This window comes from Lepisma saccharinum, chromosome 14 (genome assembly GCF_977018435.1).
Source record: "Lepisma saccharinum chromosome 14, izLepSacc3.1, whole genome shotgun sequence".
Lineage (NCBI taxonomy): Eukaryota > Metazoa > Arthropoda > Insecta > Zygentoma > Lepismatidae > Lepisma > Lepisma saccharinum.
In genome coordinates this window covers 14,776,503-14,848,591 of record NC_139242.1, presented here as the reverse complement: position 1 = coordinate 14,848,591, position 72,089 = coordinate 14,776,503, and the positions used below count along the sequence as shown (strand labels likewise).

The 72,089-nt window shown below is 36.6% G+C and overlaps 1 protein-coding gene across 6 annotated transcripts; it reads right to left on the bottom strand.

Annotated features, from left to right (window-relative positions):
• Positions 1-15,910: 15,910 nt before the first annotated feature.
• On the bottom strand, positions 15,911-67,430 carry LOC145998692 (neuronal synaptobrevin-like). Of its 6 annotated transcripts, none has more exons than XM_083135168.1 (7): positions 67,251-67,418; positions 57,789-57,900; positions 53,572-53,650; positions 41,767-41,846; positions 38,460-38,511; positions 31,779-31,831; positions 15,911-16,935 (listed from the first exon to the last, which is right to left on the bottom strand). In XM_083135168.1, coding segments are annotated over exons 1-6 (339 nt in total). In that variant the 5' UTR covers positions 67,253-67,418; the 3' UTR covers positions 15,911-16,935; positions 31,779-31,817. The 6 variants fall into 6 exon arrangements, with proteins under 6 accessions (XP_082991294.1, XP_082991293.1, XP_082991292.1 ...); XM_083135169.1 differs by lacking the exon at positions 15,911-16,935 and adding an exon at positions 24,232-26,536; XM_083135167.1 differs by lacking the exons at positions 31,779-31,831; positions 38,460-38,511; positions 53,572-53,650 and adding exons at positions 37,856-37,907; positions 54,315-54,393 and having other exon boundaries at positions 67,251-67,430.
• Between the last annotated feature and the right edge of the window lie 4,659 nt (positions 67,431-72,089).

Sequence of the window (72,089 nt, the reverse complement as noted above, 5' to 3'; positions counted from 1 at the left end):
AATATAAAGAAAGGCGTACTAACACTTTGCTTACAGAGACTTTTCAGATGATCTCTTTCAGTAACTTCCTCTTTCCTTTAAGCAAAGAAATCAATCTCCTAATCTGTTATTTAACAAATGACAAAGAATATCTACAATTTGAAGCACACATTTTTACTCCTTTTCTAATTCTTGGATATTATGTAGAATGAAGTATCTCCACAAGTGAATGCAAATGTAACAATTAAGATTCGCATTAACTTATTTCCAAACACCGAATTACAATTTTTAAGTTGTTTAGATTGATTAGAGAAGTATGATTTTAATGCCACGGACATTTCTATCACTCTTTCAACGGCAGGGAAAAGTGACAGCCACCTTACACTTTACCTCATATTCGTTTCTTCCATCCTATCCTTTAAGAGCTGGATGGATATTTTCTTGCAAGATAATTGTTGAATTTACACTTTTGCTTCGTTATTTCATGAAAGTAAATATTACTTTATAATCAAGATTCTCGCTACGCGTTTCTGTATCGTGTATGTATGACTCAAAAAGGAACTGGCTGACCCCGTGTCACAACGCCAGCGGTCCCCGATTCGAATCCCAGCCAGGGCATGGGTGTGCCTTCATCAAAATCATCATATCATCGCTTATACCCATCTCCGCGATTAGCCAAAAGTGGTAGAAAAGCGAAGTAAAATAAACCAAATCTTTCCATCGAAAAGGAACTGCACAGACTACATGCGTTCCAGCAGTCTCAGAGGGCGAACGAGTTAGAATAATACTATTGACTAGGGTGCGGAATTTTGCCTATTTGCCTTTTTATATTCCCTTGTAGTAAAACATAGGCTTTAATGTTTAAAGTTCGTTTCATGGTGTTTCTAGTCCTGAAACGCATTTTTATAGTCTTTATAAATGCCTATTTTGAAGGTTAGTGCCTATTTTGATTAATCGTGCCCAAAAATCGCTATTCTGCAATTTTTACATACTTCAGATTTATTTTTACCTGCCTTTGCCTTTCCCTAGATTGAAGAATGTAAGGCTTTGTTGATGTTGTACAAGATTTGAGGGTCTCAATTGGAACATTGTTTAAAAAAAATGTTACAATGGTGCAAATCGTTTTTTCATCATTTATTCAAATTCGCACAGTCGTTAGCACAAACTGTTTTTGTGGGAATTATTTCTCCCCGCAAATGTGAATTTCCATCAAAAGAGTATTAATTAATATTAATAGTTTGTTATCGAACTTTTATGTATAAACTGAAGCGCTAATGCAGCCTGTGTATTGTAAGAAGAAAACTGAAATAAGTTCACATTCATTGCCTATTTTAATGTATTTTTTTAAATTTTAGGGTGGCCTATTTTCGTGCCTTTTCTTAGTTTATAGTGCCTTTTTAAGGGCCTACTTCAGAGGTTTTTAGTGCCTATGAATCTGCACCCTATTAATGACTCAGTCGGGAAACTGATCGTGTTGAGCTCGATGTTGCTAGGTGAGCATTGCTCGAATACGTAACGCAGCCCAAGTGATTTGCCTTAAATAATGATCGTTACATGTGGAAGCATTCTGTAGACAGCATATTGGCTATGGTCTTTGCTATAGTCTTTCAAAAAAGGAGGACATTTACCGATTTCTAAAAAATCCGCCCGGACGCCGGACAGACACCTAAAAGGAGGACATATCCGGACAAAAGAGGACGTCTGGTCACCATAGGTTGCCAGCATTCAGGCGGCAAAACGGGCTTTTTTGAAGGACTGGAGCGCCCAAATGATGCACCAACGAGAAAAATGAGAAACGTTGTTTGTTTTGATGTCCTCTATACGTTTCCGTGGTCTCCATTAAAATGACACCCTGTATATACGTACCTACATACGTATATCCAATAGCAGCAGATGGTATTTCTATAGAAAGATGATGATTTACCATTAATTCCATGAAGAATTATGTATTATGCATTACCAAATTATTACCATAGATAGGGTGGAAATAAGTTACAGCTCCATTCGTTTCTCATAGATTACTACAGCGCCTTGAATAGGTAGTGTGCTCTGTGCGCGCTCTGGCGGTTCCACTGGATGAGGAAATCCGCTAGAGGAGCTGCTGTTGTCACGCGTACGTAGAATTCGTCCGCTTATAGTGGATTGATGTGGTGTTTTAAGTCCACTTTATGCACAGTAAGGCTAATCGGGACTGGACCTACAGTTTAGTTTAAAGTGGGATCCGAACCACCATGTGCCTCCACCGGGTATCGAACCCGGGGCCCCTTGATGACAATGCGACGACGCTACCACTGCTCCATTTGGGAGGAACGTCCGCTTATAATGGAAGTAAATGGAGTTTTCGTTGCAACTTCTGATTCTTTTACTTTCTATGAATGTGATAATTGCTATGATATTTGGTACAGTTGTCGTGAAGATATTAACGGACATTCTAGACAATTGACTACGTCCTGATGTTGTGACTTTTATTAATACGGGAGAAGATATATGCGTGGAATGTTCCCAAAACTGAATATTTTTGCATGAATTACACAAAAAGGTTCATTATTATTGGCATAAGCATCTTTTTTTTTAAAAAAAGAAATACGCATTGAAGCATTTGTATTTTTGATACGCTTTTCTTCCGATTTAAACTATTCGCGGCGGTGATGATAACTGATGATTGCATAAGGAAAACCCACGGAGCTCCTTTATGGCAACTTTCAGACCAACGCGACAAACAATGGATGTTCACACTGATGTGACTAGCGACACGGACACTTCCAGTCTGTAAAAAGACATTCACTGCGCATGAGGGACCAGCAGACCGAAGCACCACGATGTAAGCTATTGAGAAAACAGTCAGAGTGGCACGAATGGGATGAGCGACATGTTCAGTTTGTCACGCCACTTCAATACGAAATGCTGCATTTATTTCTGAAGGGTCGTTTCCAAGTGAAATGTATCGCCACCGCGTGTCGCTTGTCACGTCGGTCAGAAAGCTCAATTTCCAGACCGAAGCGACGCGACAGGAGTAGTTCACACCGAAGACAAGCGACACAGCCCCTAGTCTATAAGCAAGCGTTTGCCGCTCATCCGCTGAGAACGACTGTGGTCTGGGTTTTGGCAGGTGGAGTGTGATCTTACACCCTATGATTTCTTTTTATGGGGGTTTGTGAAATCACAGGTGTACGCCAACAAACCACGAACTCTTTTGGAACTGAAGGCGGAAATCATACGGGTGATTGGAGGCATCGGGACAGACATCTGCGAGAGGATTATCAATCATTTTGTGGAGCGTATAAATGCATGCAGACTCAGTAGGGGTGGACATATGCCTGACATTGTCTTTCATACGTAAATGGGAGATGTTACTGCTTACATATATGTGATATATAACTAATTTCATGATATTTTCCCTATTTTTATTTAATTTTCTAATTCGGTGTCCTATAGGGAACACCCTATACATGCAACTTTTCGAACCAAAGCGAAAGCGGCACGTTAAGCTAGCTGCACCTGTCGTTTGCGCGTAGCTCGAACTGGGCAATTTCCTTAATACCACGCATCGTGTTGCGTCGGTTGTTGTTCGCGCAAACTTGATGAATGTTTTGTTTGAGATATTTCACACGGAAGCGACAAGCGGTACGTGTCGCGTGCCGCTTTAGAATTTCACCAACCGAACGCAGTCCAGTGCTTCCCCGGCAGCGCATTTTCTTTTTCCAGTCAACTTGTGAATGCGGTTTCATTTTTTGCTCTCTGATTGGCTGTTGGAAAGTTACGGTGCTGTGATTGTGAGAATATCTTGTTTGTGCTGTACGTTAGGTTAGGTTAGATTAGAAAGCAGCAAATTTGTGCTAAAAATAGGAAATAAGACATTCTCACAATCACAGCACCGTAACTTTCCAACAGCCAATCAGAGAGCAAGAAACGAAACCGCATTCACAAGTTGACTGGAAAAAGAAAATTCGCTTCCCGGCATGCTGTCAAGATGCGAAACGTTGCTATTGGTTGACTCGTTTCCGATTGAAGTGTTGCTTCGGTCTGAAAGCTGCCTTTGACTGAAGGGCTTTGGTCCGAAATCTCCCTGAGAAAATAACCAGTCCGAGCTTGTGGCTCTCCGGTTCGAAAGGCTGCATTGATTACTGACTGCTCCCTTCCAAGCGAAACATGTGGTTTGTTTCATAACTTAGTTGTCTTAAAATATCACTTTCAATGCTCTGAGCAAAGCCAAAACGTTAAGCCTGTCTTCTAACATGGAGGTTCGAAGCAGTGGCGTAGCGGCCTCCCCCGGGCCCGAGCTGTAGGGGTCCCACTATGTTCTTTCTCTCTATATACTCCTGAAATTTTATATAATCCCAGAAATTCATAAGATAGTGTCGCTTATTTAAAAATGGATTTACGAAACAGAAGGTTCCCAGTAACATATCATTATGATGACGTCTGCGATAATAAACAGTGGTGTATTCCCTCAGCCAGAGGGGCCCGGGCAACTTGACATATGGGTCTCCTCCGAAATGCAGAATTAAGTTACTTGCTCACAGATGGCAATCGATAGGAAACTTCTCTCATGTCATACCTTTATAGCTACGTAGTTTTCGTAAACGTAGTGTAGTGTAGCAACGGCGGCTCAAGGGGTAGAGCCTCCGTGCCATGGCACTGCCCTCAGAAGAAACGCATACCTCGCCAAGTATTGTTAAATGAATACATTGATAGTTTACAGACAAGGAGATCCGAATCTTGCAATCGGTCAAGCTGACGTGACCAGGGAGGTGCAGTCTGGCGTTCGGAAAAGTTCGGAACCATTCGTAAACCTCCACGGATGACGTCAGACACAGGACATGTCAAAGACGAGCACAAGCAACGGCATAGGAATTCATATATACTTCTTCCGTGTTTTTGGAAATAAATTTGTCTTAAAAATCGATTCAATGTTCTAGCGTGTGTGTATAAGTAAATGTATATGTATAGAGCAGACTATATCTAGTAAACTGTGTCGCCGAAGGTTAACTATCAATGGAATTAACATGTAATGAAAAGCGGGAAAGCCGGCTCGGGGGTGGAGCAGAGGTCTATTCAGAATTTTCTCTTTTAGGGGTGTAAGTTCGTGTTTATGGGGGTGAAAAGGTATACTTAGAGCCAAAATAACCACAAAGTTGTCCTTTTTTAAAAACTGTGTGGAGTGTTAGGGCAAAGTTAGTGAATAAATCACTGGGGCCGAGACATTACAATATCAAAATACCAAAATGTAAATACAAATTAAAGAAAATATACTACCATGCACAAGTTAAAATTAATTGATAAATGTGACTTACCATGTCCAGGAAAGCAGTGACGTGCACTGAGGAGTAGCTAGTCTAGCAGAGATAGATCAATCAATCTCACATCTCGAATTATATTCAAATCACAATATTTATTGTCTTGTTAAAGCCACCACAGCTCATATGTAACACATTTTTTTCCACGCTCTTCTCGTCATCGGTGTTCTCCGCGGGCAAAGCTGGCTGGATACCCTAGCTCGCTCTTCTTCAGCCAGGCCAGTTTCCAGGTAGAAACGGCCGGCCCAAGGAAAAGGAAGATTTCCCTTGACCCCACGCCCCCCGCTGCAATGGTTGAAAGCCCAGGCTTTCAGGTCCCCTAGTCTATCTCCTATAGGACAGATAGGGGATTTGTTTCTCATAATTTTTTGTAAATCCTATAAAGAACACAGGGTAAAATTTTCTGCAGTACTTATGTCCTCTGTATTTACACAACCTTTTACACGTTGTACAATATGTGCGTATGTATAATATGGGATGTAGTTTTATTATTTATGAAATGGGAACGTGTTATGTGCAGACAATAATGTTATGCATTCTTTCTTTTTTTCTTTTCCAAATATGAAATATATAATGATTAAATTACAAATATGTGCTCAGGCTCTCTCTGACTCTCGTTTTAGTAGTGTTTTATTTAAATATACTACTCTTGGTCTCTAACAGTCATAAATACGGATGTATTTATTTGGGCAAGAGAACGCGTGTTCATGTTGTTGTTGGTTTGGTTTATATTACTTCGCTTTTCTGCCATATTTGGTTATCGCGAAAATGAGGATTGAGTGATGATATGATGAAATTGTTGAATGGACCTCATATGAACAATCCAGGCCAGGATTCGAACCCGTGATGATGTGCATTCTTGTCCTATGTGTTGCAGTGAATAATGAAATAATTTGGAATGAAAAATGTATCTCAGAACTCGAAAAGTAAAATGAATATCATTGAAGAAACTACAAAAAAATGTGTGTTTTGTTACCTGTCACCAAGCGTGCGGGAGTGGTTATCACAGCGCACTACGACACCAGGAGTTCCGGGTTCGAACCTCGACCCGGGCATGGGCGTTCCCTGAGCTCGTCGCTTCATCAATTTCATCGTATCATCTTCGCAATTAACCAAATGTGACAATTTGGTTTATTTTACTTCGCTTTTCCGCCACCTTTGGTACGACAAAATTGATGAAAGGACACACACACACAAAGAATACAAATGGCCAATCCGAGATTCGAACCCAGGATCTCTGGCTTAGAGTCAAATCAAATAGTTATTTATTTTCGAATGTGGGTGGGAGTTACGTGTACTTTTTTCTAGTACTCATTCATAATTTTGCAATATTTTCCTGTTACTGATATTCTTCTTTTTTGTAGGAATACTGGTCCTAAAGGGAGGAGGGGTGTGACCCACACCAACCCCCCCCCCCTATTGAGCATGCCACTGACTGCTACCCCAAGTGTCGACGTCACTGCACGTCACTGCAGGAAAGAAGCATTAACAAAACGCCAGGAAATACACAAAAAGCACACACACTGCACTGCGCACATGTAGCAAACATAAATAATCCAAACACTTTTGTTATTTCACTTCACACTTTGTTCACGCTTCATTTCAGAGTCTGGATAGATGGCTTTTTATATCCCGTGAAGCGTCAACACACACAAAATATTGAGTACTTGTTTCTCATTTGTTCTCAAAGTCAAATATACATTAATGTAAATTAGATCGCAAGTTCCCGCTCCAAAGTTAGTCGTGCCTGACTGCAGGTTGGCATTAATTAGATAACAACCATTTTTTACCTTTCTTGAGCAGACTTCGATTGTGTTTAATTTTCGAATTTAAATGCCTGATACGAATGTATGTCCGAGTTTTGACAAATAAATCTATAATTTCCTTCTTTATCATAGCAAACCTGAAAAATAATAATTTCCTCATTGCTTTCATTACTCCACATTCCCTGCTTAAATCACCGGAAGGATTGTATAAACAAAATGCATTTTCCATTTGTTCAATGATTTGGAAAAATTCTTCAGTAGGTTTATACAGTCCACCACGCGACACTATGTCAACCCATTTTTTCTCTTTTTGACGAACGGGAGGAAGACTGTCCGTACGAGAACCCAAATCTTTATCTAAATGCCGACACTTTTGCGCAATGAAACCTGCGATATAATATAAACCTTCCTTGGAACAGTCGTGGGCTTCGTTGTCACTGCACTCTGTTGGAAACTGGCGTTCGCTGCCATCGGTGTTATCCTTCGTCTTTGATTCGCCTTCCTCTTTGTCAAGTAAAAGGTCAGACACCATCGTACTAAAAACACTATTGTATGTCCTACTGTGTAATTCATCATTCTCGCACTGATCCCTGGTTGGCATTTTTAGGGGAAGTTGTCCTATATTCACTCCTAACAACAGCAGCCTAAGTCGGTTTTTAAATTCTGTAGGGAGAGGGTGATCATAGAAACCTCCCATGCCACGAAGACGCGAGAAAAGATTTTCAATTACATCCTGATTCAACCTTGCAGTCAGTAAAAAATTCATATTGTGTTTCTGTTTCATATCCTGATAGAGCCCAAATAATGCGTTGATAGATTGTATCATTCCTTGCTGAAAAGGCAACAATTTTCCATGTCCTTTCACGCGAACACTTTCGATGACCTGCTTCATTTCATTTAACACCTTGGTTTGATGTCCAAGATGCACTCCAAAAGCACTTTTTAATTTAACATCAAAATTCTCTTTAACATATGAATTCATTATGTCAAACCAGTTGTTAATTAATGCGAAAAATTCTGCACTTTCAACTTCATTTGGGAATAAATAACATATAGCACTGCTTGTCCTTCTAGAAAATAACTGAGCGGCATAGAACACTCTTTGTCTCTCGCGACCTGATACGCAAATGTGTGCATCCGTTATCGATAAAGGCAAATGAAGTTCACTTTCATTTTTATCTAACACTGACTGTATGACTTTTTTTGTTACGACATTCTGCGATGGCAAGACTAAACCTTTATCAATAAAATGGTTTCTTAGCAATTTAAGCATGTGTGGAGTATCTGCAAATACCCAAATGTTCCGTCCCTTATCATTCGGATTCACAAACGAAGGATGACTCGAAGCGACACCTAATTCTCGCCAAACCCTTATATTTCCACCTCCCAAGTCGGAAACACACGCAACAACTTCATAGCCCGCACTTTGCACTGCTGATATTACTAAATATAAGATCTCCTTAGTCATTTGTGTGTCGAAGTTGTAGTATACAGTTTGTTTCCATGGGGCGTACAACCCGCGAACCAGAATGACCTGTAAAAAAAAAAAAAAAAAAAAAAACTTTCTAAAATCTTGTCATTAAAATGTTGAGTTTCCAGCAATAATTACGGTATTAATACTTGATAATAATCTCATTATGAACTACTAATAAATTTAGTACTTCATCCTGATAACACAGTCTATCGAGATGTGTCTTTCCTAATTTTAATATGTATTTTTCATTCTTAATTATGCTATGTAACACTTTTTTAAGGACTTTAAAGTAGTTTACTTCTATTAGAAAAACTTCAGTCAAAAAATTAACGCTGAGTTTTGGTGAACACACCCTAGCAATTTTATTCATATTTTACCTTATATCTTTTCACATTTCCAACACAGTAAGAATACACACGCGCGCACACGCTAACGCAAGATAGAAAAAGATGAAGGTTGCAGCGGAAAAACTCCGCAGTCAATGATGAATGATTTGGATTGATTTGGTGTTTTAAGTCCACTTTATGCACAGTAAGGCTAATCGGGACTGGACCTACAGTTTAAAGTCGGATCCTAACCACTATGTGCCTCCACCGGGAATCAAACCAGGGACCACTTGATTGAAAGGTGACGACTCCAGAACTGCGCCATCGGAAAGGCTCTCAATGATGAATGAATGAAAATGATTACTTGCTCATTCGTTATGCTAGAATTTGACTTCTGTTACGTTCTAACATTATATAAATAACTTGTTAAGTCTACTTGTAAGTAAAGTAATAAATTATTTACCTGTGCATTCTTGAACGGTCCCATGACAGTGTCACTCTCAGCATCGTACGCAACTTTGGAGTATATATTCATTTCGTCGAAGGATAATACGCAGCACTTTTGGTGTGGTTGAAGTGATTCTCCGTAACTCTTCATAACATCAATAACACTTTTCAGAAGGCCTGGTCTACACTTGAAACTTTTTGTCCAGTGACGCAAAGTGGAAATGCTTGGAAGAGGGATTTTCATATTTATCCTCATGTAGGTGTAAGCTTTTCTTGACACATGACTAAGTGCTAATGCACTTACAATATCACTTCTCGACCACAGTTTCGGTCTGCTTTTGTGGCTAAGAAGACATTCGATTTGGTTGGAGGAAAACACTGGTCGAAGAATTTCCCTTACTTTCTTAGACACGTTGAAAGCAGATTGCTTTGATTTGTGAAGTTTTACTAACTGTTGCCTCAAAGTTTCATTGCTAATTTGTAAATTCTTCACTTTATGTAATAAACGATTGCATTGTTTCTTTACTTTGTTTACTTTCTTAGCACTTTCATCATGTAGTGTCTGCAGTTTCTTTATTTGTTCTTCTGCACATTTTAATTTCTTTGTCAGCGTTTCGAACTCACTATCTTGTTGCAGATTGGATATATTTCCAGTACTCAAAGTCTCTGAATTATGTGCCATGCAAATTCTTTTGCGAGGAGACAACTCTTCAAGTTTTTCCAATGCTCGCTTTCTAATCTGACGTTTATTGACACGTCCACTTCGATCAATTATGTCATTTGGCTGTTGCACACTACTACAATTCACCACACAACCAGGCAAATTTAAACTTGGTACAGCGTTTTTATTAAGTTGCGGTCTACAGGCAATGCTCAGCAGTTCTGCTTTTAAGTTCCGTTCGTAATCAGCATCCAGAAAATGCGACGAGCACACTGTCGCTGTTTTGGCGTTAACAGGATCTAACCTCTTACACTTTGAAACCCATATCTTGCACGTAATCGGATCCTTTGGGAACGAAAAGTAGCTTACACCTACAGTATTTCTTGCGTTGTTCGGGCACAAACCAACAGCACAATTGCACGGCATCTTCCTTAAATGTTATTGTTGTTGCAAAAAAAAATTCTCCACTATCACACAAGCTACAGAAAAAGGAAAAACAAGGCACTTTCACACTCTCTCGCACAAATGCAGATCCTATAACAAGCGGAAAGGTCAGTCAGTAACAGAGTCACCCCTGTCCTGTGAGTGACGTCAGGGTTGGGACCGCCCACGACCCTCTTTTTTCAGCTTCGGGAGGGAAGACTGCGCTACTTTCTCAACTATATATATACTTACTTTGGACGTGACGACCGCCCCAACCTCCTCACTGCATCGCCAGCTGTTTCGTTCATACCCTCGCGAGGCAACAGTCCGTGCCGACCAAGAGCTGGCCTAACCAAGTTAACACACGTGCAGAGGGTTGAAGAAGTCTCAGCGTGGAACATTTCCAACATGAGCCGAGAACAAAGTGGCAGGGGGCGGGGTTAGCCCATAAGAAACCGTGCCCGTCTTTGCCTGGCACGGCGAGGGAACTTTCGCAGTGTTGACACAGTTGCCACCTTCAGAGAAAAGTCGCTAAATACGGCTGTTTTGTAAGACGGGAAGTAATTTCTGCCTACTTTTGGAGAAACGAACCTAGTATTTTTCCAAAGTTAAATGAACATATTTGATAATAGATAGATGCACCAAGAGGGCCATCCAGACTTTTTTTAAAATATAAAAGTAAAAAATCCTATGATGATGCGAGTTTCCTTTGGCATTTCGACAATTTCTTTTCATAACAAAGATATTTTCAACATCCAGTTAGAATACGTGTGCATGGGGGAGGAGAAGGTGATAGTTGTTTTTCCTTTCCTCTTGTAATTGTTATATTTTTAGGGAAGTGTCCTGTAGTGTATAAAGATAGGTTAGTGAGCGAAGATGAATCCGATTAGTACGTTACTTAAACACACGTTGTATTCCACGTTACCAAACGAGGATAAACATCTTGGCGGTGGCGCAACCTCAAGGAGGGGGCGGGAGGGGGGACATTGCGGAGGTGGTTGTTTTTTGTTTTTTTTTCCGATTTCTTGATCACGTTGGCACCAGGCCGCCAATGGTGTAGTGTAGTGTCTTACAGTTGTGAATCGGGTAAATAAATTCAGTTGCTAAACCAGTCGATACCTTATTGTTACACAATGCCTAAACAAACAAACTTGATAATTCATGACCTTTTTTCCCCAGTAATATTACGTAATGTTTAAAATGTAACTTCCACCAAATATATTCAATTGGGGCCCCCAAGCCTCAATATGAGATTGAAATAAGATCTGAGATAAATTTCCCACATTGTTCACAACTGTTACGTTTTACTTCAAAGGGGTCCGAAAACTCAGGAGGTGGAGTCCAGGGGCAATTATCCCTTTGTCTTTTGGTCCAGTAACCCCAATTCCGCCACGCAGGGTATACAACGTATGCAGTGCTGGAAGTGCTCCAATCCCTCCAATCGGTATTTCATTGAGTGACAAATTTTCAGTGAATAAAGTCCAGCCGCTGCTTAATTTTCTTTCTTTCAAGACGAGTCCGATGCTATTTCTTCGTAGCAGATTGCAATTGACCTTTTGATGTTAGGTCAACATCGACAATCTAGAGGTCCAGTTAAACCCTCATAACTGAAATGATAAGTTTGCTTGAGTATATTACTCACTATTAGTATTAGAAGCGTAATGTGAGCGGAACTTACCTTGAATCTTGGCCTGGCATAGCCAGAGGATGGGTTTTTGGCCTGAAGGCACATCCACCTCGTAAGTCCAAAAAAGGAGTGTTTGCTATTCTTTAAACCATTTCCCCAAACAGAATTATTTAAATACAGTATATGTGTATTTTATGTAACCTATTTTTTTTAAAAAAAGTTTTGAACAAAAAAAAAGCATCACGAACAAAATAGTTGGCTGTGTGAAGACTCCTCCAAAAAAAAAAAAAGAATCCTGGCTGTGTCAGTGCGTTGAAGTAAGAGAAAATATTTCTAATTTCTTCATTCAGTTATTTATTAGAGATTCAGAACACCCTGATTTAGTTTTGACAAACTACTACACTGATATAGCCTAGTCAATGACAAAAACAGAAAGGCAGGGTAAAAGTTAATTCATTTTACAACTGGGGGGGGGGGGGTAGCTAACTTTTGTTCATTCGTCCCACTCTGGCATCAACTCGATATTTTTTTTCACTTAGGGGGCCCAATATTTCACTTGCAGGGGGGTCCCAGAGAACTGCGCTACGCCACTGGTTCGAAGCCTGTTTTTGATTAACTTCAAATTTTGAAATGACCTTTCTCCACTGCTGTTTGTGACCTTAAGTTACAGGTACATTCTTAGAGCGACCTCGATATTAAGAAAACAATCTTTGACGTTTTTTTCTAGTAGTAGTTTATAGGTACATCCACCTGTCCTGACTAATGACTTTTTCATTTTTCTCATCATCTTTTTGAATGAATCAGTTCATTTCCCAATTGACTGTCTGTCTGTTTCTACTAAGTTTGAGCTGCTGCAATCATCTCTTCATTAGCAAGTGTATCCAACTTGTTGAGAAACCCAAAAGGGGTATCAACTAGTTTGTATGCCTCAAGCCTCTGCCGCAATGAAGATTCAAATTGATCTATGAGAGGAAGGAAACTCTGTGTTCGAATTTTTATGATGGGGTCAGCTCAACTTCTGTCAAGAGGTGCCAAGCGCACATTTATTTTGCTCTTGCGGTGTGTTTCACTTTCACTCTCATACTCAGTGCAATCAGCTAAGTCAGCAGCTTTCACCTCATATTCTTCAAAGCTATCCCGTTTTTTTCCTATGAAGCTTGTTAGCGATTATAGCATCTGTGTTCACGTCCAATTTAGGGTTCTGCAGAGTTTCACTAGTTTTGTTTACTTGTCCCAAGATATCATCCCAAAATGCTGTGTAGAACCCCGTTTCCATCTTTGATATTTTGTTATGTAAACTTAGAGCAGTAACACGTGATTGTCCTGAATGTTCTTCGTCCTCTGAAATTTGAAAAAGTGTATTTTTCATTTCTTTATAGCCTCGCACGAGGGCTCTTCTAGCATCTGCTCGGCATGACCAACGTGTTGTTGTTGTCTTTCTTGGCACGAGAATGGGTTTGTCAGTTTCTGCATTTTTCAAGCAATCTGTTAGAACTTTATATATGTTAGTTGAAGCTGTAAAATATACATAAAGTGCTTCCAAAAAGTTAAAAAAGCTTACAGCACTCAGCAGCAGCCTGCACTGCAAGATTGAGTGAATGCCCAACGCAAGGTACCCATACTGCTAAATTATTTTCTGCCCAGTACCAACGCTTCTAGCCCATTGTACTTTCCGCTCATTGAAGAAGCGTTATCATAAGACTGACCACGGCAGTTCTTAATGTCTACGTCATTCACTCAAAAACTTGCTCAAGCCTTGAAACATATCTTTAGATTTGTGTCCTTGGTTACGTATGAATGTTACAAATCTTTCAACAGGGATGTGTTCTTCTAAATATCTGAAAATCAAAGTAAGCTGATCAATGTGACCTTCGTCTGGAGTGGAGTCTAATGATATGGAATAGTACTTTGACTCCTTGTTCGAGAGAAAACTTCATTGAAAACTCGCTTGCCAATTAGTTGCACAACTTCCTAGCAAATTGTCGATGATAGATAGTTTGTGTGACAGCGATAGTGTTCCCACACCACATCAAGCAATTGAGATTCCTCAATGCTGACTCAACTCATATCAGCTGTCCACTGAGTTCAGCCCAATTAGCCCACACAACACACAAAATAACTGGGTCGACGTCGGTTATGATTGATTAGAAGAGAGCCAGCACCACAGTATTAAAACAAAGACTTTTTTTTTCATTTTAGTCTACTCAAAATTAAAATTTTAACTTTTTTTTTGTGGTGTGGGCCCATAGGCTGCAGTCTAGATAGCCTGCACGTAAATGTGGCCTAGGCAACACTTTCGAAGTGTCTAAATATTCTGAAAAAAAATAAAAAAAAATTTGTAAATATTTTAAAATAAAATTAGTCAAATGATACTGTATATTTCTAATAAAATAATTTAAGCATATTTTATTTATAAATATTCTGCACAACGTTGAGCCATTACAATGTTCAAGTATCAATGGCACAGGCTTAGCCCAGTATGGTTTTGTTAACTTACTTTCAGGATGGAGAATGGATTGACAATTTCCTTTATGAAACATTCCACTGACCTCGAGTTTCTTTTTGCAATTATCAGAAAAGTTGGATTTATGAATCAAAATAATATTAGTTTAACTCTCTCGAGGTATTTACCAAGTGAAAATTAGTTGTGAAATTATTGTAAATGTTTGTGAATCTCAACAAGTCATTTCTGTAATTGTGTCAGTTGTACATGAAGCCATCACCTAGGTTCGAAAAAGATATTTGAATGACACAAACTACTTTTCCTTATGAAAAAATATTTCTTCGACAGCCATTTGTGTTATTTGCTTTTGTAATTCACATATTGTACTTACCACAAACATGGCACAGTACTGAGCTTTGATCCGAGAGAAATTTTTACAGTGGTCCGTCCCATAATGCCATGAGCAACACATTTTTTTCCACCTGCAATACTAACATATGCAAGTACATGCTAACACACACACATACCAGGTTTTTACAAGTGAGCAAATGTATAACAATGTGGGACAAATGCTCAACACTCAACAGATAAGTGTAATATTGCTTCAAGTTCACTTTACTATACAGTTCTTAGTGTTTGATATATGGATGCACATAGTTCAATTAAATAAAACTTGATTTTCAGTTTCTTCTGTACCAGAACAAGCGCTCAAAGTGGAAATTCCTAGCTGGGGGAATGCTTGTACGGTTAAGTGGAAACAATAAAGCAAGTGGGATGATGCTTGTGCAAATTATCCTATCTGAGGGGATGTTCTATGAAAATTGTCTTAACTGTGGGTATAGCATTCTCCACTTCAAGCACTGATCACAACTATGAACAAGTAACATAAATTCACACCATGTACAAGGGAGAGTCAGCTGTAAAACTTAAATTTGTTTTTGTTTCTTATCTAGTAGATTTCTGTATGTAAGGTTGCACAAGTTTGTTGGATTTTATCACAGACCTATTGCTCATCTACATATATTTTCAACTTTGAGTTACTGCCTGTATACATCAAGAAGAATAAGTCTTTGGTGTCCACGTGCAGTCACTTATGAGCCACTGCGAAGGCCTTTCCACCCATCCACCTGCGAACTGAGGCCATTGTCAAACTTTTTCCTCCATTAGTAAACTTGCTGGGGTGGTAAGCATGGACAGAGCTATTGAATTTTCATTTGCCGATAAATTTCTGTAAGTTTTAGGTTGACAAGGGCAAGAAACCACTCTTCATTGGTGCAAGTGTGTACAGGAGGCACCATCTTTAAAATTACGTTTTGAAGCTCACTTGATTAGTGTTGCAACCTTGAGATCATTTTATAAATAACAGTTGATACCTCATGTAAATTTGAACTGTATACAGTCTGCCCTACAATATTTAGTGGACTTTTAAGGTTTTCATTTGACTCTTGTAATATAATGCAACCAGGGTTCAAGTAGGCACCAGAAAAAATTTTATATGCCATTTATTATACAATATATATAATTCTCTTGCATAAATTGAAAACATATTATTAATGTCTTCTGTTTATAGTATAATAAACAATATACAAAAATCTATTCTTCATTAAAAAGAAAATCAAGTGAACCAATATTTTCCTATTATACAGCAATAAATACAATGGAATGGAACATGAGGGGAAAGTTAAATCAGATAAGTAACGCTTACAGCACCAATAAGTGTATAACATTCTGCTATATTTGTTATTAACATGAACATGTACATTCAGCTGACAATATGCCCTGTCAACGAATCAACGCAATTTCTAAATATTTTAAACATACAATTAAGGCATCCATTAATCATTAATAGATCTAATAGCAACAGTGAAGCCACTTCAATCAAGACACATGTATATTACACAGTATACATAATTTACCATATTAACACCAATTATATTTTATTTATAGTCAACTTCAACCTTCACCTACTACTGATAACTGATCATTTCAAAACCAACTTGAATTACATTTTCCCTCATATGCAATTATTAAAATCTTTTGCATAAATAGGACAATGATATTTTATTTAATGTCCAACAAATTTTACATCTTTCATGGCAAGCTGAAATGCTATCAAAGTTAATATATTCAAAACTAAATTTAATATTCTACTGTTTGTACAGTAACCAATACTGAGGCACCATTATTTGCAAGATATGGTTGTGTAGTCATCCACCTCCCATTCTATATTTCTGGTGTTTCTTTTTTCTTCTTTTTAGAATCACAGTAGTAGGCAATACTGGATTCTTTTATTGTGTGGAAGCATTTAGTGTTTACGAATATAACATAAATCAGGAAAAAATACAATTTTTTTAATTAAAAAAAAGGGAGTTTGACCATTCACAACCAAGTTTAGGTTTTGCTGGCTGGAGTTGAAGCAGGCATAATTGGAGCAATTGGAGCACTTGCTTTATTAGGATTATCGTCGCTTGAAATCGAGGATGTGGCCCAAACTAATAAAAAAAGAAAAAAAAGATTTAAACAAAAACCACTAGAGAAAACAAATAAAAGCTACGTTCTTGACATAAAACATAAACAATCTTACTCATTCACACACACCCTCACTCACTCACTCACTCACTCATCTACACATTCACACCTCTACAAATAACTAAAGGAAATCAGAAGATGTTTCTCCATTAGTTACACTGGAAATAAAAAAAATAAAAAAGGTTTTACATGTAGTAAAATAGAAAACCTTGAAAAAACACAAGGATATTTTAAAAGGTGCTCACTAGGATTGGGCAATATATTTATCATAGGCCAAGGAATGCCAAACCATCAATCATGAGCTATCTGTAACTTGCAGAAATATTTTGAGTGGCTCATGAATGTTGGCTACATTATACTGAAGGTGAAGACAGCGACCAACAGGACAAACTCTTGAAAACATTTTCCTATGAACCAAGAAATTAGGAAAATCCAACCTGCTCTTTCTAGCTTGATATTTATTTTCAAGCCTGATCTAACAGTTATAACCATTGTACAGGCTAGCAAAATAAAGGGGATTACAAGATAACTAATAAACAATTCACTCAAACTTCTGAAAAAATGTCAAGAATGAAGATGCAAAGCATGCATTGTAACTGCACAAGATTTGTGCAATATTGTTAGTAATTAAATTATGAAAACATCACACAAATCATGGGCAATATGGGGTCATGCATTATTGATGGTCACACATGCTTGATATTGCTCAACCCTAAGACTCACCAGAGGACATAAAAAATGCACAACACTCACAGGAAATTATGAACCATCAGGCAGCTGGGGCGCTCTACACATGTTTGTAGTTGGTCCATTATTCACAAGATTAATGATACTCTTTAAAAAGCAATACTACTAATTTCCCCAAAACATTTGTACAAAAATAGCTTCTAATCCATTGATAGCACTACATGGAAGAACAATGTTCAATATTTCAAATACAGATGCAGTACACTTTCTATTCATATTTATACATAATACAAAAATATATTGTGTGATTAAATATCATAGTTCCTCAATACCAACCAATTGGTTGCCATAAAAGAATGTATTCAAAGAATTTTCCAATAAATATGGCATCTCAGTTGATTTACTATGCAGTTTAAGAATTACAGAGAGGAACACCTAAAATTGATTTCACTCAATTTTTTAAAAAAGAAACCTCGATGATCTTAAAATATACACCACCGGAAACATAATTCTGTAACAATGTCATCCTTTTCTGAAAAGCTATTGTAATGTTGCCTTACCTTACTTAAGAATGAACATATTGATTGAGTTGGTGTTTTTTAAGTCCACTTTATGCACAGTATGTCTAATCGGGACTGGACCTACAGTTGAAAGTGGGATCCCAACCACTATGTACCTCCACCGGGTATTGAACCCGGGACCCCTTGATCATGAGGCAAAGATGCTGACACTGTGCCACCGGGGAGGCCAGAATAAACATATTGAAGGAAATAGTATTGACAAGCATAACTCAAGCCATTGACTTGATACTATTTCAGTGAAATTCAAATTATTGCATATTGATAAGCTGCCAAACAGATTATGTTATATCTGTACACTTATTCTTGGTGATAAAATGTATAACGCTATTTTATATTTCATTGCAAGATAAATAAATTCCCTCAACTAACTTCTTTGTTTACGATATTAAATCCCATTCCATGTATCATGTCACCTTGCAATCAAGCAGTTCTGGGTTCAATCCCAGGCAATGAGACACATTGCACAGCAATTTAAATTGCACTTTAAACTGTAGGTCATCTCGATTGGCCTGTCTTAGCATATAGGGGACTTAGAAAACAACTGAACTTGAAGAATCCCATTCATAAAAGACCTTGAAACGGATCATGAAATTAGTCCTGTGTAAACCAGTCAACATGTTAATGTGTGGCAATAACTCCTGACTTGCAACATGATGTACATTTAAAAACAATTTGCATCATGTGAGCCCAGGGCTCTGCAGGTAAAATCTGCCACTGCCCGGAATGAGCAATCAAAGCAGAAGTTAAGACAAAGCAGCTACATTACTGTGTAACTTCTTGGCACTTATAAATAGAAAAAACAAATAAATTGAATTTTGGAATCAGCACAATCTGATTTTAGGAACTAAACCACAAATGGACTAAGAGTTAGAAGTATGCAATCATTGGTACTTGATCACGTTATGGCAGCCTAATCATGGACTCACAACAATGAACACATGCACATCACTGCCTGCCACTTGAACATTGACAAAAGTAAATACATCCTCAAACTCATGTTATCAGTTCCACAAACAAGCAACACCATCACATTGTTACTCTAAAAATTAATCTGTTCAACTTAGTTAGGAAGGGCAGACAAAATAACCACCACACTATGTATCTGCACGTTAATTACTACTATCAGTCACAAAAATATTGAGCCCTCGGTTTACATGCTTGTAAAATTGTACTCCGTGGGAGGAAAAAAGTCAGATATACCTCATTGGAAAGCTACAAGTGTCTGCTTTTAGACAAAAGCAAGACAAAGTGATTTTAACTCTGTTTTATATTCAGACAAAAATGTTTGTAAAAGTGTAGTTTTTTTGTGTTTTTTTTACATAAGTCAAATTCAATTGTGTAGCTTCGTGTAAAACAGTCGTAAAAATATGTTGTTTTTTTTGTCATTTAAGCTTGTTTATGTGGAAATATCTCAGCCAAATATAATGGTACTATCGTCTGTGGCACATTAATGATTAATTATGATGTTGCAATCTCAGTAATGGTCAGCCCAGTGGTCATGAATTGCATATCAAAATGATGGCCGTGGAATAAAAATCAAATTTCCATATCTCATTCTTGCACACTGTGTGAATTGAAAATAAGAGAGAGAGAATTGTTTCTTCTTGGCAACCGGTTCCCGCACACTTCACATCGTTGCTAAGAATGCACGTAGAATAAGTGAGTTCTGTGACCACGCATTGCCGCTTGTCTTTTAAACTCCGCGTCCAAGCAGCTTTGACACGGGAAATGAGCCGAAACAATGTGTTGCGCAAAGGAAAGCATTGTAGAGATGCTGAAAGTTTCTTTTGTCACTTCTGTGTTTACGTTCCTGCCATGAATTATTGCCTGAACTCCCACATAGCCACAATAATTCTTACTTGCATTCTATCCAGGCAGTCGGTCTCTCACAGGTTCGCGTGTTTGTTCGTACGCACAGTATTGAGTGATGGCGGTTCTGTGAAGGGATTTTTTTTTTGTTGCATGAAAATGGCAAGGCGGTAATATCATAGTGGTGCAAAAGAAATGATAGTCAGTGCCAAGTGCACGGCAGAGTATTTTGGGGTTACGTCAGCACAGTGAAAAAGGTATGTAAAGAAAAAGGGAACAAAAAAAATTTGCATCCACTCAATATTTTATTGGGAGAGATTTTGCAAGGTGTGGTGAGATGAAAGATACAAGACTTTTATTTTAATTATCCAGTTCAACAGATCCATTATGAACAGCATTTTATACTTTTACCTTTCACATCATATTTATTGAAAATTTATTAACGTTTTTAGTCATTCTGTCTCTCTTAATGAACCCACAACTCCTTACTTATTACAAGAGTTGCAGATGTGAAACAGACCAAAATATAAAAGCAATACTCGACATGATTAAGTGAATTTTGCGAGATAAACACAATTTACATGCGGTTTGCTTGAAATATATTTTAAAATGTTAGTTGGCGTGAAGGCTTCAAATGCGCAATTTCTTAAATATAATTCTTATGTGTTGCTATCGCTGGTACGCACCTCGCTCGCTTTCCCTTTCTTATGAGATCACTGTACACAGCAGGTGCGTTATTATTGTATAGAGAGAAGACTGGATCTCTCATGAACTTAATTCAAATCGTTCTCATCGAACATCATTGCACTCAATATATTTGTTTAGATGTGCAACATAAAAGAACACTGGGAAAATGATGATCATATAAAGCAGAGTTGTTTTCTCTCTCTAAGTCCACTTTATGCACAGGTAGGATAATCAGGACTGGACTTACAGTTTAAAGTGCGTTCTGAACATTGGCCTCCCCGATGGCACAGCGGTAGCGTTGTTGCCTTGTAATCAAGGGGTCCCAGGTTCAATACCCAGTGGAGGCACATAGTGGTTCGGATCCCACTTTAAACTGTAGGTCCAGTCCTGATTAGCCATACTGTGCATTAAGTGGACTTAAAACGTCAAATCAACCAACCAATACTTTGGATCAGCTAGGCGGAACGCACTTGCGCAATTTTCGCAGTGAAGTGCAGCGAAGTGGCAATGCTGTGGACGTCGCCTGCAGCGTCTCAGATTGGACGCACTCCGCCATACGACATGCACCCATTTACCATATTAGGAGTGTGAAAGAATAATTACACCCGTCGCAAAATTACTTCAGACCTCATGTGAAATCTGCTGTAGTAAGCGGTCTATAACTTTGTAGCCTTGTATCTAGTGTTGTTTTGTTTCGAACACAGAATTGTTTCTTCATACCGTATCTGGCAACAGTGTATTACTGCTGATAAGCGAGTTCATTTCATTTCATATTGTTAGTTGACATAGGAAGGGTGACTTTCTGTTGTAGTGTGTGTGATAAATTGCTGTGTTTTCGTGTGGTGCACTTTGTGTTGGATATTTTCCTACTGAATTTGTGTTGGATATTTGACTACTGTACAGGTGGACTGTAGTAGTGTGGAAAAAGCCAGCATTATTGCATGGCAAAGTGAAAACGTCCCGATAAAGACGATATGTAAACAAACAGGTTGTGCAAAATCAACCATAATGAAGGTACTGGCAGCCGCCAGAGGACTGCCTCCGACTGTCATTCCAAAGCACAAATTCGGTGGTGGGAGGCAAAGAAAAACAACCAAATCTACAGACGCTCTCCTAATGAGAGAAATAAAGAAAAACCATCGACTGACAGCGATAACCTTAAAGAAATGCACCCGAGTCTGCTGGAAAGCATTAGTGTTCGCACGATCCAGCACCTTTTACATAAAGATTTGGATTTGCTGTGCCGTACTGCTACCAAAAAGCCACTACTCACTGCCTGCATGAAAAAAGACAGTCTTGCTTTTGCAAATAAATATTCACACTGGACACCAGCACAGTGGAGGAAAGTCATGTTTTCCGATGAAAGCTCATTCCAACTTTTCCGAATGGGAGCTGCTAAGGTTCGACGTCCATCATCTTCAGATCGATACGACTCTCAGCATATGGTTCCGAATGTTAGGCACTCCCAGTCTGTAATGGTGTGTGGGTGTTTTTCAGGTGAAAAGGGCAGGGCAGGTTTATATTTCTTACCGCAAAATGTGATGATGAACGCAGACCGATATATCAACGTGCTTAAGGACCATTTCGTGGATATGGTTCAGATCCTCGAATGTGAAGTCATTTTGTGGGGGGTGTAATATCTGGAACCACATTTGAGATACACATGCCAAATTTCTGGAATTTGATCAAATGCGTTATATCAACAGTTTTTTTGCAATTTCATTGAATTTGTAATTATGCATTTCAAGCTTGCACGTTTCCCTAAAATGTCAATTTTTGAAGTATCTAGTAAAAATATGCATTTGATTTTTTCTACAGAGGTGCAAAAATAATAATCAAACTTCAGGTACACACAATCTCAAGATTATATGTACAGTCGATTATGAACTGTATGGCGTTAAGTTCACAGTTTGTGAATATTGGAAGAAAAAACTACTTTTCAGGGAATTTTTCATTATAGTAAGAAACCAAAGTTAAGATTATTTTTCAGATAACTCTTATTAAAAAGTAGATACTTGGAAGCTTTCCTACGAGGTATATTTGACCTTTTCCCTCCTACGGAGTACAATTTTACAAGAACGTAAACCGAGGGCTCAATATTTTTGTCATGGATAGTAGACGGGATTTTAAAGGGAATTCCTTTTTTTATTTTTCAACACGGATCATGGAATAAATAACAAATGTGTCGATAATTGTCTTCCACCAAGATCACATCGTTTTGACTTCCCTTTTTTAAAACATTTTCCTTTCTGCTCCCTATCAACTAGCATTTCAGCGTACATTCCCATTTTTAAAGAAAACATCTTCCTTGGTCCCTTTATTGACAAGATATTAAATATTTTGTACGACTCTTTTTCCCTGAACAAAGCATTCAACAATTATCTATTTGGAGAAGTTTAGAGGAATGAACGAACAAGCACCTTCTACCTTACCTTCCCTCCAAGTGTGTTGGGAGTTTAAAATAGTATTTTTAGTGGAGTGCAAAAAACTAATCCTTTCCCCATCTTATTTTGGGAATAATTTTCCCTTTTTTTCTTGTCCTTTTTAGAGGAAAATGTTTCCCTTTAAAATCTGGTCTCTCTTAATTAAAATTATCAGTCACAGAAAAGTTTGTTCACTGCAAACAGGAGTAAAAGTTAATAGCCCTAATCAGGAGTAAAACAAGTATACCAAAAAGCATGCGATTTTCCCAGTAGAGCTGTCTTACACACACACACACATACATTAGTTATTACATATAATTAAAATTTGTATACATTCAACCCTTTACAAAAATAGTCTGACTATAAAACATTTTTTAAAAGAAAAGGTCTGATAGTAATCACTTACTCATTATGCGCAATGTAAAAAAAATATATAATATTTATAACAAAAATGCACACATGTCTTAGATCATTGCATCTACTTTTCTATAAAGGTTGTCTCCAAAATATTGATGCAAAAATATGGCTCCTTCAAAAATCAGGTTTATTTTTCACTGATTAAATTTTCTTTGCACAGATAACGGCATGTGTGCAGTATATCAGCAAGAGGAATATTCTGTATTAATACAGTTTTACAAAAATAAATTCTCAAAACTCACAATGTATAAAAGATTTTATAAAAATACTAATTCTTCTTCTGTGGAGTGCATGTATGCAAACTCATCATCTGAAGCTTTTAATAGAAGACATGCTGGAAAATTGCACCCATAGAACTGTGTGTATGGATGGAAGAGGTAACTCTGGGTTGTACATATGCTATGAATAACCCAAAAGTGAATGGAAGGAACAAAGCCAAGTAATGTTCCCTCCAGAATTAGGTGGGAGAGCAGCCCTTGGCTGAACCATGTTCGCTTAATAAAGAAAAATTATTAATATTATTATCATCTTCTCACAGTGGGGAGAGTTCCACTAAGTTTGTGTCGGGCAGACAATTTAAGTAAGTGTCAGCGAAACCAAATGTCTGTAGCTCATGGCCAAAACTTACAATAATAATATGAGTTTTGTTTTTAAGTCCACTTTACGCACAGGAAGGCTAAACGGGACTGCATCTACAGTTTAGTAGAGTGGTATTGAACCTGGGACCCCTTGATTACAAGGTGACGACATTACCACTGCACCATCTGTCACATATTGCAACATTGGAAAAGTGTATCTTGTTATTCAGAAAGATTAGATGAAAATCCATCAAACACCATTCCTGTTGAAGTTAAGCTATCAGCCACTATCTGATCACTCAACCTTTATATTTCCAAAACATATCACACATTTCTTTTATGATCAGTAATTATGTGAATGACTGGCCTGGATGATAACTCCTTTTTGTACTTTATCTATCATGAATTGATGTTGACATATTGTCTTCCTCCCCCTTCCACACCTGACATTATACACCTATTTGTATTTACTCTTATTTTAAAAGTGATCCTTCTTTCTACAATGAGAACAAAGTGGTTCAAATCCACCTGACAGAGAGGACAAGTCTCAGAGCAAACATATTCTGACACAAGAGGTGCAACCCAATTGATGACTGACACAATATGACAAGGTGGCTCTGTGCTTCAGTTTGATTCTTTGTATCACATCTCATACATACAAAAGGTCACTTTTCTAGATCCACTCGAAATACTCCCTTTAACACCAGTACCAATTCAATCCAATGGTTTCTTCCATGTACCGTGAATACTTATTTCAATTCAGTCATAATGGGTGCGAGTATTTAGCATTTCACTTGATATGTATTCAGTGATATGGATTTACAAACGTTTACTTTGGTTTATGAAGGTGAAAAAAAACTGCAAGAAGTAGCTGTTAGAGGAAAAGTGATCTACCTCTAACATTTCCTGTTTCAACTACCTGTCCAATGGTTGTTTTGAATTATATGAATCCCATGATCTTTTGGATCACAACCTAATGCTTATTTTGGTAAACACCAAAATGTTAGGCAATCCATTAGAAATGGAATCTCAGGGCAACACAGGGCTTCAGAGAGTCCCGACCACAGGACATGCAACAGTACAGAACTGTCATCCATTTCCAAGATATGTTCTTGCAAATGTCTACTTAACAGAGTTACGTGACAATAGTGGTGTTTTAAGACTCAATAATAATTTCTGTGCAGTCTGCCATCACAGTGTTTGGAAAGAGGAGACCATCTTTTCCCTTAAATACACTGTACTTGTATGTTCACTCTTCTGAGACAGATGCACTAGCAAGAAGGCCTCAGTGCTATGACCATTTCTTCCTGGTCAAAATTGGGCACCTCCATTTATGTGAAATAGTTTGGTTGAACTTAAATTGTAATCAGTCATGTTTCCTAAGTTTGATCTTTGGCAAGGCCACAAGCTTCATGGTTCTGACCCCACACAACTGTATGGTTACAATTCTTGTCAATTCTTGACATATGATAATGCATATAACAGGTATATACTAGCAGTACCCAGCAACATGTTAAAAGCTTCACTTGGACTGACACTGAACCCACTTCGATTACTACAACCATTAATCATTTTTCCTTTTACTTTGTAATACCTAATTAATCATCATTAGCACTAATCTGGAAAAAAAAAGTTTTTAAAATAAATGGAGATGGAATTTGGATTAAAATATCCATACACAAAGTTCTATGTTACACTCAAGCACACAAGCACAAATGCATGCTACAGACAAATATATAAAATAATTTACCGAGTTATATACTCTTTCTTCATCAAAACAAACTTCCAAAAAATTGACTATGAATTGTTCCCTTCAGCACCATAATAAAAAAATATATATATATTTCAAAATCTGTCTAGGTCATTTGAATTCAATGCTCACTTACTATAAAAATACAGAATAAAGGTGGTTGTACAAAATAGAGATCTTGGATTTTACATAGTTAGTCCAAACAAAACTCTACGAAAGGAACAATTCCTTGTCATATACAGTGTAACCATATTTATTTGATGATCAGGAACAAATATCGTAACTTTAAATGACGGAAGCATTTATGAAGCTTTACACAAAGCTTGTCTAATTTGGCAACACTGCACATAATGCAACACTTGTTTGTTTGAAACGGTCTTCGGTACAGCCACAAATCTCAAGCAACACACAGGCCTCCCCCTTACTCTCACGCAACCAGGAATATCTGGCGACAACACCTATGGCACACTGGACAAAGGAAAAATAGAGAAGAGAAGATGTCTAGATGGGCCAAATATCCTGTTTCATTTGTTAGTAAGGGTGTCTTATCCCAGACGTGCTTGCCAAAAGATGGTCATGCGATAGACTTTGTTAGATCCCATGAATGAACATAAGTTACCCTGCTGCCCAAGCTGTGAAGAAACAAAACACGTAAAAGCCACAAAGAGTTAGCACCACCACCAATCGTTCTACAAACAGTAATACTCATGTTACAGTGCACACTTTAGAAAGCAACCATCAAGCTAAGATAAATAATTCAAGAGCAAAAGTTCGAGTGAAAACTGTTTCCACCATCTAACATTCACATGCCCGAAATTTAACAGGGAGCTGTTGGCACTTCCACGATGGAAACATACGGATGCCTTCTACTTCAGGGTTTCTTGTTTGTTTACATTTATTTCTAGGCCTGAGCCGATACCACTTTGAAACGATGCAAATACTCTCACCGATACCAATACTTGTATAATTCCAGTTTTAAAAAGCAAAGACTAGATAATGAGTTATAGCAACTTATCACATCACATTCTATTAATGGCATTACATAACTCACAAATTATTCTCATGTAGCACTTTAAAATGCCTTGACATTTTTTGTGAACTTCTTTATAGACCCAGAACAAGCTTTTTTAAAGCGTTGCAGTTACACAGAATGAATTATTACAAGCGTCCCTGCTTCAATTTCATCTAAACAACATTCTTGTCGTTTGGGTTCTCCTGCAGAGGGATGAAAACAACGTAAAAATGTATACAAATACAGATATATAATAATGCTCCTTTTGATGGCTCTGTTTATGTCCATTATTATCTGTCATTTGCAATAAAAACAAGTCGCTGCAGTGTCGGTATTGACTAGCATCAAACAAAAGACTTACAGAGAAGGGTAGGAATTCACAACCCTCCCTTCCCAGTGACATTCATCCCTTTTCCATTAACTCCGGAATCAGCCCAGCATGATGATAATACTGGTTTTGAAAAAGTCCATGTTCTTACCTCACGAGTTTGCGAGCAAGAATTGGCAATGAATGGTTTATTTTATTTCCATATGGCTTTGACCACCTGGCAGTTACATGCCTTCATTGTCATGTTTGGGTGCAGTGCTTTCACTTAGTCCTGCCTTTAATCTTGTCATCTGCTTCCCAAGAGGGTACAGAATTTCTCGTTAATCTAAAGAGAACTTCCTGTGTTGGACCCAAAGACACAAGGGAAGAACCTTTGAAAAGGACAAATCTTGACAAATGAGTTGTTCTATTGGCCACTCTTCTAGCCAATCCGGATCACTGGTCTCGACGAAGAAAATTCAACCGATACATTGGTATAGGCTCAGCCCTAATTATTTCACATCACTTTTCAAAGGCCATCATCCCCTGTGCATTGCACAGTGCTGATTATATGTTTAAAATGTTCTTGCAGTTATCAGATACTGTACTTCCATGCATTTTTTGGGCTTGTTAAATTTAGATGTCCCACCAGGACAGTGGCGACATATAAATGCCTACATGCCAGGGAAAAGAGTAAATGTGTTTTGGCAGTATGATTAACTACAAGACAAAAACGTGTCACCTTATGCCATTTGATCTCATCTATACACTGTCTCAATAACTGTACACTGAAGAGGCTGGGCACTTTCATGCTGAAAATCCACACAAGGGGGGAAAAAAAATCATTCAGTTCTGAACTTGTGCTTGAAGACAGGTTAACTTTGCAGCAGTGTTTTATGTATTAATTTGAACAAAAAGGGGCACAACTCCCCTGTTAGTCATAACTGAACCAAGTATACCACAGCAGAGACCAAGAGTGTTTTGAACATCACAAATCAAAACTCTATATGCATGCCAAGTAGAATGTAATTTCTCTAAAATGTTTTTTGGCCAATTTGTATTTTTCTTGTTTTACATATCTTTGACTAATCGTGATCACAACGATGCATTGTGGGTAGATGAAATTGGTGAAGGGACCTTTACAGAGGAATACATATCTCAAAGCTACAATTCACATCTGGATATCATGAGCCTACCATGAAACGCTATGGGCTTTGGAACTTTGGGATTATGAAGGTATATACTAAAAAAAAAGAAGAAAAAAAGGGGAAAAAAAAAGAAGTACTTCTTTTGGGGGTTATATTAAAAACATATGCCTCATTTAGCAATGTTGTTCTAGCAAAACATGCTATTTTATTAACGGTTCTCAGTATGTTGTAATAACTATACTTACTGTAGTCCACAGAAATTGTCCAACATATGCACATTTCTTCTATTTCTTTCATGGGACAGTTTTGTCTTAAGAAGTGAACTTTGGTTCAGATTTTAGAAGATTGAAGTTTATGTAGGGAGGGGGCATGGATTTGACACATCCATGAAAATAAATTTTCTAGCTATGAATCTTGATTGTACTATAATGCATCAGATAATATCGACCGTAGACTTCAAAAAACTAAACCAAAATAGAGAAACTTGCCGTTTTTAATTAATAATTAGTGAAACACTGAAGATGGAACAGGTTGTTTATATGAGAACCTTGCCAGTCTTTTCTGGCTTTTGTGTTATATATAACAAGATCACTTTCCCATACGTACCTACACATTCTGGTCGTGTGTGGCTCTAAAGAGTTTATTATAATTGTGGGGAAGGGAAAGAGCAAGTGAGGACAGAAGAGAGTGAGGATGGAAAGCAATGAGGCAGTAAGTTAGTAAGAAGGAAGCAAGTGAGGAAGAGAGTCAAGAAGTGAGTGATCCTAGAAATCTGTAGCTACCGCTCTGGTGTGTGGATTGTTAAAATTTGTTTGTGTGTTAGCAGCCGGCATCGTTTCACAGTTTCTATTCAAGTATTTGGTTGTTTGTAGTTTGAACGTTTTCTCTTTTAAAACTAGCGGTACTTTCATCAGGCTCACCTCTTCCGTAGTTAAACATATCCATAAATCTGTAATTATATTTCTGTACTGATACATCAAATCCTTTTAATCTGTTAACAAATCTCCCATACTTAGAGTACGTCCATGTAGGACAGTGTGGTTAGCAACACTAGCATAAAACAAAACAAAAAGTTTATTTTCCCTGCTACAGTGTTTGACACAGTTCTTGTGTTCCCTTGTTCCTTCTGCATACCCAACTGTCCACTTGGTGAATCCAAGCTTCAGTTTGCCTGTTCATTGATTGTAACCGATCGAGTTCTGAATGTCTTTGCATGCATTATTTTTCCTATACATTACAAATGAAATAACTGGTATGTTGAAAGTAGGCAGTTGTGTCAGAATAAAACCCATCACAGCAGAACTATCTTCTGCATGTATGTTTGGGTCTCGTTTGTACAACATTGTTGCAAACTTAAACCTGTTTTGGGGTATACACATCCCTTGCCTCATCAAAGCTCACTAAGTAATATTAATGTTGCTTTATTATTACAGCAACATTAAGGAAAAGTGTCCAACCTCTTTCTCTATTGACTTTTAAAGTAAATTGCATGAAATGGGAAATTAAGGATGGGTCAAAATAAATTGTTTTCTTCAACATCAATATTCAATAGTCTACTATCTCCGTGTAAAATAGGAAACATTTAGTGAACAATTAAATCCCTTTAGTGGTTTACATGTAATTAACGCTTATTCTTTTTCTTGAGAAAGGTTATTTCAATTAGCTATTGAGTATAGCTTCACGATTCACATCTCAGGAAAAATATGTGAATAAAATTTGGAGGTTTGCAGCAGATAATTTGGACCCATCCTTAATGACAATACCAACTACTGTTACAATAATGAATTTAGCTTTACTACTAGTATTAATTAAATTAATGACCTAGCAATGTGAGTTGAAGTGTCCAGCCATTGTTATGTCAGCTATTCTATGGTGTAAAATCGAACTGGTAAAACGGCTTCATTTATTATTTGACACAAGCAAGTTACAAATCAGCATAACTGGATCATCACACCACTATGGCACTCCCTAGTGTAGTGTGGAGACTTTGAAATGCACAAAACCAACATTGGTTTACATGGCACGCTATGATGACAAGATCCCTGATTCAAATCCTGGTCTAGGCATGGGTGTTCTTTACGTGTGTCCTTAATCAATTTTATTTTATCATCACTCAATGCAGACCTCCGTGGCAGAGTGGGAAGCACAGCATGCTATGATGTTTGAGTCCCGGGTTAGAATTCCAGCTTGGACATGGGTGTTCCTTCATCAATGCCATCATATCATCACTCATCCTCATCTTCGCGATAAGCCAAAAGTGGCAGAAAAGAGAGCTAAAAATTAAATTAATCCATCAATCACAAAAGCAATTTGCATTGCTTGGTGTGGCAGCTCTTCAAAATAAAGTCTGCCAACAATGTTTGACCACAAAACTGATTTGCAATCAATCAAATAAATTGAACTTTGTGTGTAAATGTTTAGTAGAAAATACAGAAATAATATGGAGAAATGTGCTTAGATATTAAATTTTTTAGAATATTTTCTATTCTTCGTTATTCTACATCATTTTTCTACTGGTTTTGGCTAATTGCAATGATGAGGATGAGTGATGAAATTGATGAAGGGACACTCACAAAGAACACCCAGGCTGGAACTACAATCCAGCAACATTGGTGGTGATGTCAAAAGTAGGTCACCACTTTAGATGAGCTGTATTTATAAATAGCTTACAAATAAAATTAAGTTTCTATGCTGGGTTTAACTTCAAACTCTGTGAAACAGATTAATTTTGAAGCTTGTGTATCAACGTTTAAATGGTTTGGATAATTCAAAATGAATGTCTGCTAGTAATAAATTCTGTTAGTATACCAGTATTGAGCCCTACACATTCGGAATTTCATCAAATTATTCAGACATCCCTGCCCCATTGATTAGAGGCAGGGTGAACCCCCAAATTACAATTTATGAGGAAAAAATTCCCACCCAATGAATTGAACCCTGATCTCCACGTGCCAGTCAGTTGTCTCACTTGACCATAGTAACTCAAAATAAATACCAAACATATAGCCATTAAAAGATTCCTATTTCATTAAAAAACTTTGTGTCACGTGCTGGCAATATTATTCTCAAAAATCACACAAAACAAATAACAATACGAAATAAGACACTAAAAGTCTGGCCAAGCTTTCGACTCCCATCTCAGGGTTGGTCGAGCCAAGATTGCGTGGTTGAGGTTCCGATGATGAAACTTAAAAGGTTTACCACAGACTTTTAAAGTGCCTTATTTAGTGCAGTTATTTGTTTTGTGTGGTTTTTAAGAATAACATGTATTTCAGTTGCACTGGAACCACACACTTCCACCAACGTTTGGTTGAAATACCCTACACAACACAAACACAATCACACACACGAAGAGGAACCAGAAACCTTCACCTAACAGCATAGAAGAGGAAAGAGGAGAAGCACACCTGTCAGCCTTAGGAAACAAGATGCACAAGAGCACAGAGTTACACGAAGTTAACTAGAAAGAAGAAACAGGCAATTATTTGTACAATCATTACAACTATCAGCATTCTCCATTCAAAAATAGAATAAGGATATTGTGTACAATTAGTATCAATGCAGGAAACAAAGTTATTATATTTTTAATTGCATCTAATATATTCATTTTGACATTAGAGATTGTTACTGAAGCAACGTTTCCAAATACACATTTCACAAATTGCAGTTAAAATACCAAGTACATAAAATCACATGCAATTAATTATTTTTATATCATTATGACTGATTTTCTATCCTTCTTCCAACATTACGTTACAAAAAATGTAAACTGATGACACATGAATAATGATAATTGAATGTGAATAAATGTTAATATTTTCAACATATCACACATTACCCAAATTAGCACATTACATTCACAAACTATTTAAAAATATATAAAGAAATTATGTACTACATTTGTATAAATTATAAATTACCAAAAATGCAAAAAAGGATGAGAATAGTTTATAAAAACAACCTTGACCTAACTTATAGAAAAACATTAAAAAAAAAGCTTTTTTAAAGATAAATAATCTTATGTTAACGTAGGAAAACCCATCAGTATGTAGAAACAGAAAAGGCGACATCCATGACACCAAAAATTCCACCAGCACATTTTTAAGTACATGTTGCATTTCAATGCAATGAAATGAAGTGTCATCTCACACAGCCATCAGGGGTGTAGTTGAGGGGTATGTGATGGTATATGCCGTATACCTTCTGGTTAAACATACTCGTTAGCTGCAATGTGTACACCTTCTACTTACGTTACATGGGCATAAGTCCAGTGAGCTGTTGTTCAAAACTACATTTTGTCATCAAACCCAACATAGAAGTTCCATATTACATGGCTTGAGATTTCGAATTATTGAGCAAGTCTGATGCAAAAGTCTCAACAATGTTCTTGTTTCTTTTTTCCACAACAATTGGCAGCAACTAAAAGGCTCTAATTGTTAAAAGCGACAATTGAGGTCTCACAGAGAGGACAGAAAAAAAGGGAAAACTGTTGCTTTTTCTTTTTCTGTTCATTTCCTTGGTTTTTTAAGGATTTTTCCAAGGATTTTTCATTTTTACTGCAATTAGCAGCATTATTAAACTTATTAAAAGTATACAAAATGAGAATTCACAAAAGCAATATTAACAAGAAAACAAAATACATTAACATGCTACATGCTTAATATTCTATATTTTAAAAATGACTTCTCTATTGTAATATGACTCTTTCATGGGTATATAATAATAATCATCATCAATTTTCTAGCACAAATGACATTTCTGTTGAAGTTAAAAGTTTGCATCCATATATTTAATGCAAAAATGGTCTCCACATAACGTTTCACGAAAGTTAGCATATACCCTCTGAAATATTTGGGACAACAACACTGACAGCTATGTTTGCAAACATGAGTGACAGGCGAAACTGTTACTCTGAATCTATGACCATCTTCAAGTTTTTGGATTCGTAAATCCTATAGCATTGTACAAATGCATTATCTGCACTACACGATTCTCTTGCACTGAACTATGGTTGCTAAAAACTTTGAGTTTAAACTCAATATGAACAATTCATATCTGAGCACAGTGAAAAAACTACCATTCCTTCATTTTAAAATGTGGTGGCAAGTAATACATTGAGATAAATAATCCTATGTCACTATGATGACTCAGTCAGGGGCAGGAAATGGCGAAGGATGACGACGATACAGTGGTCATTCACTGCTCCCATAATAATAAAGTCTGATATGTAGGTGCCCAATCTGCCTGACCTCAATCCTTAAATACAAGGCCATAATGAAATCTCCTCAGCACTCCCTTTGCAGTCAGTTTTTGCAGCAATCACTTGGTCAACTTGCAGTGTTTATAAAAATGTTGACTAAGGTTCACTTCATACTATGAAAGTGAAATTTGCTTTGGAAAGTGCAAACAATTGGAAACATCTCGCAATAGCATAAATATAATTCATTACTTTATGAAAGGCAGGGCTTTCATGTGGTAGAGAATGGACTGTTTGACATATGGTGCAATAACATCCCTTAAAATACACTGACGAAAAAGTACACAAATTGTTGTTACAAAAAAAAAGTATTGACTTGACTGACGTTTTTAAAAAAAAAAGACAAATTACAGCACGTAGAATTAAAACAAAAGACTGCTGTACAAATGATACTACAAATCGAACACTTACTACCCAGTTACGCACAAATCACATAATTGGAAACAAATATATATATATATATTTATGATTATTAAAATATGTTTTCATTATTGAAAAAAAAAACATTAAAGATAAAAAAAATTGATTTTAAAAATAATCATTATGAGAACACAAGGTAAAACCTGCATTAATTATCTTATATTTTGTGAAAGTTAAACTGAAGCACCCCCTTTTTGTTTTTGCACTGTACCCACATGCATTTTCGTATCCTGTTCTTCAATTTTAGATGGCGACTCCAGAAACGAGTCAAAAGCTTGCAACGAATTTTAGTGCCCATTTATTATACTTTTTTTGTGCTGTGTATTGTCTTGAAAAATATAATGTTCATCCTTTCACGTAGGCATCATGTATCACTCAAAATACAATGAAAAAAAAAAGGCATCACAAAAACAAAAAAGACTTTCCTTTTTACAGAAAAAAAATGGCAACAAATTACAGACCAAGATGAAAAACTACTATAACAATGGTAAATTTCTCCTGACTACATATCAAAAGTTCAAATAATAAAAATGTCCGTATCATTCTTTGTTTAGAAGTTGTGTGCATATGAATTTGCCTTTCAAATAACTCAAGATTGAAGGAAGATAAAGAGTCTTGAGTGGAGGTTTCTGCATGATACACCACATCAAGGGTTCCAATTTTGGAGGAGGAAGAATGAGGGAGTCTATTATTTTGTTTCTTTTACTTGTGGATAAGCATTACAAATAAATTATTAAAAATAACTAAGTTTTGTGTGGAAAATGGTATTGTTTCAATGAATAAGAGCATAAAACATGTTTTCCATCTTGACTAAACAATACAGGCAGAGTTTTGTTCCAGATTATCAACTACTAAAAGACTGGACATTAATTAGTACATGAAATAGTGAAATACAAAAGAGCATGTTCTGACATGCAGAACCAAACTGCAGAGGTACTGATAAAAGTAAGTGGAAAAAAATATTACAGGTTCAAGAATCCATGCAAGAATATGGAGGCACAATTGCCTTATTTCTTTAGGAATGATAGAAAAAAAAAAGGTAAAGTGCTCCCCTATGCATAGCACCACGCCATGAAGGCATATAGGGGGTGTGGGGGTAACGCCCCACACTTTCTTGATCCGGTCGTAGTTGGGGGTGATGTGATGGGAATGATTCAGCAATATAATTTATTCATGTTTGGGGAATAAAAGATGTGGTTGATAATAATTAGATGGTAGAAGAGGCAACTGAAATTAGTAACGCGAAGTGAGTTTTGTGGAAAATGTTAGTAACTCACATCTAATTAATATCATTTACAGTATATTTATTCCTATATATTGAGGAACAATCTGAAGCTATCTGTGAATACCAAGTTGCATTTAACACTCACTCTGTTCTGGGGTCTGTGCAGACCCCAAACACTTTTAGCTAGTTGCCAAAAATAATATATCATTCTCTGGGTTGTCATATCCCGTGATATCTTGTCTCAAAACGTGTATAACACAGGGTAAAAATTTCACTACTCATATACCAGGGATTGTTAGGATTTTTTAAATTTTCTGTGCCTGGGGTCCATGTAGACCCCATAGTTGTAAGGTAGAATTCACATTGCATGAGTTTTCCTCATTGAAAATTGTTCCTGTAAGAATTTGCGAGAGCCATCTCTGATTCATTACAGAGGGCACTCACTGTATGTTTCTCGAGAGGTGGTGCTCTATGTACACATCATTGCAACTGTCATTCGACGGTGCTCCTCAATTGTGAAGACCTATGGTCTTCTGGTCCAGCATGGGCTGCGTACATATTGCTGGGTGCATAATTTGGATTGGGAATCTTGAAAGCACCATCGATGTCGCTTGTTCTTGAAAGACATTGGGAGAGAGCTGGTCAATGATCTCGTACAGAGAAGACTTCAGAAACCCCAAGTGCTGCAGTCTGGAGTTTGCCTTTCCCTTAGATCATTGGGGGTGGATGTTCATAAACCACATGCTGCAGCCACTAGAAAAGGCATTCAAGATGAGCCATGTCCACGTTCTTTGAACAGAAACGTGAAGAGCCGATGCTCAAATTGCCATATCCCATGTTACCTGGAACACCAGCCGACCATCAGCGACATATGTGCAGTGAACATTTAGAAATGTCAACATGAATGTGTAATTATGATAATATTCTTGGGTTTATGAATAAAAATGTGTAATAAAATACCTGAATTGGTATTCATTACTAAAAGAATACTTAGACTAATGCAAAAGTCATGTAAACAACAGTAAATGCGTGTTTTAAAATGTGGGGTCTGTGTGGACCTCAGGTCATAATAGGGCACTATACGGAAGGATGTCATGATAAGGTTAAAATAATATAACAGATGTGGACTGCCTGCTTAATTGTTATGGAAGTACAAAATAATTCTTCTCAAGTCTTCCAAACAATGAACAGATTGCCAGGTACTCGACAAAGGATATAAACTCACAGTCACAGAGTGTGATGCTTTTGAAAATACCTAGTAAAATCCTCTTCTAAGTGAAACAGATTCTTCCATGTCAATATAGATGCAGATTCTCAAAACAAGGGCACAGTTACTTACTCCAATACATAACACAGATGTATCAGAGGACAGTCTAAATACATTATGTGTGTGCTCCTCTTTTAACGACTAGAGTATTTCGAATGCTTTCCAGGAGACATTTCACTCAAGAACTCTTGAGGACAGCAATTTACAGTGTTTCATATCACAACAACAGCAAGAGCTCCTGTATATTCTGCTACATGACACAGCAAGGCCTTGAGTGTGTGTTACCCAAGCATCACCAGGATCCCCATTTGCAAGCAAGATTAATGAGAACACATTCTTATTATGAGTTCTACCTCTATATTTATCAAACCTCCTAGATATCCTGCGGACAACTAAGGGAACAGAAAGCAAATTTACTAACAAGTACACCATTATAACAATACCATCAGTGTCCTTTGACAGAGTTCTTCAAGTGTAGATCAGAGAAAATACAAGTTTTTGTTGCTAATTGCAGTGCCAAAACCATAAGCTGCTGTCGTCAAAAGTTTCTGAGCTATTAATGACTGAAATGCATCAGAAACTTCTGGGACACTCTGTACTTTTAGAAATTCCTTTACCAGATAAGTATTCTCTGATAAAAATACAGGGTCATTCATAAGTGCATCAAACATTTTTAAAAAAATTCATTCATAAATTATGTACTGGAAATTTTATCACTGAAATAAAGGCAAACGCACTAAGATATTTCACACTAAATTCTCCATGTGTCCACCTTCACATATGTGCAACAAATCTAAACCATGCTCCTTCAATCCCACATTGACCATCATGTCACAGTTATCAGTGCCACAACCACAGTTATACAGTTGTGTAGTTGCCAGAGATTCTCAGGGAGTGGGGGACAAAGACACCATCCTTCACGAGTTACCACAAAAAAAGTGATGAGTTAAATCTGGTGCTCCGGGCAGCCACAGTCTCATCATTCCGTCTACTCTCATTGAGGTAAAGGCAAATCGAATTATCTTTACAAAAAGTTGAAGAGTTCATTGTTCTTTTGGGTAAGAATTAACACCCAATTTTGTAGCTTATATAAGTAACAATTTTAAAAAATGTCCCAGACTTATGAATAACCCTATATACCATTGATCTATCAAAGGGACGATCCACAAATGTATCAATGTTATTAACTTCTTCAAAGATGAATCTTCTCTATTATCTTCTTGTTTTATACATTTGACAAAAAAGAAAGCAACAAAAAAATTTCAAAAAGTTGCATAAAACAAACACAAAAGCTGATTAAAACAACTTAACTCACCTACAATAATAATAATTAGTACAATAGCAATCGTTATTAATATCAGCAACATCTGAAATTAAAAACCGTTCCAATTGTTAGTAATTAGAAATGAAAGACATGCATGTTAAACAGTCACAGAAATGCTTTCCTTTTTCAAATTCACCATTGCACGGAAAGATGCAAAGGAATAGTTGCACATAAGCAGAAGTTTTCACGTTTCAAAACAAGTGTTCACAAATAAGTATTAGCATAAAAGCAAAAATTTTAAAAACATCCACAAGAGAGATTTTAGTTCTCGCTGCTAATATAAAAATATCATCCACTATGGCATTTCTTTGCAACAAAAATAGGCCATGTTTTCAGAAAGGTGCTAGCTTGTTCAATAAGCCAGATTTCTTTATAAAAACTTACAGAAACTGAACATAAGCCTGAAAGCCTTCACTCCAACAGCACCCATCTTGCTTCTGTGCTCTTCAGGGATGCTTCTGAACATAAAAATCACAAAATTCAATGTTGGTTTCTCAAAAAAAGAGAAAGCATTTCTGTACTATCGTAGAAAGGAATAGATCACTACTCTGCATCTACACAGGAACCTACGACCAACTTACAACCGACCACTTACCTATTATGATCACTAATATAACTAGAACAATGATGCCCATGATTATCATCATCTGAAAAATCACAATAATTTTAATATATTTTTATATCCATCTGCATTAATATTGCTGCGTAATAAGTCTCCACATATATTTTTGCTTTTATATTACACCCAAAACTAATTATGTAACTGGCATGAAACCTTCATTATACATTCTATCTCCATGGTTCCTATAAAACACATCTTACAGAGGTTCTACTGGACTATATCAACAAAATACTTTCTGATAGTTGAGATCATAAAAAAAAGGTAAAGTGCTCCCATGTGCTTAGCACCATGCCATGCAGGCGTATAGGGGTGTGGGGTAACGCCCCACACTTTCTTGATCCGGTCGTGAGTGGGGGTGATGTGATCAGCATCACACATCTGACCACGTTTACCCCCCAGGTATCCATGTCATTCGACGCTGGGTGGGTGCCGGAGCCGCTTCCAACATTAGAAAAGTTCCCGGATTTAAACTGGCCGGGGATCGAACCCGGGACCTTGAGCATGGTAGTCAAACGTGTTACCGACTGAGCCACCGTGGGCACATTCAACATAAAGCTGAGATCATTCTTTACAAAATTACCACATTGTCATTCACTTTGAGCGTAGTAATTTTACGTACAAAATATAATGATAACTGTGGCTTTGCCATTGTGACTAACCATTCTGCAGATAAGGTTTCAAAATATTCCTCACTGTATCATCCCATAGGCACTCCATACTTAATTCAATTTTCACAGGTTTATGACTTAACGATTTTATGTGCATGCAATAATTTTGCCTGTAATATTATATGGATGTGAAACTTCGTTCCTTACATTGAAAGAGAGTATATAGATCTTGCTCAGGATAGGGTTGCTACAGCAATTAACCTTCGGATTCAAGAAGGCTAGAGAGAGTTAGTTTATGTGCATGCAATAGTTCTAATTAAAATATCAACCCTTATTTAAGATATAAACCCAATGACTGTTCTACAACACTTTTCCATGTGTTTGGAATTTAGTCTTGCCTGCAGAGCAAAACATACTGGAAAACCAAGTTAATGAAATTGTCTCTTTGGGAAAATCTGTGCTTGTAAAAGTTTCTCGGTTCAGTTCCAAAGCACATGATGCAGTTTGTTTCACATTACTGTTTTTGGTGACAAAAAAGGTATAGGGGCACTTTGCATTGTGGTTTACATCACATTTTAAACAAAAGGTCAGATCAATTTGTGAAACTTTGCCTTCAGCATCGAACCCTCTCAATTACCTACTTCATAAATTTGTAGTTTTACAATATTTACAAAATTTACAATACCCGATTTTATGTTTTCTTGATTTACACATTTTATTTTTCGTGTCACAAAAAAACTGTTTTATAATTTTCCCAGATGTTGCTTGCCTTTCCCACATCATACAATAACTTCATTACACATAGTCCTCTGGAAATGCATAATTAAGGTTTCACTGCATATCAGAAACTAATAGCAATTACAATTAATACTCCCCTTACACATATACACAAAAATTCCAACCAAGATTTCACTCATGATTTTCTATTGTTAAGAAATGAATTTAAGATGTCACTGACTATAATTTTAAAAAAGTTACGTAAAAATAGTAAAAAATGGAAGTTCGCTTCATACAAAGATATGTTAAATTGAACTGGACTTGCAGTGCAGAACTATTGAAATGCAGTCACACTGGGAATCCTAGATTACAAGGCAACAGCATTAACCAGTGTGCTGCTACAGGTAAGAACATCCCTAATGAACTAAAACATGTATTGTAACATTCCAATGTGTGAGACTTTATTCTTATCTCTTTCGTCTGAAGTTGGTGTAGATACCAAATATACATTTACAGACTGACACAAATTGTTATAAAAGAATAACAAATACTAACCCTTTCCTTCCTCCCACTTAAAAATATGTAAGTCATTTCAAATATATCACAGTAAATCTTTGCAGTGTGTCCATTTTCCCAGGGACATTGTAAAACTATTACCATTACTGAAATGTTTGTAGGGAGTAAAAATATTTATTTCCAATCAGACTATTTTTTATTTATATATTAATTGATGGGTTCACCCAGTGTCGTAAAAAGTGGCAGTTGAAGTGGTGCGCCCCACCAGGCACCCCATCCAGTGTTTCTTTATTTAACTTGCAGAGAACATTTCTCTCTTGCTAATTTTGTACTACAGTTAAACAAAGATGCATTTGGAGAAAACAATAATATATTACTTATCACCTATTACAACACAATGGGAGTGACAGGCAGTTTTGCAAATAATTCTTTTATGCTTAATATACTATCATTCCTTGAACCTTGATGTTGGACATATGATAGAGGTACATTCAGGAGTTCTTTTGTTGATAAAAAAACATAAAGAAAAAAATGCACACATACCATGAAGACATATGGGGTGATGTGGAGGTAGAGCTCTGCATATTCTTCATCTTGTCCAAAGTAGGGATGATGTGATCAGCATCATGCCCACCTGCCTTTACACCCAGGTACCTATTGATACGAGGCTGGGTGGGCCTCCGAGATGCACAGAAATGGGGAAATGACTGGAAAATTTCCTGGTCCTGCTCTGGGATATGAATCTGGGTCTTTTGAGTGGTAGCCACATGCTCTACCAACTGAGCTACCACGGTCCATAGTGATAAAATGCATACTTTTTAAAATAAAAATCAACCACACAATGTGGAATTTCATAGTTTTAGTCTGCTTTTTTAACTTAAAAGAGGAACTTAAGATCATGAGAACAGTTTTGTATTGAATGCATAATTGCAATACCATCCTCACAGTGCAAAAAAGTTCTATTGCTGGGATAATGGCATGAGGAGTGGGGGCATTATTATGACACGTGCCTGGACTCCTGATGTTTTAGTTACGGCACTGGATTTGCCAATTGTAACAAAATTAAAGAAGTAACAATCATATGGTATGTAGCACATATTTTTACGAATTTAAGATAATACTATGGAGTCACTCATTTCCAGTTTCCAATTCTAAAAAGGTCTCTTAATGATGTATGCCACATTTCTTGACACTGAATAAAACAATCTCAATAATAATCCCCTGAATATCCATACATCATCTTTTTGTAATGAGAGTATAGCCTTTGGGTTATGTTGAAAAATAAAAAATAGTAATAAGTTTCCTTCATTTTTTGTTGCTATGTCAGTCCATAATATTTCTGAAGAATGTAGAAACTTTTTTTGATTTTCCACCCAAATTTTATCACACAACACATTTTGGTTAACACTAAAAGTGTGTAATGTAATTCCTTTTCTCACCTTAAGATTTTTCCACCAATATTTTCTCTTCAATTTCCCAGCTTGTTGCTCAAATTGGGAGGCTCCTTGCTGCAGTGCATCTGGAAGCAGTAGGAATAAATATAAGTACCTTGCTTACATACACAAGAGAAATGCACAATGATTTCACAAAAACATAAGTTTTCTGCAATAAGGAAACATTACAAGATTAAATCCTTTAAGTTTTCAATAAAACCAGTATAAAAAATGACATGAATATTTAAATCATAACATAACTTACATGTGAGACAACTATAATATGATTATGTAAATACAAAGGATAGATGAGAATTCACCGTTTTGACTGTGGTGAGCTTATTATACAGGGTGTTAGACTTAGAAGTATAATAAAAGAAAAATTCATAACATTGAAACAACTAGTTTGAATGACTGAAAGTTGGTCTGTGAAGAGTAAGTAAAAAAAGTTTTAGATGTCATGTGCTGTAACAGGTTGTGCATGCACAGGAACTATAGATTCATTCAAACTGCTGAGAAGGTGTCTGTTACCATGTGGATGCCACAACAGAAGGTATTCTGTGATTTTGCACTTGCAGAATACAGGAATACAATGTGCCGCAACTTCCAGAAGGAAAAGTGCCCCCACAATTCCATCGTCCGTAATGCTTAGAATGGATAAAAATTTATCGTACTTTTGCCAATTCCATAAATACCCACAGAGACCATCGACACACATAAAAAAAAATTTTGCAAGTCTTTTATTCATGTTTTTTTCCTTTCTTTTTTTGCTTCATACAAATACTTTTTTACACCTTAGTAACTTTCTCTTCATACTGAATGCTCATGCAGAGAATCATTTTAATCTTTCATGTTATATAAATATCTACATAAACAAAGTTAAAAAAAACAATGCAAGATTCATGTCTCTATCACTTTCTGTACAAAAGTTATGTACCTTCAAAGTCTCAGTTGCATGACTTTTTGAACACCCTGTAGAAGAAATGGCTAATATGTGTAATCTGCTTCTACATCATGTAAAATTATTTAGCTAGTTCCAAAACATGACATTTTGAACCTCTAAACCCTTAACTGACACTACAAGTGAAATAGGTTAGCCGCAATTGGTAAAAAGCCAAAATTTCATTTTTTTTCCCCAACTCTATTTATTCTAGTCCTGAGCCAAACACCCGGTATAACACTTACTTGTGTCTTATTTATATTTCTGACACACACATGAAAAAAGAAGGGTGCCACAAGGGTGCATATACAAAATGAAGGTTTCTATAAGGGTTGCCCAAATGAAACTAAGACTTTTGTTGTGGCGTCGTAGCTTAACTACGCAGAGCTTTGTGTTTGCTCTGGTAGGTGGCAATGTATGTAAGAAAGCATACATCGGATGAATACCTGGTATGGTCTGACGGCGCAGTGTGTTGTCTACATGTGCAGAAGCACGTTCACAACATGGATTCGTCCAAACGAGCCCAGCGACCAGTTATTAAATTACACAGGTCTGCCGTGATCTGTTGCGGCATTTCCGCTGGGAATTCCTCGACCATCCTCCCTACAGCCACAATCTCTGACACTGCGACTACCACATCTTTGGGCCACTAAAAAAACATCTGAAGGGCCTCCGGTTTGCCAACGATGCTGAGGTCCTTGATGCCGTTGAAGATTGGTTCCGCTGTTAACCACGGACGTTCTTTGCCACGGTATCCATACCCTTGTGACGCGCTGGGACACTTGCTTGAACAGACAAGGAGACTACGTGTAGAGGATATGTCACCCATGGATCACTTTTACTTCCTCTATGTTCATATATTCCAACCAATAAATCATTACAGAAAAAAGCAAGAGTCTCACTTTCATTTGAGCAACCCTTACATATTTTACAGCATATGGAGAACACAAGAGGACATCATACTGCAATGAAGCCAAACGATGCGAGAAGAAGACAGCAACATGTGTTAGACAAAAGGGGGCTTTCAGCACTTCTTGCATGGATGGGATGGAAAATGTCAATGTGGCTGGGATCAGAGGAGTGGGTATAAGTTCGGATGACTACCAAGTGACTTATGTTTAACCCAACATGCATAACTGATATATAGGATCTTTCCAGGCATTTACATGAAGATATGTTGGTTGATGGGGGTAGTTGGTGAAAGTCTCTCAAGTTGGTGTCGGTTGCAACAGTGTGAAACTGAGTTTTGGGTGGCTGAGAAGCAAGTTTTGATTCTGAAATTCAATGGGATTAAGGTTTCATCCAGGTAAAAGTCATCACAGATCTGATCCAACACAAGTTCTTGGCACTCCAGCCACACCATCCCAATCCGATCATTAGTGAAATTGGATTACAAAATCCACAGTGACACATATGTAAGCTGGCAAGGATGGACGACTAATAAAAGAACATCTAGAACTGGTACATCTTATCCTGCCATGAAGGGTGAAAATAAGGAAATCCAAACCGCCACAGTTGCAGAGAGGATTAAAATAACATAAATAAAATCCTGACATGTCATCAGTACAATGAAAATAATGAGTCCTAGCCCAACAAGGGCTGACACTCAAATACAAACCCAACCTGCTAAAATAGTGACTTGACTTTATGACAGTTGTATTATTTGATTAATTTTGTACTCGAGTGTATTGAGGTAGGATCGTCGCTATGACGTGGTAGACTACCTCAGAGCTCCTCATGCCTCGTGGCTCAAGCGAGGTGGAAAGGGGGCGGTGCTAGTAGTTGAAACGGCAGATCGCTTGACGTCGGACTGGGAATCGAGCAGTGCCTTGACGTTTGTACGGGGTGTAATACCTGTAATTACGTGTTTGTGTCGAATAAATAGTAAGTCAAGGAAACTGATTCTTATTACTTCCCGTCGTCATAAGTATGGCGCCCGAACAGGGACTCGATCGTCTACGTCGTTAGAATCTGGTTGTAGCTGTTAGATGGAAGAATTCAACTTTTTCGTCTGTGATGTTGGAACGTAAGTACTGAACTTTTTCTATGTGGAAAAGAAGAATGACGAATAACTTTATCGCGCTGTGATTGTAGCACCGAAACTATAAAATAGTTGTACTGAATACGGCGACTAAAATTCTTAGCTAGCAGTAACTGAAATTGAAAATGGCTACAAAAAAGGAATTGGAGTTTCTCTTTAAACAATTTGAAGCTAGACTCGCGGAACAAGTTAGTAGTGTTGAAGCTAACGTCAAAGCTGATATTAATAGTGTTGAAGCTAACGTCAAAGCTGATATTAATAGTGTTGAAGCTAATGTCAAAGCTGATATTAACAGTGTTGAAAGGAACGTCAAAGCGGATATTAATAGTGTTGAGGCCAGTGTAAGTAATGTAGGCACCAGTATAGGTCTCTTAAGGCAAGACTTCGAATTATTGGAAGCACGAGTCGAAAAGAAAGTGTCTGATAATTTAGTCGAAACAAAGGAATGCGCCCATGAACTAAAGGAACAAGTGGTCAACTTGAGCACGAAATTGGAAGAGAAGATAAACGAGGTTTCTGTTACGTGTGTAAATCAACATAAAAAATTGAGAGAGGTTTTCGATTCTCATGTAAAACAGGTGGAAAATGAATGCGTAGAAATTAAGAAAACACTCGAAATGAATCAAAAGAAGTTTGAAAGTTTAGTCAACCTTGTACATGGAAATGAAAGTAGTATGAAGGAGTTGTTTAATAACATTAGTGGACATGAAGTTGCTATTGCTGAGTTGAATAGTAAATTTAACGAAATTAGTGTTAAGTCTGGATAAACTATTCAAGATCTAAACTTGAGCGTTCAAACCGTTCAACAGAAAATATCTAGTAATGACATTACTGTTAAGGGTTGCTTACAACAACTTACAGAGATTACTAACAAATATGAGGTTCTAGATGATAAGTTGGAGAATATTCGGTATCAAGTTCGAGATTTAACGAATGATTTTTCCATTTTAAGAGTAAGTGCTGAACCGGTAAAATCTTCTTTAGGATTAGAAAATAGAGTACAAGGCTTAGTTAGTCCTGATGTTCCTAGATTGTCTGAACAGCAAAGGGAAGCAATGAAAGCTTCTTTACCCATTGAAAAAACTGAATATATCACGTTTAGAAAGCAAAGACCATTACGTAAAGGAGAATCTGATTCAGATGTAAAATCTTCTAGCTCTGAAACTAAAGTTCAGTTAAGGGGGCTTAAACGTAAATCTGTAAGTAGCTCTAAGACAGGTAGAGTTGCGAAAAGCATGTCAAGAGATAAATTTCATGATAGTAGTTCGGAAAGTGGAACTGATCACAAAAGTAGTAGTTACAGAAGGAAGTTTGTACCTAGTACACTTAAGTACTCTGATCTAGATAGGTTACCTAAATTTACTGCAACTAGGATGGATTATTTGGCGTCACAATTTCTTCAAGAGGTTGAGGATCGCTTGGATATGTTAAATGTTCCCAAAAAAGATTACATGAAGTATGTACCAATGCTTTTGAAAGGTGTTGCTAAAAATTGGTTCTCTCAAGAGAAACTACACATTGTAGATTATAGTTATTTTAAGGTTCTTTTCCTTAATGCCTTTGAAAGTGCATCGTGGAAGTCAACATGTCTTGCAAATGTCTTGTGCAAGAGATACAGCAAAGAAAGTAGACAAACTCTGTTAAATTATTTCTGGTCACAGATTAATTTACTAAATTCCATTCAGCCAGACATGCCAGAACAGCAAAAAACTATTTTAGTAGCCCAACAGTTACCAAATAGAGTTAGAGAAGCAATCTTAAATCAACCTAATATTAGTCTTGGTACCGCTGCGGAATTGGTTGCGCGTCATGGAGCTTTGTATGCAAGTGCTGAAGGTGAAAGTAGGAGAGATGGAAGACCTGTTGGTATTAGACAAGTACAAGTTGTTAATGAAACTAAAAGAAATAATCAATCGAGAGTAAGCAATATGCAAAATTCTAATACAAGCCATGAGACTAACGTAAGGAATTCTGGTAATTTCAGGAGATATGCCACTGATAATAATAGTAGTAATGATAGTAGATCTGGTCAAAGGTCTTGGAGAGTAAACCGTTTTCCATATTCTGGTAATAACTATAGAAACAGTAGCTTTCGAGGTAGATACAATTATAGTAACCAAAATCGTATAAATGCTGATAATAGTAGACCTAGGTATAGAAATACTAGTACAAACACTGTGTCACACGATGATGTTCAAAACAATCCTCAAAGAAGTGAACCTAGATCTGGTACTAGGGAAGAAATAGAAAATGGTAATGGTGGGTCTTCACTTAGGGTGAATGCGCCCTGGTTTGTGCCTGAACAACCTTTAAACTAGATAGTGAGTCTATTGTTATTGTGACACAGAATAGCATAGACGAAGATGAGAATATTGTGTCAGTAGCCAATCTTAATACTGAAGATTTAAGAAACAAACTTTGTAATGAAAATTCTAGTAAATCAAACTGTGAATCATGCCTTAAAAATGTATGTAGGGTAGATATTAATTTTTATGAAGACTTGTTAGAAGATGAAGCGAAATATAGTTCTAATAACTTAATGTTACCCGTAAACCTCAGGAACAAAGTCAAGAATACAACTTCTATCTTTGCAAATATTAATGGGATAGAGAGTAAATGCTTAGTAGATAGTGGTAGTGACATTTGTTTGATGTCAGAGAACAAATGGAAACGTATTACTAGCGAAGTCACCAGACCTAAATTAGAGCCAATAGAAGATATTATTTTAGTTGACTATTCTGGAAAAAGAAAACAGAAAGTACTTGGAAAATTTTGTGTGGATATAGAAATTGAAGATATTATGTTTTTTGTTCAGTTTGTTGTCGTCAAAGATTTGACAGTAGACATTCTTTTAGGTTTAGATTTTTTGTATAATGTAGAGGCTCTTGTAAACTTCAAGGAAAATTCTTTATTGTTACACACCAAACAAGGTGAAAGGTTAGTTAAATTATTACCTATATCTTGTCCAACTTTTGATGTGAGTGAAGAGGCAGAGAGTAGTTGTCTTAATGTAACACAAAAGTCAAAGGAGGAAATAACTGTTGCTAGTGTAGAAGATCTTAAATTAAAAGCTATGCAAGCTGAAATACTCGGTGAAGATGAAAAGAACCAACTGTTTGATTTGTTACTTGAATTTAGGATGTTGTTTGATGAAAAACCTGGTTTATGTACTAAATATGAACATCATATTGAATTAGATACAACAGAACCTTTAGTTTCTAAGCCATATCGAATACCTTATCATTACAGACAAAATGTTAGAGATCATATTCAAAAATTACTTGAGTGGGACATTATAGAACTTTCTGATTCACCTTATTTAAATTATTTAAATCCACTAGTAATAGTTCCTAAGTCTGATAGAAGTGTAAGAGTATGTACTGACTTCAGGAATATTAATCAACACCAAAAAGTTAGTCAAATTAGACCAATTAATATTGAAGAGGCATTACAAGGATTTGTTGGTAGACGATATGTATCACTGATCGATATGTCATCTGGATTTCACCAGATTTTGTTGTCAGAGTCATCTAAAAAGTATACTGCATTTTTGTTTGAAGGTAGACAATACCAATACAAACGTTTAGTATTTGGTACATGTAATGGAGTACAAGCATTTACGATGGCAATGACCAAGGTATTAGGCGACATTCTGTCAGAGAATGTTATCATTTATGTTGATGATTTATGCATTAGAAGTGAATCTTTAGAAAGTCACATAGAACATTTAAGAAGTGTATTTTCTAAATTAAGAGAGAGTGGTATGACTGTACGTCTCAAGAAGACATTCCTCTGTAAAGAAAAGTTATTGTACTTGGGTCACATTATTGACAAAACAGGTATAAGAGTAAATCCAGAAAGAGTAGAGGCTATTCTCAACCTTCCTACTCCGAAGGATGTAAAGACACTTCAAAAAATAATAGGTTGTTTCTCTTGGATGAGAAGATTCATTCCAAACTTTGCTACCATATGTGCACCTTTATATGAATTGTTAAGGAAAGGTAAGAAATGGATATGGACTAAGAAGGAACAAGAGAGTTTTGATTTGCTCAAACAAGAAATTTCTAATGATGCTAAACTATTTCATCCTGATCTTAATCAAAGGTTTTATGTCCAGGGAGATGCTTCCTTACTTGGCATCGGAGGATATTTGTATCAAATAATTGATGGCGAGAAAAGAATAATAAGTTATGTAAGTCGTACACTGAAAGGTTATGAGAAACAATACACCATAACCGAGCTAGAATGTTTAAGTCTTTTATTTTGTATTGAGAAATGTAATAAATATCTTTTGGGTAAAGAATTTACTTTAGTTTGTGATCATAAGTGTCTCACTTGGCTGAACCATTCGAAGAATTGGAACCCTCGCTTATTGCGTTGGTCCCTTCAACTTCAAAAATACCAGTTCATTGTAGAATACTGCAAAGGATCTGACAATGGCCTAGCGGACTTATTGTCCAGACAATTTTCAGAATCAGAGCCGATTTTGATGCACATCAACAATAATGTAAGGTTTAAAAATGAAGTATTAGATATACCTGTAGAGTTGTTAGTCCAAGAACAGTATAATGATAAGTTATTTCAACCTATTATTGATTATTTGAACAATTGTGAAAATGTAAATGTAAGTTTACCTCAAAGGTGTAGAAATTGGAAAAAGTTTTATAAAGTATGCAATGGAATTTTGATGATAAGAGATTTTCACTTTGAGAACATCTGGAAAATATGTATACCTCAATCTTTAGTTTCGGTAATACTGAGGAATTATCATGACAATATGGGCCACTTTGGTTGTGAAAAGGTACTCAGAAGAGTTAGGAAACTGTACTTTTGGCCTGGTATGAGAAAAGGTACTCTGAGTTATATCAAAGATTGTGAACTATGTATGAGAACGAAGCCGAGTAGACATCCGCCCAAGGGCATATTCCAACAACATTGTAACCAGGGTGAAACTATTTTGTTTTTAGATATACAAGGACCATTAATTAAAGGTTCACAAGGAGAAAGGTTTCTTCTAACCTTACAAGATGCTAACACTAAATATCTGTTCGCTTATCCAATGAGGTCGAGTACAGCCAACAGTATTGTAAAAGCCTTGCTAGAAGGATATGTCAGGCATTTTGGCATTCCACACAGGTTGGTTAGTGATAACGCCACGGTGTTTCATTCTAACAAATATGTGGACACTTTAACAAGCTTAGGTATAAAATTGGCGTATACCCCAATATATCACCCTAGTTCTAATTTAGTTGAGAGAATTCATTCGGAACTCAACCGGCTTATGCGTGTTTTTTGTAAAAACAACCACAAGGAATGGCCGAAATATATAGATGTAGTGGTAAGCTTATTAAATGATAGTGTACACACACAGCTAGGATTTGCTCCCTCAGAGTTACAACTAAACAGAGATCTTAACTCATGTATTTTGAATCATTTTAATTTACCGCCTAATGAAATTTCTCTGTGGAAAGACAAACTATACATGGCTTTTGTAAAAGGTTTCCAAGCAAGGAAGAAAAAAAATGACAAGTACAACTTGCGACAAGAAAATAGACCTGAAGTTAAAATAAAAGACCTGATATTTGTAAAAACACATTATCTTAGCAGCCTCCTAGAAAATCGCACTAAAAAGTACTGTGAGGTCTATGAAGGCCCGTATATGGTAATTGAGAAACAAGCAACTAATGTATACATTGTAATAGATTTGAAAACTGGCAATATCAGTGGTAACCATCACAGTGATAATCTAAAAATCTGGAATTGTACCATTGAAAAAAGAAGTTGTTATTTAAGCCAATTGGAAAAACTAAATCCAAAATTGTACAAACATTTGTTTTGGGTAGATCAAAGAAAGATTTAGATTTTGTTTCAAATTATTTATATTTATTTGCTATTTTTATATTTTCTTTAACATAAACGTTGTTGTATTGATTATATCCAGTATATTTGATCATGATGTATACCAGCTTAACTGTAAATACACAAAGTATGAGTGTAAATATGATAACAATGTGTAAATTATAAATGGGTATTTTATTTTGTAAAAATTTCACTTGAAGGAAATTTTTCTCCCAAGAGAGGGGAGTTATGACAGTTGTATTATTTGATTAATTTTGTACTCGAGTGTATTGAGGTAGGATCGTCGCTATGACGTGGTAGACTACCTCAGAGCTCCTCATGCCTCGTGGCTCAAGCGAGGTGGAAAGGGGGCGGTGCTAGTAGTTGAAACGGCAGATCGCTTGACGTCGGACTGGGAATCGAGCAGTGCCTTGACGTTTGTACGGGGTGTAATACCTGTAATTACGTGTTTGTGTCGAATAAATAGTAAGTCAAGGAAACTGATTCTTATTACTTCCCGTCGTCATAACTTGCACATAAGAATGTACATCAGGTCCGAGGAGTCGTAAGTGCCTTTGGGGTTAGAGAGTAAAGTTGCCTGTAGCAGTGCGAAAATCGGGCAGGTCTTGTACCTTGGTTTGTTGCATTAGCTGGATTGTGTGGGGTTGTGTTTATTTACACAACTTTTCAAACAACTAAACACAAAGATGAACGGTTAAAGTAAGCTTGGAGACTTCAACAATGGACTATCAATGACTGTAAACCTGTTTGTTTGATTTAGTTGCTGTTTTAAGTCCACTTTATGCACAGTAAGACTAATCGGGGCTAGACCTACAGTTTCAAGTGGGATCTGAATTACTATGTGCCTCCACTCGGTATCGAATCCAGGACCCCTTGATTACAAGGCAACAAAGCTACCACTGTACCATAGGGAAGGCCCAACTGTAAACCTGTTATCTGCTCAGATGAGTTGAGTTGGTCGCTCACACATATGCATTTATTTTATTATTACAATATATAAAAGAAAATGAAATAAATATATAAATAAATTTCTATGCAACATCATGCTTGTTTCCCAAGTGTGCTTACATTAAGGTGCACCAGGAGAACAATAAAAAGTAAGCTTTATATGCCACACGAGAGAGTACCACAGAGGATTTAATGCAATTTGAATTACTTTTAAAAAATCCTTCACTTTTTAGCAGGGTTCAGCAGATGCCACTTTGAAGCAATACCCACACAGATACCAATGCTTGAAAATTGTAACAATGAAAAGTTATTCAAAATATTGATAAATTTTTACTGGGCGAGTATTCAACTACAATTATAAACATCAATTTACCACAGTTTTGCTTGAAAATATTAAAAACTTTACATCTCAATATATAAATAAAATGTGTTTTTCTCTGCAATTATATTGTTACAAAATCAATGGAAACTTCAAATTTTGCTTAACTTCCAGGATAATTACAGACTGAAAGTGTGGTGCAGCATTTTTTCACACCCTGCGAATGATCAAAATACTGGAAAAGTATCAGCCAGTATCAGTAAATAAAATCCAACCAATACCAGGTGTAGAAGTATGAAACCGGAATTTGTTTGCAAGAAGTAAACGGCTGGTGTTTGCAACTGAGAAACAATATTTTATTCAAAGTAAGCTCCATTGATAGTTACACATTTCTCCCACCTTTCCGGCAGATTATGAATGCCACGCCAAAAAAAACGTTCTTCTTTTGAAGCGAACCAGTCCGCGAGCCATGTTCGTACATCTTCATACGAATTGAAGTGCTGTTCTGCAAGAGCGTGTCTCAGTGAGGCAAATGGATGATAATCTGAAGGAGCCAAGTCGGGAGAATACGCCGCATGCCCTAGTATCTCCCATTTGAACGCCTCGATCGTTTCCCAGACCCGTTTTGCTGTGTGTGGTGAGGCGTTGTCATGGAGCAGGATGCCCTTGTGTTGCCTTGCTTCATATTCCGGCCGTTTGTCACGTAATGCTCGATGTAAATTGATCATTTGCTGTTGGTAGCGATCTGTGTTAACGGTTTCACCGGGTTTTAGCTTGCAATTCGTTGTCTTCGAACTTTTTCGGAGGTTTCCCACGTTCCTCGTTTCGCAAGTCAAAATCGTCACTTTTCAATTTCTTGAACCACTAGAAACACTGTGTTTTCCCGAGAGCATGTTCGCCGTAAGCTTCGACGAGCATTCGATGCGATTCTGCGGCGGTTTTCTTCAAATGATAACAGAACACCAATGCTGTCCGCAAATCGTAGTTCGTAGGCACAAAACTCGACATGTTCCGGGTGTGCAACACCTTCCTCAGTCTGACACTCGGGTTCCTGTGTTCCGATTTAATGTCCTCGGGAGTGGCGGGCAGCAGCTGGCGCTGCTTACGCGATCTTCCGCGCTCTCCATTGCCGGCTAGCACCATCTATCGGCCAATTCCGGTTTCATACTTCTACACCTGGTACTTTCTGATACCAATACCACTGGTATCGAGCCATGGCAGATTGGTTAGCACATCGTGCTACGACACCAGGGGTCTCAGGTTCGAATCCTGGCCTGGGCATGTATGTTTGTGAGTGTCCATTTATCAATATCATCACACATCCCCATCTTCGCAAATTAACCAAAAGTGGTACAAAAGGAAAGTAAAATAAAGCAAATCAATCAACCAACCACTGGTATCGCAATGTAACATGCAACGTAACGTGTAGTGTTTGCACACAAAGATTTCCAGGGAAAGAAAGAAAAAACACAGTGAAACAAAATACAATGTTTGGACATGCCAAATGATGCAAGGGTCAAACTGAGTAATGCACGTGTGACATATTAATTATATATCGTACATTTATAGGTACACTTGATGTTACATTTCACAATAATTTACACTCAATAGACTCAACCAGTAATGACGGAACATACACAAACACAATAACTGATTTATAAATATGAATATATCATATTAGAAACAAAGTCAAAGTTTCTCTACCTGCTCGGTCATCCAATTCAGAAAGCTTCTGGTCTCTCTCCAGGACTTTTTCTACGTTAGTTCTCATAATACCCACTACCTGTTACAGCAGCATGCACAGAAACAATAATACATTAGTGTACAACTTACAATCTACCATTTCAAATATATACAGCATTAGCTCAATGAAAACTGACACCTTATTGCAATGCTCATTCAGATGTAAATGTGTCAAGAGAAGAAATTATCATTTCATTACATAACTGCAGTTAATTTTTCACAGCACACACAGCTGCTGATAAAACAAAAATTCAGTTTGTTTAATAAGCAGTACAGTCTGATGTTCCTTACACAGCTCACACAAAAAATAACAAAACCTATGAGCTGAAAGGCTATTTGCATCCTGCACATGAGCTTATTACATGAGACACAAAACATAAAGACTGAAGCCACAGTCACCCTCATCGCTGCAATTAACAGAGGAAATTAGAATAATAATAATACAACATAAGTGAATAACCACTTATAAATAATACCGGTTCAAAGATATTTCCTGGTGCATACTTTTTGCCAATCATTCTTCTCACAACATTGTACTCAATTCACAATAATATGTTTAGAGAAAATAAATTGCAAATTTAATCAGTTTTCAATGAGCTTATGCTTTGCACTGGCAAACTACAACACTCGTACTTCTTTTAAAATCTACTTTTGCACCTATGTTTGCCTTATAGATAAGAGACCATGCTTTAAGTGGTTCTCACCTGCTCTGTCATCTAATTCTGTCAATTTTTGATCGCGTTCTAAAACCTTTTCCACATTCACTCGCATGATGCCAACAACCTACGAAAAACAAGCACCACAGAAAATGAAAACTGATATTAATAAAATTTTGACTTGTAACTGATAAGCAATATCAGAAGCAGAAGAGGGTGTCCCTGAAGCAACTGACAGTTTTCAATGGTTTGTCTTGTTTTGATATCAAGTGTAGGTTAGCCATTAGAATGGCTACATTTATGCACTCGTTTAAAGTTTTTATTTTATCTATGAATCTACAGGTATTTATGACAGGATGCCCTTAAATCTGGTGGTGTATTAGCTAGGGGAAGCATTAAAAATATTTCAGGATGTGTTGCAAGCACGGATAAAGGGGAGACTGCAAGCCTGGATTTGGCCATAAATGTCTGTCGCATTTCCATAGACACAAGGATCCCATACCACTACTTATGTGTCCCGTTAACTGTATTCTTGTTCTTGGTGTTAATCCCATGTAAGAGTACTTATGTCAAAATGTTGGTTAACGTTGTCATGTTCGTAGTTTTTAAGTCATAATGTTGCTCATATTCGCTGGAATTGCGATTCTTTTAATATTACTGTTAACACATATATGTCGGCGTAAGGACTGTTGCACGTCCCTGGAAATGTATTGTTATTCCATTAAAAAAGCGGGGGAAATGGTGGCTTTCTTTTGAAAAAAAAAAAAAAAAAGCATTTTTGTGCACAATAAAGGCCGGAATGTTTGTTCCACTACAATAATGCACACGTGCTTGGAGTTGAGAAAAGTTTTCCGGTCAGTAACAGCAAGTTTGTAAGTGCTTTCAGTGTCGGTAGTCTTTTCTTTAGGAAGGACGGTGCAAGAATTAATTACTTTTAATCCAATATTGTGTTAATTAATAAATTATGTGCTTTACGGCCACATTTCAAAATGAGTAGCTTTATCTTAGGTGGATTCATGGCTTTCTTATCCTGCATTTGCAATATAAAGGGGGGAGAAATGCTGGTTTGTGAGAGAAAGGGCTGGCAGCAGAATTATGTTCAATTTTGTCTACTCCTGACTTTAGTACAGCAACAAGCTTCCATTTCAGCTTTGAGATTATCCAAATTACCGCATAAAGCTATAATCCTCTTGTAAGATTTCTTTCAACTAATTGGTGACAAACAAACTAGTCAAAAAAAACTTAAATAATTTCAGGATATCATCACCATATTGTGTAATTTTTCTTTCAAATGTTTTGTTTGCATAGCTGTAATCTGCCAACTCTCCCCTCAAAATTTTGAGGTTTGTTAAAAATTAAAAGTTAAAAGAGTATTCTTGTTAACTTCCAAGGACCTGATCTGTTTCCCGATACTTAGGTCCCAAGTTACGCTGTTGTACATTGTCAGTTATGGGCATTCAGAAAACTGTCAGTCAGCTTCAAGGCATCCCAAGAAAGTCTTAAGTTCTCAAAATGAACTCTATTGTTGGGCAACATGCATGAATTTTTAACTATTAACTGTAGAGTATGTAGCTGGAAACTTCACTGTGTTCAGAGCAAAATTGAGCAATGAAGAATAAAATTAACATTTCCCTTACATTACTATTTATACAAATTGACAACTGATAAAGATTTGCACACAATTGCTGTAGTGACATACACAGAAATGTTTTGTAACAAATTTACTAGCAATTTCTTTAAAAAGACAATGAACAAGTATGGCTGTTGGTTTTTCTAGTCAGGGTGGCTATAGAAAACTCTTAAAATAAAAGTTTCATAGTTTTCTAGACCATAATGTGGATCTTCCCCAAACCTGTATCAAATATATGTGGACAGTACGGATATTAACAGAGGAAGGGGAGGAAGGTTACAGTACTTTACCCAGTGTACCAGAGATGTTTGATTTTCAAGTCCACTTCATGCACAGAAAGGCTAATTGGGACTGAATATACAGTTTAAAGTGGGATGGGCCTCCACTGGGTATTGAACCTGGGGCCCTTGATTACAAGGCAACAACACTAACAATGTGCCATCAGTTACTTGTCCACAAATTTCACAAGGATAGACCTTCTCTTTTTATTTAGGAGATTTATGTATTTTTCCATATCTTCCTACGTATGCCTATTATTTCATGGAAATTGGGCGGGGGGTGGGGTTGTAACTCCCAGCAATCCTTTTAAATGAATTACTGAGAATCCCAGCTAAACCAACAGTTATTGTTATTACTGCCAGCCTAATACAACTTCCCATTTAGGACATCAATTTCTATTTGTATTTCAGTTTCAAATGTACCTCATAAATTAATTCATCAAAAACCACTGGAAACTAATATGGGGCATTCCACAAAAAGTGGTCCTATTCCGTAAATAATAAAATGAATTAATATGAAAATTATTGATGTTTAATTGCATGAAGGTTTAAATGTTTGTGAATGCACATAAATTGCATATTTCACCAACAAAAATTATTAGCATCTGTAGCCTATATGCTTCACAGACAAATGAAGTAGAATTTTGCTACATTTTTAAAGTGCCACACACATTTTCGTCAATGCTCTTCATGCATTCCGGCTATGGCATCATACTTAGGTTTTTCATTTGTTAGCAGACACCACAAAGTACTTCATAATTCTATGAAATCAGTTCAATCTGAATATTTTAATCCAATCCAATTAGCAGAATACTCACAATCATGAAATTTTCCTAACAAACAATATTAAAAAAACTTAGTGTTGGATGTACACTCCTGTTCAGATAAAGTGGCACATTCTTCAACTGTTCAACCATGTAATGTGTGCCACTTTACGTGAACAAGAGTGTACATTGCCTGAAGGGAAAAATCAAAAGTTTTCACTTTCTCGAGGGAGTACAAAGGTCACACGTAACACTGGAATGCCCCATATGTGAATGTAAATGATTAAGTAAATGGATCAGACACTTATGAAATGTACACCTAGTTATTCAAGTTCAAAAATTCCATTACAGGAACAGAGCCCTGGATTTTGCATGTTTTACCACATTACCATGATCAAACCATTACAGACAGATTTAAACATTACACACAAGGATGCCAACTTTTCAAAAACATTTGGTGGGCTCAAAAACTTGATTTATATGTTTTAAAAAAAATGCATAAAAAATGCATATGTCCTCCCTTCCATGTATTATGATATTATTGCACACCAACAATGCATCCATACTTTTTTTTAAAATCTGTTATTTACTCATTTCAATAAGCACTCCACTATCAATTACAACAACAAATATAATTGTAATAACAACAACACAGCAAATTATTGGGTGGGCTCGGGCCCCACAAACCCATGTAAGTTGGTGCCACTGATTGTGAATATTATTTGTAAAGTTATCACCATTTAAATGCAAGGGAGCAAGCAAGATTGTCTGGTGGCCATTTCGCTTTTGGCACCAGTGGAGTAAATAAAACTGGCATAACTCTTGAACTATATTCTCATGACATACGTACCTCATCAACTTGAGCTTGGGTCTGTTGTAACCTCTTTTGAGCTGCCGGGTTTTGAGGGTTTTGCTGATAGGATCCATCCGCACCGGAGGAAGCACCTGTTCCTTCTGTCGACCTACAGAAATGTATGGAAGGTAGCATGAAATAAAGGAATACTAATATCTGAACTTCTGCTACTGTCAGTACACTTAGAATTGCATAACAGTTCCTAGGTATATCCAGCTAAGCAAAGAACCCCGAAACGTTGACAGGATTAAAAAGTTCCAGTTACGGGGAAGAGCGTTAAAATCAGTATTAGTGAATTGAACTTGTAATAACATACCAAAGATCTGAAGTATGTATGATCCAGATAAATAGATCCATTAAAAATGACCCAGAATGACAATGAGAATAGTGTTTGAATTCCCAGATATATTCAAATGCATTTTCCCCGAGATTTCCAGAATCTTCAATTTTTTTCTCAGAGTTCTCTATTTTCAATGGCCCTCTTTCATTTTTCCTCAGTCATATACCATCCTCATTTATTATTATTAGAGATCGGACAGGTGAATTCTAGGGACTTCGGCCAATATAGGCATTTCAGTGTAGTGGTAAAATTACCGACAATTGTACCAACAAGTATATTTATAAATAGCCTGTAACTTAGTGCAATATTCTACAATTTTCTATATTTATTCATTATGCTGTGCACAACAGGCATCTAGACATTAATGAAGAATTCACGTTCTTCAAGGAACATTTGCAATTTTCTATCAGTATCTGAAAAAAATTCATTCAGTTCACTTTCCGATACCAATACCAGTGTTTCAAGTGAAATATGTTAGCTGGGGGGGATGCTCCTATGGTTTAACACGGTGGCAACAAGACAGCTGGGCTGCTGCTTTGCGAAAATTTTACTAGGTGGGGGAATACCATCCTCCTCTACAGGGTGTCGCCCAGTCAAGAAAGTCAAGAATTTTTGCTATTATTTTTACAGTATAGTGAGTTTACGTTCTCACATACCTGTACTGGGATTTGATAAAATTGTAAATCTAAAATTGAGTTGTGGTTAAGAATTGTTCACTTTGTTTCTTAAGAAGTACATTCTTGTATGTGTGAAGTTTTGTAAAAATATTAAATTAATGTAGCCATTCCCCATCCAGGATGAGGTCTGAAGCATTGATTTTTACATGCATTAATAATAATAATTAAAGCAAGTCTAAATCTCTTGTTAAAGTACATCTTAAGTTTTTATCTTAACCGGCCTTCTTGTAGGGGTTTTTCATTGAATGAAAATATTTATTTTCTAAATTTCCAACCATAACTAAGTAGTAGGAGATTCAAAAAATGTTAAGAAAAAGGAAAGAAATGTCAAGAATTTTGGATTTGTTATTTTCGTAGACATCCTGCTATAACAAAACTAATTCAGGAATAAAAGAGATTTCTGTCCATATAATTAAGGATCAAATTACTTTATCATTATCAACAGGCAGGAGCATATTCTAGTCCTTCAGATACACTTCAACCATATATTTTTTTTTTAAACAAATTCTCTGAGATTTCCAGGTGTGTGAGAACCCTGTTAAATAATGGTTTTATGTGGAAGCTTTTCATTCGCTTTAACAGCTGTAAGAATTAGTAGTCCATGGTTTCTGTTCCAAATTACGTATCACCATGTTCCACCATTTTTATTGTGACAAAGGTGGTGGCCAAATTGAGAATAACTTTATGGTATAAGAATTTTGACCATAATGCATTTGTGACAAATATGTGTATCCTCTATCTAAAACCAGAACTTAGTTTCGGTTTGCCCTGAGCTGAAGGTTGATGAAAAAGTGCAAACTGACTAACCTTTCACAATTTCCGATCTTTCAACCTTTAGGCCAGCCGCACACCGCATCTGACACAACGAGATGCAACGCAACACGACGGGACACAAAGAGACATGACGAGTCACTTTGCTTCCGACAAAACGAAACCAATATTAATTATTGTTATCAGTGCTATTTTCTGGAAAGAAACTTTTCGGTACAAGTTGGTTTGTTGTTATTATTTGTTATTGGGTTTATCATAAGACCTGCTCTAAATGTTGTGGTATATAAATGATCATGCATACATGTACTCACACACACTTGTTTCATTAAAATAAAATCCTTATAGTTTCATTCTCACATATAAAGGTTACCGGTACGGCTTGTTGTTCCGTACCACCTGAAAAAAAGCACTGATTATATACAGGGTGTAACAAATATATGTCAATACTTGGGGGATATATTCCTCACATGGAGACGATGAAATAATGTCATTCACGCGTTAGAGCGCAATTTTTGAAAACATTGCACACTGTGTATGAGGCGGTGCACTGTGGAATGTCGAAAAAAGCTGTCTGATGCTACATACCCCACATCTGAACTGGCAGGAAACATGGTGGGAGACATTGGCGTTGACCCCGGGTGAAATTAAGGGGGGGGAGTTGAGAAACACATCGTAGTAAGGAAAGACTCGAGACAAATGTTTCATCCGGTGTGCAGAAGCCCATAAGAGCCCCACATTAAACTTTCCCAGAGTCGGTTTACAACAAAAATGACTCATAGTGTCTGATCCGGTGTGCGACTGGCCTTAGTGGACGAGAGCCTTCCATGCGGGAACGTTTCAAGAGCATGCTTTTTAAACTTGCCACAAAATACAAAAAAAATTGTAGCTCGAGAACCAATCCTTGTAGAGAAATGAAATCAGATTCGTTTTTACCCTAAAGACAGGGCTTTTAGATGAGGTAAAATTTAAACATTGTGTATGTCAACAATTAGTGTTAAAGAAGAAAATTGAAATTAAAAAATAAAATTGTCAAACAACAAACCCCTGTGCCCCCCTACTCCTAATAGACCGAAGTGAAAGAAAAAAAATGTAGTATGTAGCTGTGGTACATTCCTTCAAAAACAGAAAGTCTTGTTGAAATCACACTGATACTTATTGGCTAAAAAATATAACTTTCTATGAAGGGGCACTGTTGCCAGCTTATGGAACAATTTCCGGAATTTCGCTTCTAGCATTGGCCATATGGAAGGTAGATGTACCAAATCTGGAGGGAAGCACGACAAATGAATACTCTATAAGAATATGTAATGCTCGTGCCACAACTTTGAAAAAAAAAAACAAAAAAAACAACTGAAATCATGTCATTCAGAAATTTTGCGTAAGTAAGGAAAATTTCCAACTTTGGGCCTTTGCCCCTGATTCCACCCTGGACACCAAATTGTTGGATGGTGTTTAAAATGAGCAGTTAGAGCCTTTTATCCTCAATTTGTCTCATAGTAACAATTCATACATTGTTTTTGAAATTTAGTATGTAATACCTTTGGATGTATACTAATGAACAAAAAAAACAGAACTGAAAAATAGTGCATAGTTTTCAAAAATTGGCACAGTAATTTATGCCGTGCGTTACCACATGGTCTGGGCAAATTTCGACAATCAGGCCTTTGCGACAGTGTCTTCCCTAGATCCTTAATTGCCAGACCTTGTTTAAAATATTGCATTTACTCATTATTGCTTGCAGAATTTAAATTTTTCACAAAGATGCAGTAGTTTAGAAGTTATAGCCACTTTTATAAATCTATCCCATAATATTACAGACATAACATCTCCGCTTATTAATAATAGTAACAACTGATACATTGTTTTGTAATTCAAGTATGTCATGTCTTCATATGTATACTAATGAACAAAAAAAGACAGAACTGAAATATCTTGTGTAACCTTCAAGGTATGATGCGTTAATGGAAGTGGTTTCGATCAAAACCAGCTGCCCGGAATGACACAATTTAGGTGGTTTCAATCATAACCGGCCATCCCCTAAAGGTTAAAGTAACAAATGTCCCCACGAGGAGGTAGTTTTGGCACCGCAAAACTGTGCATGCTCAATGGACCAGCGAGATGCCTGATGTGAATGGAAACCCATACTTGGGCAATTTCATGGTGTCCGAGGCTGATTTTGTACATTTCTTTTCTAATTTCAGTATTAGTTTTGCTTTCAACCAAATGTAACAGCATGGTCTGTTTAAACTACATTTTCACACCAAACAAATGTTTTAATTGTTATTAGGAATTTCTATAGATTAAAATTTGGTGTCGCATGTACGCACAGAAAATTGAAAAGCAAACATTAATTACTTTAACTACAAACTGTGCTTTGAGTTCCCTATACATGATAATTTACCAATGAAAGTATAAGGTAGAGTAAAGAAAATAGCATTAGCAGAATACTCAAAATCATGGAACTTTTCTAACAAACAATTTCTTCATAACAGTTAAGAGATTGAAAAAATGCTTAGATAAAACTTAGGTACTACAATCATTAACTTTGATACATATTTCTTTCTCTTATATGTTTTGCACAATTTGAAAAATTAATAGGCTAGTTCCTAACAGCACTAACTTTAAGAATTAATTTGATGTACAAAAACGGTAAATAATAGTTTTTCTTGTATGTACGCATTGCTTGCATGATAGAATTATTTTCCTGTAGTTTACGGTTATTACAAGCATAAGAAAACAGTTCTTTCTTTGTGACGTTTCAGGAGAACACACGCTCCTTTCATCAGACATTTATTTTCATTTTGACTAAAGATACAGTTATAACAATGGTTAGTAATTTTTAAACAAAAATAATCTGTTATATAATGGATGTTGTCAATGTTACATTGTTGTAATATAGCAACTTAACTGTGAAAAAAGCAGTCTATTTTATTTTTATTTTAGATTTTTTAAAATTATGAATCCCAAATATCATCAGGTAATTCAAATTCATCATTGTTTTCACAAAGTCTCTTGATGTTTTCTGTTACATTAAATTTTAAAGATGGTGGCTTACTCCATTTGTGAAAAAGAAAACTCCACACTGGATCTATGTTACCATTTTCATTATTTAATTTATTCCAGTGTTCTTCTGCAATGAACGAGGCTTCCCAGACATTCAACTCTGTGTTTCCCGTTAATCTTTTTAAAACCCTTCTCTTTTTAATCAAATGCTTCTCTTCGATGATATGAGTTGACAAACCTGTTCTTGGGTTTAGATTTATAATGTCCAAATCGTGTTCGTGCCATCTTATTGCCATTTTCCTTGCTGTTTGTCCCACATAATCTTTTGAACATGAACAACTTATATTATATATTCCTGTGGTTTCCACATCTGGTAGCGAGTTTCTCATTTTGAATTCAAACCGGGAACTCCAATACGACCCATCATTGCAACTTTCACACATCCTGCATACAAACTATCCAAATATTTAGTTGAAAGACTTGCTATAATTAAACAACAAACACCATTCAGTGTTAAAAATGCATATGAAGTGAAACAGAAACTAAAAAATATTGTTTGGAATAGTGAGTATCGTATTGCAAGTTTTGATGTTGAAAATTTATATCCTAGTGTCCCAATAGAAGGTGCCACAGATGCATTACACAGATAGCTTATTGAGATGAAGGTTAACCCAGTGGAATCATGGGAAATGGTTCGATGGTTTACTGTATGTGCAAATTACAATTACTTTATATTTGATGGCAAAATCTATCAGCAAAGTAATGGTCTATCAATGGGAAACCCAGTATCCGGAATCATCTCCAGCATTTTCCTTCATTACATAGAATCTCCAATTGTTAATACGATAGGTGCAGATATCAAACTCTACATCAGATATGTAGATGATGTGCTAATTATTGCTAAAAATGAGAACACCATCATGGACGTATTTAAATCGTTAAATGAATCACATCGTCGCATAAAATTCACTTGCGAACCCATGAATAACAATGTAATTTCTTTCCTTGATCTGCAAATTAAGACAACTGACTCAACAATTCAAACATCAGTCCATAGAAAAAAATTAGCGGGGGAAAAATACATCCATGCCAAATCAGAACATTCGCGTATAACAATGGATAACATATTTTTAAATTTTTTCCTGAGAGCACAAAGACTATGTTCTAATAATGAGGATATCAAAAATGAAGAAGAAAGGCTCTTTAATATAGCAAAAGAAAATGGCTTTCTCACTAACAGAATAAACCAAATCAAAAAACAAGTCGCAAGAAAACTAAAGGAAAAGAGAAATACAGACAAAGATGAAAAATCTGTTGAAAAGAAATTTGTGTGCATTCCATTCCACAAGGGATTCTCACATAAAATTGCAAAAATTTTTAGAAATTTTAATTTCAAAATTGTTTTTAAATCACCAAGAAGTTTGGAATGTACATTTAATGAATTCAAAATGAGAAACTCGCTACCAGATGTGGAAACCACAGGAATATATAATATAAGTTGTTCATGTTCAAAAGATTATGTGGGACAAACAGCAAGGAAAATGGCAATAAGATGGCACGAACACGATTTGGACATTATAAATCTAAACCCAAGAACAGGTTTGTCAACTCATATCATCGAAGAGAAGCATTTGATTAAAAAGAGAAGGGTTTTAAAAAGATTAACGGGAAACACAGAGTTGAATGTCTGGGAAGCCTCGTTCATTGCAGAAGAACACTGGAATAAATTAAATAGTGAAAATGGTAACATAGATCCAGTGTGGAGTTTTCTTTTTCACAAATGGAGTAAGCCACCATCTTTAAAATTTAATGTAACAGAAAACATCAAGAGACTTTGTGAAAACAATGATGAATTTGAATTACCTGATGATATTTGGGATTCATAATTTTAAAAAATCTAAAATAAAAATAAAATAGACTGCTTTTTTCACAGTTAAGTTGCTATATTACAACAATGTAACATTGACAACATCCATTATATAACAGATTATTTTTGTTTAAAAATTACTAACCATTGTTATAACTGTATCTTTAGTCAAAATGAAAATAAATGTCTGATGAAAGGAGCGTGTGTTCTCCTGAAACGTCACAAAGAAAGAACTGTTTTCTTATGCTTGTAATAACCGTAAACTACAGGAAAATAAAAACGGTAAAAATTTACTATCCTTCGGACACCTCTAATTTTTTTGTTTCGTCAATTTTTTACATTCGTACTTACGTATCTGCTTCGCGGAACATTCCTGAAGGTGTATCAACGTTGTTTTGATGAAATTTGAACTATGTTTCCTAACCTAACAGAACTAACCTAACCACGCGCCAATGGTTCGTGGGGCTAGTGCCAATGGTTCGCAATTATTTCCAATTTCTAGATCCTGATACTAACACGACACCAAATTTTAACTATGTTTCCTAACCTAACAGAACTAACCACGTGCTAATGGTTCGTGGGGCTAGCTATTCTCAGTCGGAGAATTAATTTTCAACAAACAACATGAATTTCAGCTATGAAACATTCCCACATCACACAAAACACTTTCCCAATGTTCGACAATGCTACAGGAACTTATTACAGTAAGTAGTTTCTTCTGTAAAAATAAATAAATGTGTCCGAAGGATAGTAAACTAGTACCGAAAAAATTGTGTAGGGTCACACCCCTCCCCCTTTGCCAAGTATTCCAAAAAAAAAAAATGTGAAAGGCTGGAAAAGATGGCAAACTGAGGGATGACTACTACGAAAAAAGGAAAACTGAGGCACCACATACAATTATTCTTCATTATACTGTGCCTGTTCTGCACCATAGCCAAATACATATACTAAGAGGCAATAATGAATACTTCGTGCATCTTTCTTACAGAATATTTTTTCTGTTTCTTAATTCAAAATATGTTTAATAGTGAGCAGGTGTTTGTTCATTGAGGGATGGTGCTGCAGAATTACATTCAGCTTTCAAAATGACAGATTCCAGGCGTTTCTGTGATGTAGTTGGTAGGCCACCTGACTGACACAAGGGATATCCAGCTTTGATTCACAGGGTGGGATTATGGACACTGTTCTTGCATAAAGTTAGTCTGGAACGCACCCTGCCTCAAATCAATGAGCACCTAAATCGCGGTGCTGATCGATAACCTGCATTATGGCAGAGATCATGAATCTGTGAGGTCTAAGTCCACACACGTTGACATGCATTCATAACACGGTGCAACGCACAGGACATAGCTTAGTTTTGCCCATAGATTTGTATTTTTGTCAAAATATTATACCCTTGAAAAATGCTACAAATTTTTGGCACAATAATTGCTTGCCATGAGTTAAAACTAACAGATTCACGGGTTCACCTTCATTTCCAAATGGTTTTCTAATCCTCTCGTACAACTTCTCAAAAAGAAAAAAAGGTACTAATCTGATATTCCCCGGCCAGATTTCTTCATTTTTACAGAAGATACTACTTACGGTAATAAGTTCCTGTAGCATTGTCTAACATCTGGAAGGTGTTTTGTGTGATGTGGGAATGTTTCATAGCGGAAATTCAACCATTGATGCATAGCCCCACGAACCATTTCCAGTAAGGTTAGGATAGGTAGGGTCACGAATAGGTTACAATAGTTAAAAATTTGTTTCGAAAAAAATATGCATAACCCCACACACCATTCTCGCATAGCCCCACGAACCATTGACACTTAGCCCCACAAACCATTTGCGAAAACGTACGTTCTTCAGTTACAAAACCACTTTTTTTAAAAAAAAAATTGCAATTACTTTGATCAAAAAAACGTGAATACACGTTAAAGAATGTTCCGTGAAGCAGATAGGTAAGTACAAATGTCAAAAATTGACAAAACGAAGAAGTTATAGGTGTCCGGGGAATATCATAGTTTTACCGAAAAAAAAAAAGCTTAGAGAAGTCCGACCAAGCTGTTACTTGTATTAGATACTCAATACAAGCTTTACTTAGACCAGATTTGAATGCAGTGTTTCAATTTCATTTGCATATTATCATCAGCTGGAATGGATAATTACATAACCTCCCCTAATATTAGGGTGTTTTTTTCTTATTTATTTAAGGGTTGTTTTTTTAGGATTTATTTATGTTCGGTTTCGTTATGACAACATCATTTTGTGCAATTTCCTATTATAGTTTTTGATATTTTATAGTTAATAGAGAATAATGTTATTTGAGGAGTGTTTCGTGCAAATTTCCAGTATAAACATTCACTAATATGATTTGCGGGGTACAATACTTTATTAACAATTTACCCTAAATACTTTTGTAACAATTTCAAACAGATGGTAGTATAATTTATTATTGATAAGATTTTACATTTAAAGAAAAACAACTTTATACGCTGCATCTTTACGAGTTACTCGAGCATTTCGAAAGGTCATTTCTCTACGTAACGGTGAATAAGGAAGTGAAACTTCCTACGCGTTTTTCTTCTTCACACTATTTGGACATAACACTATACATATATAATTACTCTGCACCAAAATAGTTATACTAACATTTCTGAAACATTATTTATAGTAATTGATAAAATTCACCACTATCCTGTTTTAAGCGTAACGATTCTCGTTATATGAATCACTATCTTGAGGATCTAGAATTCGATTAACACCATAAATGCTATTTGTATGTAGATACTTCATTATTTAGTTCCTAGCATACTTACATCTTTCAACCAATTCAATGTGTCTGTGCAACCAAATTTAGAACATCAAATACTGGATACAGTGTATAACATGGAGGATTAGTAGGTGAAAGTGCGTGTAGTCAGTTGTCAGTTGTAGGAGTGACTCGTGAATGTTATGAAGATGATGTCATCATCCGGGAACTTCTGAGAAGACAACAAAACCTGCAGTTCATTTCTGCTGGAATCATTTGTAATTCCATGTACAGCTAACAACAAACATAATAGTAGGCAAAATGTCTCCACTATTTTAATTCTCTTTAATTTTCCATCTTGTTCTTGTGTGTTTTTGAAATTGAAATGTTCTGAGCTGACATCTAGCCACAGGCTGAACTTCACCCATGAATAAAATAATTTCTTAGTTCTCATAAATTCCTATATTCTGCTTCGATGACACTTTTGTTTCTGTTTCTGTACTTCAACTTACTACAAAACAAAAGGATAGACCATGACCACTGGCGTACGCAGGATTTTTTTTTTTTCGGATGGAGCTGGAATTGTAAAGGTTTCTATTTCATAGCTGCGTTGTAGCACAGACAAGTGAATTATTAACATTTGTTTTAAATACAAAAGTGGTAATTTAGGTTATTTTAAGGAGAGTTTGCACTTTGTTTTTCCTGCGTTTTTTACTGCTTTTATTTGAAAGTTTTGGTTTTCTCAAAATTTCGGGATGTGCTCCATCAGCTCCACCCCTTGCGTACGCCAGCGATCATGACGATGGACAACTTGTCTACTGTTATTTTCCATAGCGACTATATGAAAGACTGAAGAATAAATGCAAATAGAAACTATGTAACGTGAACTTATTCGACTATACAGAGTGTTTCAGAAGTCGCGCAACGCTACTTTTAATCGAGAATGCATTGAAAACCGTTTTATTTGTGTCTTGAAGCTTTCCTCCTTTGGCATGTTTTAAATACTTTTCTTTCTACAGAAATTAGTTAATGACGCAAGACGATTTTTTTTCCCCAGCTCACTAATTTTGGGAGATGAGTTTTTTTCGCAGCGTCATAATTCGATGTTTCGAGCTAATCTGTGGTATGCGGCATGATGGGTTTGAGAATTGCGGTTCTTGCCAGGGACGGCGACAGGGGTGGGCACGGGTGGGCAAGCGCCCACCCAAAAATTCCTGTGCCCAACCGATTGCCCATCCAATCAAATTCAATAAGTACATATACATGGGGATATATGAATGATTCAATAAATGAGTGTATTCTGGTGTTCATAACATGTATATTCATGGACGTCCGCAGGATTTTTTCCAGGGAGGGGCAAGGAAGGTATTTTTTTCCAGGGGGGGCCAACGAAGACAAATTTTCCCCCAAAATAGTGTTATTCCCTAAAAAACATTGCTTAAATTTGAATTTATGGTGTTCATGCAATAATTAACACATATTATTGTGGCTAAAATGAAATTATATGTGTGAAATACAAATTTTTTGGTTAACTTTCATTTTCCAGGGGGGGGGGGCACGGCCCCCCCTTGCCCCCCCTTCCGGACGCCCATGTGTATATTTTACTTGTGAATATTATCTATGCTGAAATGTTCATGTATTATCAACCCATAAAAAGCCAATTTTGTCATTAAATAGTGAAAGTAATTACTATAGCTATTGAAAGAAAAACTGTGAACAAATTAATACTTCCATGATTAAAAGCCGCTAGTAGGCTTAGGAGGCTCAAAATTATGCAGGGTATGATCAAGATTAGATCAGAATTTAGGGTGAACTTGAGGACTGCAGCTCCGGGCCTCCACATACGTATATAAATCCCGGCCTGGGTATGGTTAATAAATCTCCAAATAAACAAATAAAAACATCATCTTAGCGTTACTTCCTTCAGCAACACAATAAATTATTTCGACTTTTTAATTATTATTAGAATAATTTAATCAAGAAGACTTAGATGGGCAGGCCATGTGACGTGAATGGCAGAGGAGAGAATAGTTTACAGGATTCTTGTTGGGAAACCTCATGATAAGAGACCAGTAGGAAGGCCAAGACGAGGATGGAGGGATAACGTTGGGATGGGCCTGAAAGAAATCGGTAAGGATGGGAAAGATTAGATTGATCTTGCTCCGGACAGGGACAGATGGAAGGCTTGTGTTGCTGTAGCGATAAACCTTCGGGTTTAAGTATGCTAGAGAGTATAATAAAAAAAGTAATGTAAAGTGCTCGCCTGTGCTCTGCACCACATCATCAAGGCGTATAGGGTGTGTGGAGTTAGGGTCCTATACTTTCTTGATTTCGGCCGAATCTGGAGGTGATGTGATCAGAGTATAATAAAGTTTTAATTAGCTCTGCATTGAAGTGTCCCTTTTTTATTTCATTACAATTTTTATATACCTGTCATCTTCATATATCAATATGGTATGCGAAATATCAACTTTATATTCGTTCTACTAATATGTAGGAATCACAATAATCACTACAATACCTAAGTAAATAAATTTTTATAAACCAATTATGTGTGGGAAAAGGTGTCACGAAGTATCCATTAAAAAAATTTGTTTCTTTGTTTTTAAGCCCACTTTTATGCTCAGATAGGCTAATCGGGACCAAACCTACGTGTTGTCCGAACCAGTGTGCATTGTGCTTCCACCAGAGGAAGGGGAGTCCAACACAGGACCTCTCTATTATATGGGGGAAAATATATACAGAAAGAACTCGCACCAAACGTGTCATTGTATCACCACAGAAGATGCGTTCACTTTAAGAGGGTGATTGCCTGAGACAAATATTTGAGGCTTTCGGAAAACAATGTCATTGTTCATGTAATTAGCTGCCTTGATCCACTAATGAAACGCTGTGCAATTGAAATTACCACCTCAACTTTCTAAGAGGTATGAACTAATGAAATTCTATTTTTTGGAAGAGTAAGTTGTGGTTGATTTGATTTATTTTAAGTAATTTCTCTGCTAATTTTGATAATGGCGACGGTAAGGTTCAATGGTGATTAGATGAAAGTAACGAAGGGGCGAAAATAAACACACGCTGACACTCAAAATACAAACCCTCATAAATTATTACTTTGACAGTGGTTCCAGGCGCCAGGGATTCGTTGCCCTGAAAGAATTAAGTTTCCAGGGTATGCTGCACAGGATAGAGGTTGACATTCTAGTGTGTTCCAAATGGTCATGCCAAACAACCCAAGACATGGTACGGTGATCAACTTCAATGAATTCCTTGTGTCCTAATTCATTTTGTTACCTCAAAAAATATGTTCATGTAACCATACGTGTATTATTTCTCCCGCATTACTAACATGACTGTTCAGAAAACGAATAGCAACTTAGCTAATAATCTCTTCAATCCTAAACATTTTTTTTTCAATCTTACTTGTTTATTACTTATGAGTGATATTTTGTCAAAATAGCCTTTCATTAGCCTAGGAATACTTCATGGATAATGAACAAAGAATTGGTTTTCCGTGTGTGTTTTAAATCATTCCTAATAAGATATTCATTTTAATCCAAACATTCAGTGGCGGCGATTAGGAGGAGCGGGAAGTGAAGGATGCAGTTCCCCATCACATTTGCCACTTTTTGCCCCGGCACTATGGCCTCTTTATGCTAAGCCTTTGTTACCAATAAGAAGTATATTGTCCCTGCCCCTCAAATGTTGGCACCCAATCGCCGCTACTACAAACATTCAGATAGATTTGTCAGTTGTACAAACCTTGTGTGCTAAGAAAAGTGACCCCCCAAGGAGTAAGAAAACTCTTTTAGTGAAAAACTCATACGATGAAAATACTATGCTCGGGAACATGCATTTAAATTACGAGAAACTTCACGATTGTCTACCATTGCACTTTCTATCACTTTCGCCGAATACATAAAATCAAGTATGTGTCTTGTATTTGCAACACAAGCTTAAACCTAATTCACATTTATTTCACTGTATTAACATGCATGAAAGAATGTGATTAGAATGTAGGCTTGCGCATGGGTAAACACTTCCTTGAAATAATTGTGTCCATCAGAGACAAAGCGAAAGGAAATGGAACAAGATGCGAGAAGAGATTATACAAGAATAAAGAGGAAAACAAGAAAAGGAAAGGGAAAAGAAGTAAGAGAAAAATCGGGAGTGTAAGAGAGATGAGATACATACATACGTATTGCATACACATGCGTATATACTGTATGGACCGTGTTCAAAATGTAAACATAAACATTGGTGACGTCTTGCCCGGTCCCCCCGGAACTTCCGGTTTAGGCCAGTCCCCGTTGCTGCCAGTGCAGATTCACCGGCAACGAAGTAAGAAATGAGCGCTTGTTTTCATCAGTTGTGCGACGATAGTCAAGAAAAGTATTTGTTAAAGTTCTACTATGAAGGAGTGGACGTCTAGAATCCGTCGGATGATCAACTGCAGAGCAGATTATTAAAATATGACGTGTCTTGTGGCCGCCAGTTGTATAGCATACTACAAGTACATACAAGTATCTCATGTATAATACACGCACGACGAACTCAAGACGTACGAAAGTTTAGATATATTCAATTATTTTGTAAATGGAAAAGTGAGGGAAAGAGAATTTTATAAAACTAGTGATATTATTATATTATAAAGTATGCTTAAGTGAATCTTTGGCAACAAATCTGCAGAAGTAATGACACATACAAATGCTAGTAAATATGTGTGCTTTCAACTTCGCCTTTCTGTCTGAGGGATTTAGGGAAAATTTACTTCAAACAACAAAGGAGTTTTCAGACTGAAGCGACAAGCGATATCGGGATTTCGTACAGAAGCATTCGATCTAAAGCAAACCATTCACCAGTCACGCTTGCGGAAATAACAGGCCGGGGCACCAACACAATGCAC

Coding starts and splice junctions, on each gene's coding strand:
- LOC145998692 (XM_083135167.1), bottom strand. Junction 37,908..41,766: donor ATTGGTGGAAAAATCTTAAG/GTGAGAAAAGGA, acceptor TTTTAATTTCAG/ATGTTGCTGATATTAATAAC. Junction 16,936..37,855: donor ACTAATTATTATTATTGTAG/GTGAGTTAAGTT, acceptor TTTTTTTATTAG/TTTGGGCCACATCCTCGATT.